The sequence below is a fragment of the Corylus avellana genome, chromosome 4, assembly GCF_965113065.1.
Source record: "Corylus avellana chromosome 4, dhCorAvel1.hap1.2, whole genome shotgun sequence".
Lineage (NCBI taxonomy): Eukaryota > Viridiplantae > Streptophyta > Magnoliopsida > Fagales > Betulaceae > Corylus > Corylus avellana.
In genome coordinates this window covers 20,906,738-20,977,268 of record NC_142493.1, presented here as the reverse complement: position 1 = coordinate 20,977,268, position 70,531 = coordinate 20,906,738, and the positions used below count along the sequence as shown (strand labels likewise).

Here is a 70,531-nt window from a genome sequence, read left to right as displayed (position 1 = left end):
ATTCCCTTTTCTGAATGAGTCACTTTTACAGGGGGAAAAAAATAATATAAATGATCTATTACTATAGTCAATGGCTTTACCCGAGAAAGCTTTCAGAGCTATACACAATGCCTAATAAAAAATAAAATGACTAACTTGGGTGCTAACAAAGCTTTTACAGAACAAGAACCATATTTAATCATTCAACAAAATCAACTTTCATAAAAGAACCATCCTTGAATGGCGAGAAGCATCACTTACCTCCATCACCAGCACCAAGTAGAGCACATAGAGCAAATAAACATGTAAATCTTATTTAAGTAATATACCGTAATTGACAGAGTGAGCAGTAATCTGATGATATTTAAACACTAACCACTAATTGAAGGGCCTTTGAGGTAGTAAAATATTAGCCAAACCTCAAACATATGGGATTATTTTGAAGTAGATAACAATATACACAGAAAGGGAGAAGAGGGCGAACACATGCTGCCAAAAAAGAAGTGCTGAAGCCTCGCTAACTGCATATCCCCTCAAGCTGGCAATTGCGCCCAATAAAATGGCACTTGGTGTTGTGTATTGCATCAAAAGCACAAATCTGTACATTGCATCACCGTGGACCAGAAAATTCAGTTTATCAGACAATGCTACTACACCAATTCCAAGCACAGGAAGCACCAAGAGCCTCGCTATGCTTATACCAACTGTAGTTCGAAGCCCAAGTTTAGAGTCATTTGGCCCCTCAGCAAGCATACCCCCAAGAATAAGCATCACAGAAGGGACCGTTGCACCACCTAAAATCTCTAAACTGTCTGTAACAAAAGATAGTGGAGCATCATATCCAAAGAGGAAAGCTTTTAATTGAGGCACCGTCCCAATGATGATAGCTAACAAAGAAGCAATAGTTGGAGGTTGAAGAATGTGCTGTATTGGAGTTTGTTCAGCCACAATTCTCATCCTCCTGACGACTTTAGGCTCAGCCAAACATCTAATGGACCTAGGACTGTTTGCACCGCCTTCTCCTGTAGTCTCAACGTCAGGAAAAGAAGTCTGAGAAACATTTGATATGTTTTGGAAAATTCTAGCAATAAAGGGTGTTTTGGAATGCTCAGTTTCTTTATCTTCAATACCAGGCCATTCAGCTTCTACAAGGAGAGGCCTACTGGCATCATTAACTGTTTGCTCTTCTTCAATCTCACCCCCTTCTTCAACAATCTCACCCTCATCTTCAACAATCTCATAATATTCCAATGGAGGCTCCATCATGTGATACACGAGGGTATAAACAAGAATCACAGAAACCCATGAAGAAAAAGAGACATAAGCCACCCCTCTTGAATGACAATGGGATCCAAATGGGTTATCCGCAGTATGACAGACTGATCCAACAATGGCAAGAGGGAGATTTCCAGTATTACCAAATGCAGTCATGATAATGGTGAATCTTCTAAACTGAGGAGGTGGGCGGCAAATAACCACGACTAAGAACCCAAGGACACAACCAATAGCTGTACTGACTAACACATTAACCGGTATAAACCACCAATCAGCAAAGTTCTCAAGTGTAATGCTTTCACCGAGTTCGGTAAAGATTAGGCAGGGTAAGAACAGAGCAAAAACAAGCTTGCTGAGGAGCCTAAATGTCGCTCTAGGAATTATTTGAGTTTTTGGGTGTGCAAGAACCAGACCTATAACCGTGAGGGAAAGGAGTTTCATCAAAGGGATTATTGCACTAAGCAAATCTTCACCACTAGACTTCATTTTGTCGTGATAGAGCTCATTTAAGTAACGCATCATTTTGCCTTTTTGTGCTAAAAAGCCAGCAATTCTTTCTGCAAAAATCAAACAAATTCACAAAAACTTGAATGAAATCAGTAGTTTCGGTTCGTATGGCACCAACAACAGCATAACGTAAACGCCACAAAATTTTGGAGTGCCCCAAAATGAAATTAACATATTAGTAAGAAATGTAAACAAAATCAGTGACAATACCACGTGGGTCACATAGATTATCACAAACCAAAACCCACAAATTCGAATTTGACAAATTATCAAAAATTGCAGATTAATCGATAAACACATTATTGACAAGATCATCACAAAGAACCCATATCAAAGAAATACACCATGGGTTTTCATAAACCCTAGTCAAATTTAGTGAAAGCCGAGATGGGATTCTCCAGATCAGAAAAAGAAAAGGGTATCTCAGATTTATCCTATACTCTAAGAAAATCAACGAGAATAATGGGTTCTTGAAGTTTTCCACAGTAACATCATACCCAATTTGCAGAAGTGAAAGGAGAGAAAGAAACAGAACTTACAGATCATAAAAGAGTGAATCTTCGAGAGGCCTAAAGATTCTGGCCGAGGCTTTGAGTTGCAGAGAAAAGATGAACGGGGTTTGGATAACCACCTCTATTCAGGGGGGCCAGGGACACGGTAAAGCTCAATGCCTAATTGCCACGTTAATACGACGGCATGACACTCGAGTCTACATGAGGTCATCTCAATTTCAAGCCACACGAAGACTCGTTACATATACCAAATTACCAATTTTGTAAATTACATAGTTTAGATAAACTAAACTAATTCAATTATTTTAAATTGGCTCAAAATTAGAGTGAATTTGTTCTATAACTTGTCAAAAACTTCTTGGATGTATAGTTTTTAAATAAAAACTTCTACGAGGGGATGATCATCGTCCATGGTATTTCTGAGCAAACGGCACAAAATTTGGCTTCTTCTTCATAAATGCTTCATTTGCAAATGCAATGGCCCAATCCCTTCGTAAGGATTTGAGTTGTCTTTTATATATATATAAATTGGCAGAATTGAGTTTTGTCTTATATAAATAAATTAGTATTAATCACTAGAAATTGTAAATTTGGTTTTTCAATTGCCAAAGTCAGGGTATTTTTAGAAGATTTTGGTCAAATTTTATTTTTTATCGGCTCTAATGGTACAGGCTAACGGATAAGCATTTTTGTTACAAAATGGTAATTTGATGTATCTAAGTGTTACACCTGTCTATTGGGCTTTTTTGAAAATGGTTGGCAGTTCAAGAGGCTTTTTTGTATTTATCCCTTAGAAATTAGTTTTTAGTTTTTTATATATAATTTGAAGAATTTTTTAAATTTTATGAAGGATATTTTTGCTATTGGGGAGGCATTTACATATCCGGATCCCCTCGAATTCTTAGAGAATTTGAATTTCTCAAATTTCTAAATTTAGCCGTCCATTATATCTAAGGGTTAAAAAAATGCCACTTTTTTTGATCTTATTAATAAACAAAATAACTCGTTTTCTTTCCAAAATAATAATAAATAAAAAAAGGCACAAAAACAACTCACAGCTCTTCTTCCCTTACCTTCTTCCTGATGTCAAAGTGAAAAACAAAAAAAAATAATAATAATAACATATGTTCGGAAATTATTCAACATAAGAAATTCGGGAAGAAAAAAAATATGGAAAAGAGTAGTACACAATCCTATTATTGGAAAGAGTATTACATACGTACGTTTGGAGAGCATTCTCACGAACGTCAAACCCTTTATGTAGAGGAAAATCTGGAAATGAGTATTACACAATCCATTTCTTGAAAAAGCTAAATATACGTACTTTTTTCTTTTTCCAGAATTTCTTTTGAAAAAAATGGTTGGGTGTTCTGCGTTGCGCGTGAGGAAGAAGAAGGTAGAGGAATAAGAACATTTGTGCGTTGTTTTGTATTATTATTTTTTTTTTTTGATAAACGTGTGACTTTCATTACTAATCAAATAGCAAAAGCAGGTTCCTCAAGAACCAGAAGGTTCTGAATACATAAGGGAGGGTCAACAACCCACATAGCATCCATTACATTTGTCGTTGCCATTTTCGCTAGCTCGTGAGCTGGTCAGTTTGCCTCCCTACTGCTATAAGCAATTTTCCATCGAGAGAACTCTTGTAGGTGAAGACTAAGGTCTTGGATAAGAGGATGTCACAGACTCCAGCTCCTCTCCCCATTCTGTATCGCATCAACAACCACCTTTGCATCACCCACAAACAACACCCTGTCAAAACCCCAAGTGCGGCAAATTTGAGTGGCTGTAATTGCTACCATAGCTTCCGCATCTGCAGCACTCAGATATCCTCTCCGTGTGAGACATTTCGCCATGATCATCTTCCATGTATGGTCCCACAGCAGCACACCCAAACCAACCCTTCCTCTTTCCTAGTCAAGAGAAGCATCCCAATTCACAAGAATCCAGCCATTTAGAGGTGTCAACATCGAATCCGGCATGGGCAAGACCCTAGTCGGAATCAGTTTCACATGGGCTTATTGGTAATCTAGGAGTGCCCCCTTTGTACATATAAGCAGCTCTTTTGGAGAGGAAAAAGACCCACCATGTACAACCTCATTCCTTTGTAGCCATATCCTTCTTGCCATACCAACAAACATTCTCATCTCTTCACTATGACACAGGCTGAACATTCCTTCCACAACCTATACAAAATGAGGGCCACTGAGAGAACTTTTTTGGAATTTACGATCCCCTTCACACCACACATCCATGGTTGATGGGCAATGCCATAGAATATGGAAAGCCATCTCAACCTCTAGTCCACAGATGGGACACGTCGGATCATCGATAACCTTCCTCCTGTGCAGATTTTCTCTTGTAGGTAGTATATCATGGCAAGCCTTCCAGAGAAAGTTTTTCTCTACATTTGGCACCTGCATTTTCCATATCTTCTTCCACACATCACCACTTGAATTCAAGGTTGAACATTCGGCTCGACCCTCTTCCTTCTTCTCCTTTTGCAAGTGATAAGCGGTGCGAACCAAAAATTCACCCTTTACCGTACCCCTCCACAACAGACCATCCGTCTGATTTGTGCTACTAAGAGGTATGGATAGAATTATTTTCACTTCAGCTAGTGAAAAAATCTGTTTTATGAGATTGACATTCCATCACCTTGTATTGCTATCCACAAGTTCATTCACCTTAGCCGATGGTGCAAGCACCGCCAGTTGTGATTGAATCTTGTAGGTGTTCGGGTCAGGCAACCACTTATCATGCCAAATATGTCTTTTCTCACCATTCCCCACCCTCCACACAAGGCCCTCCCGAACAATATCACAAGCACTTTGGATGCTTCTCCAAGCAAAAGATGGCATTTTTCCCTTTGAAGCTTCAAGAATGGAACAATCTGGGAAGTACTTTGCTTTCATAATTTTTGCAATGAGGCTGTCTGGCATTTTCCACATTCTCCACACCTGTTTCGCCAAGAGGGCCTTGTTGAAACAATTGAAATCTCTAAACCCCATGCCTCCACGCCCTTTCAAGACCCCCATTCTACTCCAACTCATCCAAGCAATTTTTTTCTCCTTCTCCTTATGGCCCCACCAAAACTTTTGCACGAGAGAATTTATTTCCAACCATAAGGCCTTTGGAAATAGGAACACGCTCATGCAATAAGTAGGTATCGCTTGAATGACCGCCTTCAATAGAACTTCTTTTCCAGCTTGAGATAGGAACTGTAGTTTCCAGTCTTGGAGTCGCTTCCATATCCATTCAATGATACTTCGAAAAGCCGTTGTTCTCGACTTCCCCACAAGTGCCGAGAGCCCCAGATATGTGTCATATTGTTGAGTGGTTGGTATTCTAGATATCTCCAAAATCTGTCGTTGATCCTCCATTGGAGTATTTTTACTGAAAAAAATGGAAGTCTTGCTTGTATTCATTTTTTGTCCGGATGCCCCTTCATACATCTTCAATATATCCGTCATGGCACTCCAGTGTGATTGATTATCCCTACAAAACAATAAACTATCATCTGCGAAAAACAGGTGGCTAATATGGGGGCCTCTTTTGGAAGTAGGAACGCTCGACAACCTCCCCTTACAATTGGCATTAGTCAGCATGGAACTTAAAGCCTCAGCATAGATCAGGAAAAGATACGGTAAGATAGGATCTCCCTATCTGAGACCCCTGGATGGAGTGATTTTGCCCCATGGAGTTCCATTTACTAAGACCGCATATTGAGTCAATGTTACGCACATCATAATCAGGCAAATCCACCGATCATCAAAACCCATGCCTTCATGATTGCTTTCAAAAATCTCTATTCTACCCGGTCATATGCCTTGCTCATATCAAGCTTTACCGCCATGAACCCCTTTTTCCCCCTCATACCGGAATGCATAGTGTGGAGAGTCTCATAAGCCGCTAAAATGTTATCTAAAATTAACCTCCCCGGGATAAAAACGCTTTGTGTTGGGGAAATAATAAATGGTAAAACCTTCTTCAATCTATTGGCAAGGACCTTGGAGAATACTTTATACAACACATTACATAAGCTTATCGGACGGAATTCAATGACACGTGAAAGGGTTTTAGTCTTAGGAATAAGGACTAAATGCGTCAAATTCAAAGTAGTAGGCATCACTCCCAAATTTAAAATCTCAATTACAGTTTTACATACCTCTTCCCCAATAGTTGCCCAATTTTTTTGAAAAAATTATGTCGTGAATCCATCCGAGCCCGGAGCTTTAAGAGGAGCCATTTGTAAAATTGCCGCACTTACTTCTTCGTTGGTAAACCCCTTCAATAATTCAGCATTCATCTCCCCCGAGACTCCCAAGGTGTCTAAGGCATGGTTCCATGTCCTTCTCTGGCCTGCTTTAAACAAGTCAGAGAAATAGTTAACAAAAGTCATGGCCACTGTTTCTGATGTCTACCATTTCTGCCCCTCCACATCCATAATCGTGTATATGAAATTTTTCTGTCGCTTAGTGTTTGCACATGCGTGATAGTATTTAGTATTCCGGTCCCCATTTTTTAGCCACACCTTCTTTGCCCGCTTCCTCCATCTAACGTCATCTTTGTCCAAAAGTAGTTGTAACTCCTTTTGAACATGTTTTTCCTCTTCACACAAAGCCAACCCTTCCCTCCCTTGCAACTCCAAGAGCTTGGATTTAAGCTTCGAGAATTTTGGGTCCTTTTTATTTTTTTGCCATTGAACTAATGGTCTCCTGCAACCCATTAATTTCACGCCCAACTTGTCCCAGTGGCTGCCACCCGAACTTGGTTGTTCCCATATTTGCTTAATCACAACTGGGTATTCCTCTTCAAGAGTCCAACTTGCCTCATGCCGGAATTTTTGTCCATACCTCCTATCTCTCGCCGTACTTGTAGGATGTAAAATAATAGAGGAATGGTCAAACCCTATAGCAATTTCCACTTGCACCTCGGCTGTTGGAAACATATCCCTCCATGCTTGGTTTGCCACACCCCTATCAAGCCTTTCCTTTATAAAATTCTCCCATTCCCTACAGTTTCTCCAAGTAAACTTTGGGCCATAAAATCCCAAATCAGTAAGCTTGCAATCCTCCAAGGCTTGTTGGAAGTTCTGCATTTGATGTTTATGTCTCACATTGCCTCCCCACTTCTCCGAAGATGTCTATATCTCATTGAAGTCACCTATGCAAGCCCATAGCAATGGCTTAAATTGCGCTAAGATTTTTAGTAGACTCCATGTTGTGTGACGTTTAGTCAGTACCAGATGTCCATAAAAGCCTATAAGCTTCCATGGTGGGGTATCCATGGGAACTTTGATTATAGTGTTTATATGATGTTGATTGATGTGTCAATTTATATTAACTCGTAAGTGCAGGAATCAATTGTAGTTAATGGATTACAAGTGCGAGGCCGATCTCACAGAGAATTGTATTATTGAAATAGCAATTTATATTTAAACTAATTAAATCCTAACATAGTTCCAAAAGAGTTTTAAATTTTGATTTTTGAAAATTAGAAGACTAAACATAAACTACATAAACTAAGTAAATCAATAGATAAAGTCACTAAGGATGCGGAATCTACACTCACAAAATCATAACAACATATTATATATTTATCAATATTAATCCAAAGTTTTCACAATTTAAATCTTATGTATGTTTTACTATGCTTCAAAGAATTAATCAAAAACATCGTATGTATCCATTTATTGACCAAATCACAAAATGAATCCAAATTTAATTGAAACACCAAATGTATCCGTAGAACAAATCACAAAGGATATCCAATTTTTATGAGTTAAAAACCAAGTAATCAATTATGTGAAATTATCCTAAATCATCAAGTGTATCCTTGAATCACAACAAGATATCCAAGAATCATGCTACATATTAAAAAGAAGTAAAACAATTGAAATAATAAACCAATAAAATCGGAATAATAAAAACTTACAATAAAGCGATGTTGTTCTTCATCGGTGAGGCTTCATCCCCAACCTTAGTTGAGCATTTAGCTCCACATGACTATGAAACTAAAATCTAAACCTAAAAAAAAAAAACTAAACTAACAGAAAAGCTGTGGATTATATTTTGTCTCCAAAATTGTATCCCAAAACTAGTCTCTAGAATTGTATATATTTTCTTGAATGCAAAGAAGTCTATTTATAGGCTTAGGAAAATCCTAGAAGCCCTATTAAACCTAGATAATTTGGAGGTCTGTCTCCCAGTCAAAATAGAAGTCTGAAATCGGAATAGGATTCGTCCAGATTTGCGTCCTTTTAGTGCGGGGTGATTTTGGCATAGTAACCGTCCGAATTAGGAAAATCCTATTTCAAATAGAATTGTATTATTTTGAGTTAGCTTTCCAATGCTTCTTGAATCACTTCAATCCAATATTTGAGAGGGAAATTTATGGTCAAAATACTGAGACATGTGCAGAATCTGAATTTGAATCCAATCCGAAATCTTATCCAATATGAAATTTAATCCAATCTGATCTTTAATCCGATTTAACCTTTTTCTTGGATTTGTTAAACTTAATCACATCATTTAGGTTTTCTCAAAGTATGCTTTCTTCCAAACTTTGCATTTTTTCCTTTAAAACTGTAGTTTTTCTTCAACGACCTACAAAATACTAAAAACATAAAACTAACACAAAATATTAAATAATGACACATCTAAAGGATTAACTAATGTAAATAAAGGGGTCCAAATATGCAATATTTGGCACTTATCAGACTAAAATTCTGGATCTCCACTTTCGTCTCCGAATCCCATAACAACTTCAACCCTCCGCTTCTTCCAATACAGTCAACCACAAATAAACCATGGTATCCCAATTTGCATCTAATTACTTCCATTTTATTCTGACAAAGCTTGGTTTCCATAAGGAAAACTAAGTTGGGTTTCTTTTCCCTCACAAAACGACTCAGGTCTCTAACTGTCAATGGGGTGCCAAGCCCTTGGCAGTTCCAATTGAGGGTCGTCATTGCGGTCAGCGGGGCTGTTTCCTAGCCTCCGCCACTCCCAATCCATTGGAATGTCTCAATTTGCCACTTAACTTTTTCTCCTTTATCCATACCTGATCCTCACTGCTGAAACCACGTTGTTTCTTGTTTTCCTACATAGGCGCTTGTGATTCAACATCCTCAACAAATTTTCTTTTCCACGATATCAGTGCTTTTTCTGGCCCTTTGTATCTTGGGCCACCTTCATCGTTCTGGCTATGTCAGCTAGGCTTGGGCCTGGGTATCCAGCTCCCCTCGGGCTTGAAGTATGACCCGTGTTTCCACTAACTTCTTGAAGGTTCCCTACCAAAGAGCCGTTACCCGCACCTTCTGTTTCTTTCCTTTTTCATAACATTTGACTCCCATCTGTTTCTCCAGCATTAATACCCAGATATCGCTCTTGTTGGGAACTCTTACAATCACGCCTAATAGCTGGAGTATCCTGGTGGGATTCATCCGTTGCACTCTTGCCCTTTACGCCTCATTGAATTTCTCCTTAATACTCGCCCTCTTTCCTTCTAGGTGATCGGGATTGATTGGCCGGAAATGATTCTCCTGGAAAATCCCCCTCTTTCCTTCTAGGTGATTGGGATTGACTGGTTAGAAAGGTTTCTCTGGTAGCATCATATGCTGTTTCGTCCCTTTTCCGGTCATATTCTCGAGTGTAACTCCTCCCATACCTCCTTTCCCGCTCACCTGTTGGAGATTGGTCTGAATTGGCCTATCCTCACCTCTGCATCGTTTTGTTACGTTTAGACATTTGTGTTGGAGAAGGCACCCACAGTCCAGGCCCATACTGAGGTTTGGTCTCTGGGTGTCGTAGATCACTTTTCTTAGTACAGCCAGTTCTACCATGGCTTATAATTCCACAGTGAAAACAAAATTTCGGTAAGCGTTCATACTGAAACGGGATCCACTTCACTTTTCCTTCAATATTGAGTTTCCATCCCCTCGGAAGAGGCTTTGTTATATCTAAATGAATCTTGACTCGGAGAAATTCTCCCCAGTCCATCCCGTCGCCATCTATATCAACAGCCTTCACCACTCCAACCGTCTCTCCAATCTTTCTGCCAATTTCACGCCCCATGCAAGCCAGAGGTAGGTTGATCATCCGAACCCAGAAGGCGGCTCTGTCAAACAAGAACTTGGTTGGCTGAGCAATTCCTATTTAATCCTCTGTCAGGAACAAGCACCCTTCAAACACCCACGGTCTCCCCTCCAACACCATCTGCTTATCCCTTGGATTTTCAATTGCAATTAGAAACATGTTTTCTCCAAAGACCTTGAGGGTCGTTTGCTAGTTTCTACCATTGAGTCGATGTGGACTTTTGGGTCTCCTTGCTCTTCATTCTTTTCGCAATCAATTTTCCACAATACATGCTCGTCCCCGTTTTTCCCCTTCTTCTAGTTCAAAACTTTTGATTCCCACTTCCACCTCCTCATCCTCATTGAGGTTGAGGTTTTCCCACATCTTTGGTATTTCCTCCTCCATAGAATTGAGATTTCAAATTACAAAAAACAGCACTGTTGCCTTTCACAGACTCACCGCTACCTGGAAAGCATTGGTCCTTCTCCACTAGGGTTTTGCTAGAGAGAAAACATCATTGTTTTGTATTTTTATTTTGGGGAGAAAATGAGTTATTACATTTCCTTAATAAGACAAAAAAATGGCATTTTTTTTAATCCTTAGATAGAATAGACGACCAGATTTAGAAATTTGAGAAACTCGAATTCTCTAAGAATTCAAGGAGATCGGGATTCCATAATGGGATGGATCAATTTTTGTGAACATATGAAGAAGCTATTTACTCTCACCTTATAGATAAATAAAGTTTGGCAATTAGGCTTCATTAGGTCATTATGTGAAAATAGTGTTGAATGTAATAGTTTCTTTCTACACACAAAACACAATTTTTTTTCTATATGTTTGGGCATCTACATGAGATTCGTCAGACATATATTAAAAGCTTGTACTGAGAATAATAGAGGTATGTCATTCTTATATTTTATTTATACATGTTAAGGAGAAATAACACATCTTTATTGAAATATTCCAACACTTGGGCTAATAAAAACTTGTTCGAGAGCTTGTTAATAAATGCAGATGGAAAAGATATTTGGTATGATCATCACAACATTTTGTTACCACGTACCAGCAAAAGAAGAAAGTTTGCTCCAAAAAGTCACCGTCGAAATTAGGCTGGATGTTAAAGAAGCTAGTAGCTTCATTCCAACACATGTGTTGGAGGTATTGTTTTGTTTAGCAAATGGTTTTGTAGTGAATTTTAGGAGTAAGTGACATGCAGAAACTACTTGATTCGGATGCCAATCCATGAAATCTTAGAGCCATTATAAAAGATTCTCTAACAAAGTCATAAACCCTAAGAGATGTGATGATCCATCATCTTTCCGGTGGCGGATCTAGAAGTTTGTCTTAGTTGGGGTGGTTCCCAAACTAATAAAATAAAATGATAATAATTTTTTTTTCTCTTTATATATTCTTTTTATTATAATATATAAAAATATGGTAAACACAATTCAAAATAAAAATTATAATACAATATATGTGTGACAAAAAGTATATATATCGGACTTCATAAATATATGTCATAATTTATACATTAATAATTTAACATTAAAGCACTAGTACAAAAGTATACAATACAAAGCATCTAAAATTGCAACACTTTTTAGTGTGCACTACTAAGAGCCTATTTGTGATTGTGTTTAAAAATATAATTTTTGTTTATAGAAAAAGCCTGAAAGAACTTTTTAGAAAATATACCATTTTCAAACTTTTCCTAAAATGCAATTTTGAAAGCTTTTAAACAAAAAAGTGTTTTTTAAATTTTGTTAGCAAACCAATACTTTGTTGTCCCCAAGAGGTAGCTCAATCGGTTGGGATCACGCCTAATAAAGCGAAGGTCACTAGTTCGAATCCCCCTCCCCCTTCTTGTGTGGACATGTCAAAAAAAAAAAAAAAAAAAAAAACTTTGTTGTCTAAATAACTATTTAAGTATTAAAAATACTTTTAAAACTCTTTTAACGCAATCTTAAACAAATCTGACTATAAAGTAAAAGCAAAAAATTAAAACTATAATGCAGCTAAACATGCGTGGGATTGTTACTATTGTATATGCCTGAGGAAGTATAATTTTAACAAGAGTAAATATATTATAAGTCTTTGAGTCAACTAGCCAAAACTAAAACCTCACTATGTCTTTTTTTTTTTTTTTTTTTTTTTTTTTTCTTTTCAAAAATTTACTCCCTAGGTCAATCGAAATGCCAATAAATTCCCTACCGTCAAAATTTTCTAACCGCCATTAGTCCTAATTAAAACACATCGTTTTGCCACGTCAACATATTAATTTTTTTTATTAATTTAATTTAAAAATTAAATCTAAAATACAAAAAAAATAAAAAAATCTAGAGAGAGAGAGAGAGAGAGAGCGTCGACGGGGGGTAAGGTGTGAAAAATTTCCAGAGAGAGGCCAAATCTGGATTTGGGGTCTCTATAGAACAAATTAATATTTTTTCCATCTTCTTAATTGGGTTTTCCATTTGGGGGTCTCTGGATTTGGTCTCATATGTTTGATTGATTTCTTCGGTCAAAGCGTACGTTTAGAACAATATTGACATTTCAAGAGAGAGAGGGTCGACGGTGGGTGGCAGTGGCCCGTGGGTGGGAATAGGATTCTCTCCATTTCAAAATCCCTCAATTTCCTCTATTTAGTGCATTTTGAAGGGTATTGCATTTAATGCACCACCATCATTAAAACTTTTGGACAACACAACCCTTCAAAATGCACTAAATGAAAAAAAATTGAAAAATTTTAAAATGGAGAAGATCCTTTTCCCCGTCGGTGGGGGAGATTTGGAGGGAGAGATTTGAGGATTTCTCTCTCCTTTTGTGGAGGAGAAACAAAAAGCAATCTCCTTATTTTGCTCATATATGATTTGGATTTCTTTGAAAGTTATCGAAAACCAAACCAAACCAAACCAAAACCGAAAAAAAAAAAAAAAAAAAAAGGGACAGCAAAAATTATGATCTTGAGTTCTCAGGGAGATCACTAAATAAAAAGTTTTTGTACTTTTCCAACTCACTTAGTAACATATAAAAATATAAAATAAAAAGATTCAATTAAATATTATTAAAATTAAGTATATTTTTCAATGATGATAAAAGTGGTGTGACTAGTCACGTCGGTGTGTCACCTACAAATATGAAAGTGAAAATGAGAGTGTGGGTCCATTTATAATTAAACTTCTTTATTTTTATTATTATTTATATAAAAAAATTATTATAAAATAATTTTTTTTTAAAAAAAAAAGGGTTTAAACCCTAAATATATGGAAGATGTTGAAGAGACTGACACTCGTGCTGAGAAGTGTACAAAAATTGGAAAAAGTAGAAAATGCAAAAGTGAGTGAAATGACAAGACGGAGTGGTACTTGGGGGTTAGATAGTAAGATTCCCTGGTTCTTAGGAGACAGTAAGTGAGTGTGGCAGCTCAGGTACACCATTTTTAACTCATCTTCAACACGAATCAATCAATACCTCCAAAACACACCTGAGCTTCTGCCAAAGAGTACACAATCATCTTTGTCAAGGGCTTCCAAATGAACTGATTTGGTTGGAATTGAAATTCAACAACCATTTACAGCAGGCGGAAATCCAACCAAAGCTGGAGAGAAATAAAAAATAGTTGGGAAGGAACTAGTCTGCCTGCTTTCTAGTCAGCTTGTGAACAAAGATTCATAAATCTACATGACCTGAATATCAGACATCAAATATGATTTCTTTTGGGATCAAGGCAAAGCAGCAAAATAGTAATATAGGAAAAAGATTTAAAAGGAAAAAGCCTCCTCTTGGGACCTGCAACTGCAAAGCTAGCTCCATATTATAATTGGAAGTTTTTGTAAACCCTTTTTCAGACTTCTATGAATGACTATAAAAGAAACCCACTTGGAATGGAAGAACACTTGCGTCTACTGCAAATTTAAACTTTGCTTTTTGGCTTTGTGACATATAATAAGGCATTCGGGAAAAATCATATTTATTACTTAAAAACATACTTAATCATATTCATAAAAAACTTCACTTTAAACCTCTTAACTACTGCGTGTTTTGAGAAGACTCTCTCAAAATTTAAAATCTCTCAATTTGAACCTTCAACTTTCAATTACAGTTAGGGACGGAGGAAGGGGGGGACTGGCAGGAGGCCCTGCCAGGGCCCCCCCAAATGACAATTTTTTTTTTTTTTAAGGTAAAAATAATTTTTTTATGGTTTTTTTTTTTTTTTTGCTAATGGGCTCTTGCCCATTAAATTTTTTCAGCCATGGCCCCTGCCCAGTCTCAAGGCTGATTCCGTCCCTGATTACAGTCAATTTAAACATTTTCGTTAGTTTTTAAACGTTAAAAGTTATACGATAACTATTATATCCTTGACTTATTTTTATAAAATTTTAACTTTACCTTTAATTTCACAACAATTTCCGCGTGATTCAATTCCTTGTTTGTTTGTTAGTGCAACAGCTTGCACATTTCTTCCCGGTAGCGTCGCCATCTAATGCGTCCTTTGTGGAGGATATTTTGCCCGAATTTCAAATAAAATGTTTGATTTTTTTTTTTTTTTTAAAAATATATAAAAATAAAAAATAAAAGATCATGTCCCTGGTCTGCTGAATCCTTGTTTGCTTCAGCTCCTTCCTTCTCACAAAAAAAAAAAAAAAAGTCCTCTCCATTTCACTTTTTCAATGTAATTAGAGCATTCACGTTCGGTTCAACAAAAGTTTAACTAAATTTAATCAAAATATCACCTTTTTTTATTTTTTATTTATTTTAACTATCAACTTTTTTAAAGTACTTACATCTGACTCAACATTTTAAGATTTTATTTAAAATTTATTATTTTTTATTTTTTATGTAGTTCTACGAGAGAATAGAGAGAAGTTTAAATAATTTTTAATTAGAGCTTGAGATGATGAAATGATTTTTTTTTTTTATTAATAAAATTATACATTGTACTGCTCAACAAAGTTGTTGAGCATTGTAGCTTCTCAGCAAACTCTTGACTAGTTTGTTAAGCTGAATGAAAGAGTTATTTTAACCCCATTACTTAACTAAAAAAAAAAAAAAAAAAACTATTATGTTGAATCGAATGTAAATGCTTTTAAGAGAAAATACTTGGCCGCAAAATCCTCGAACAAATAATCCCTCGTAATTGCACTAAATAATCCTCTCAATTTCCACATTCTTCATTGGACCATAACACATTAAATTAAGATGATTGTTAAATTGCTCTATCAAATTTGATGAGCCGTCCAGCTGTATGACAAGATATTAGCAGAGTACGAAGCATAGGGAGTTGTCTGCTTCGAGTTGAAAGAGCTTTATACATATATTAATTTTGAAACAACGTAGAAATGATTAATAAGACGCCTGCCCCAAATCTCTCTCTCAGGCTGCATTTAGATTTGCATGTCGTGTTTCGCTCCTCCTCTACATATAAAAGCCCCCCATTGCCTCCCACTCATTCCTCGTACCTTCCCCCATCTTCTCCTTTCTCATGCCATGCAATAATATTTGTGAGAGATCGAGTTGAGGGTTTATGGAAGAAGGAGCTCTCTTTAGTCCAGTCCGAGGCAGTTTTAAGGGGCTGAAACTCAGCTGCTGACTCGTTGGCTCGACAACTCACCGATACGTGGAAGGTGTGTTTTTGATCCAACGATGCAGGAGCTGTGATCACTTGAAGCTCTCACGTCTTGGACTGAAGGGAGCTCCCTGCACTCCAAAACCTTAAATCTTTTTTATTTTTATTTTTTTTGTTTATGTTAGAGATGTTATGACTGTTGATAATAGATTTATTTACTTTTAGGGATATTTTTCCTACTGTTTTTTTTTTTTTTTTTAAAATTTTATTTTATATTGTAGGTGATATATATATCGTGTTTATCTTTTGGAAGCCAGACAAAATTAAATTATCATTTTGAAACGCAGGAATAAATAGAGTGTATTTCTACTAACCTTTTGTTTTGTCTTCCAGGTATTAATCGGTCTGCAGCAATTAAAGGAGTTGCATTGGTTTGGGAAAGAAGCAATTATGTTTGGACGGAAGAAAATTTTCTTCGATCTACTTTAATAAGTGTCAAGTGTTATTTCTTATTATTTTTTTTAATATGTTAGTAAGTGTTATTTCACTAATTTAGGAACTGATACATTAACTTTTTAAAAATTTATAAATGTTGAATGACGCTCGTTACTTATTAGAGTAGGTCGAAAAAAATTTATTCTAAACTAATTTGAAGGGAAGTCGTATTCTTTATGATTGCGCATAAAATGTGATCAAGCTTCAACTGGATCATTGAGATTGATGCTGCTGCAATATTTATTTCTACTTAATTTCTTGTTGGGAAAGGAAGCAATAATTCAAGAATTGTTATCACTAATGAGGTGAATTGATAGGAAGGTCTCCTTATGTATATGGAAGATAATATGTTTATATGTTTGTATTATTAAAGTAATGATTAAGTGATTAAATTTATATTTTTTTATCAGTTTAATCGAAAATAATAATTAAATGGTTAAATTCATATTTTTCTTATTAGTTTAACCGCTGTATGGAATTGCATGGTGTGATGTAACCGCTATTATATCAACTTTCACACCATATTTTTGCATAATTACTCTTGCAAGTTCCTGTATATATAGATGAACTCAAATCATTCAAGATGTGCCAAGAAATTAGAAATTATCCAATTTTATTGGCAGTGCAAGCACTAATTTTGGCTAAATAACTTCAAAAAAAAAAAAAAAAAAACATGGTTTATCCAATTAGGTGAATCTAAGCCAAGACAACCTTAGTAATCTGCGTCAAATAAAACAAAACCAGAGCGGTCGATGTTGGCACACTCAAAATTAGCATAGCCAAAATTCCTAGAGCCAAGCTTGGCCTGGTGTTCATCAGCTGGATTTGCAACAAACCCATCGTCTCGCATATAAACGAATCGTAGCTTGTGTAAATCTGCTTCTCCCAATCCATCCAATCGGACGGTGGCTCATAGTTCCTCTCCATCATCTTCATCTCATGCATTCGTTTCCGGAGAACAATCATGCTTCCGTCCACTAACCGGCTGCCGCCGCCGCAATGATTTTGGTCGCGAGCTTCTTTTCTCGACGCAAAAACTCTGGCGGATGCTCTCTTTGGATGACAGAGGCGGCCATTTTTTGGTCTGCGAGAAAGAAGGGGGGAAGAGAGAATTGAAGTGGATTCCATTAACGCTATAGATGTGAGAAATATGAGTGATATTATTTATAGACTTATACAATATGGTTATAGATATTAGAAAAGTGATGTCTGGCATGTGATTAACCAATGTCTTAAGAACACGTGTCTCAACTGGTCAAATGATGATTAAGAACAAATAATGGAGGAGCATGATCGGATGGTTTGCATGGTACATCTCAGCTCGAGAAAAAGTAATTAATACATCTAATAATCATTAAGGATTTTCTTTTTCTCAAGTCCATCTCTTACTTAATAAGTTATGGGAAAAAAAAGCTATTACTGTTGACTTTTTTTGAATTATTGCCTGCTTAATGGGTTTCAAGCAGGCCGATAAATATATATATTTATTTGTTCTTCAAAATAATTAACTATTGTTGAATTTTGTGTACATTATAAAAATAAAAAAAGGCTTTAAAAAATATACATTTTGATGCGGTGGACAGATGGTTCATGGTTGTAGTCAACTATAATTCTTTTATTTTTTATTTTTTTCAGTTGTCAAACCATAACGAGGAAGCTAACTGTGAGATGTAAAGTTTTATCTAAAGCCTAAACTTGTTACCAAAAAGTTTTTGAGGCTGTTATTAAAATAACAACATGCATGCTATAGTTTAAGTAACGATCAAAGATTGAATCTCTAAAAATCTTTCTTTATTTTATTTCATATTAAAAGTTTTTTAAAGTAAGTCAATTTTGAGATTCAATCTTAACCGTTGCTTACACTACAGCATACATGATAACAATATGTAAGCCAAATTCTCGCCGACATGAGGGATTTGCCACTTTTTAAATATTTGAGGCAATATCGAAAAAATTGATCTAACTTTGCACCGCGGGCGGGGGAGTGTATTTTCACCCAGCAAGGAACAGTCCTAAGCCCAATCCAACTCTTGTTTTGGGTCTTCCGAGCCCATTGCACGTAATCCAATCAAAAGAAAAATGTTCCTATAAGTTCTACAACTCCTAGAAACGTTTAAGAATGTTTTTAGGTGTAAAGGTTATAATCTTGATACAAAATCATCAATGTTTAATATTCCTCTCATAAAATCATAAATACTTTCATTTGAAATCATCACATAATTTTACATGTGAGGACAATATTCTTTTGAACAACAAAATAACATGTATGGGAAGATTCATATAATTAAGAGAAAAAGGTCGAGAAGGGACAATCTTTGAGGCTCTCTTTTTTTTTTTTTTTTGGGATTCAATCTTGACCGTTGCTTAAATTATAGCATACATGTTAAAATAACAGCATGTAAGCCGGATCCTCCCGCGGAAGTTTCAACTTGGTGAAAAAGACCCTCCGTCAATTTTTTTTTTTTTTACCATTCTTTATTTTTATTTATTTATTTATTTTTTAAATATTGTTTATTTTGTATTAACCGTTTTAAAAAGTTTGGAGAAACTGCACTTTAAACCCCTAGACTACCGCACACTTTGATAAGACTCCCCAAAATTCAAAAACTCTTAATTTACACCCCTGAACTTTCAATTTGAATCAATTTACTCACTTCCGTCAGATTTTAAACGTTAAAAGTGATAAAATGACGTTTATACCCTTCAATTTTTTTTTTAAAAAAATAATAATAAACTTCAAATTAATTTTTTTAAAAAAAAGTTAAAAATCGAAGGGTAATTCGGTCTTTTTAGGGCATTTCCGTTAAAAGTTAATGGCTAAAACTAACGGAGGATGACAAATTGATTGAAATTGAAAGTTCATGGGTGTAAATTGAGAGTTTTTAAATTTTGGGAAGTCTTTCAAAATGCGCAGTAGTTCAGAGGTTTAAAGTGAAGTTTTTCCAACAAGTTTTTTTTTTTAACACTACTCCGGGGGCAATTTGGGGACATCATCCCCTAAAAATCCAAGTGTCGCATGCATGTGGATGATTTTCCGTAAAGAAAGACGAAAAACACTAAATGATAGGCAAATTTGCCAACCATTGAAATTTGAGCAATTGTTTGTTCTTTTTAAATATTTGAGACAATATGAAAAAAAATGATTAAACTTGGAGAGGTAAAATATATTTTCCCCTAAAATGAATTACCGTTAAAAGAGTGAAATATATGTGTACAAATGTTACAAAATTTGGCAAATTAGCTAAGGAGTAATCCCAGCTAACTCCACCAAATGAAACACAATGAGCACCATTGAAGTTGGGACGCTGAGCATAATAAGAGCCACCATTCCCAAAGCCAAGCTAGGCCTTGTATTCATCACCTGGGATTGCAACAACTGCATTGCTTCGCAAACATGCGAACCATAATTAACGTAATATTGCTTCTCCCATTCCATCCAATGAGAAGGCGGCTCGTGGCTCATCTTCTCCATCCTCATCTCGTGAATTCGTTGTCGGAGAACGACCATGTTTTCGTCGACGACCTTCCCGTCGTAATCGTGGCCGTATGCATCCTTGTTCGATGCATAAACCATGGCGGTTCTGGTAGGCCTATGGAGTTGCTTGAACCCAAACCCGATTATCTTCGGCCGGTGCAATGAGTTGCAAAGCACAAGGGAATGTAGAGAAGTAATTGCTTGCATTTTCTTGGGCGTTGGAGCTTTGAGGTGGCTGATTTGGTGGAAGGAAATTGGGTGTGGTTTGTATTTTATATAGGAAGGGAATTGCACGTGAGAGGGTGAGACTGGGCCGTACCGCGTGGGAAAATGGCAATGATATGTCTGCGCGTGATTCTAGAAAGTTAAGAGTTGGTCGATCTGGAAGGGTGGCGTGTGGCCCTTCTCCTCCTCTAGATAAGAAGTTTCTCTTGACAAATGAAAGGGCGGCGGCTTACAGCACAGAAAAGAAGAAAAAAAAAACCGAGAGAGAAAAAGAAATGCTTATTCGTATTTTAGAGGGAGAGATCGAATAGTGATTTTCAAATGAATAGAAATGGTTTGAATTGGTTTTTGTGGGGGAGTTCGTGGGATGCGACCGCATATGAAGGTCAACTAAATTACAATGTGTTTTTATTTTTTTTGTAAGAGAAATTACAATGTGGTTGATGGGTCTTTTGATACCTATTCAGAGTGGTATAGCATTCCATTGCACTGCAATGGTCTTCTCCTATTGCACTGCAACAGAGCAGGGTATGTAAGTGCATGCGCAGGCTCCACTTACTTGGACAAGTGTCCGGCCCTACCTGCTCGGGCTGCCATGGAACTTGCTCGAGCAAATAGGGCCCGCCATGCATGATGCATCCAAGCATTTGATGAATAGTTTCAATTCAATTAAGTTGTGAGATTCTCGTTTTTCAAATCAAGTGTACAGTTCACAGCCAAATCTACCGAAGATGAGGGAAAAAGCGACTTTGCATACCTTCATAGCTTTGCTAGTCATAGGTGATGATGCGGGATGCAAAAATAAAGAATTAGGTATTTTAGTTTTATTTTAATTATTTGTTATATTTGTAATTCAATAATGGGCTTGGGATGGTTGTGTTGTAGAAGAGAAGATTCTGCAATGATGGGATTTTTTTGCATTTATGTGTGGTATGGGTTTTGTGTTGCTGTGTAGCATATTGTCGATTGCTTGAGAAAACAATCGATCCTTGAGCAGACCCAACACAAAAGGAAAACCAACAGTAAAATAAATAACAAAATAAAATAAAGATAGATTTCATGTTGGGCAGAGTGTCACCAGCCAACAATGGAGTTTGACAGTCTTACCGCCAAAGACAAGAGGAGTCGCACCTCAAACAGAGAAATCTCATCTCTTACAAAAGTATCTCACTCAAAAATTATCCTTCTTTCTTGAATTAAAAACTGTTACAAAAGAACATTTAAATAGACTAACAAAAAGCTTAACCCTAATCCTACCGACTTTGGGCCAAGCCCATTATTGAATTACGAATAAAACTAATACTCTAAATAAAACTTGTATTTTTCATCCTGCATCAATAGCTCTCAGCAAAAGAGGCTCCAACCAACAGATCCAGTTACAATGTCCAAAAATGAAAATTCTCTCAACCGTATCGCTACAAGCAGTAAGAAATTTCTAAGCTAATGAGTTATGCATATACATAATCATGACATGAATGTTGACAAAAGTCCTATAAAACAACTCATTAGCTCAGAAAAATGCATGATGCTCTCCTTTATTGCAAAGACATCTTCCTTATTTAGCACCTGTATGAGATATATCAGTGAATAGTGGTAAATCTGATAACAACATTATTAATGCCCAAGTAGTTACAAACCTTCTAGGATAAATGGTCGGACTTGGTCAATTGGAGGTGATTCAAGCTGCAGGTTTGACTCAACTTGGTTGAGCAGAGGAGGTTCAAGTGGGCTGTCTTTTTCAAATAGGTCAGAATTAAAAGGCTCAAGCTGCTGCTCTGGTTGGATTTGCTTAGGAGGTGGTGGTTCAAGCCGCTGGTATTTGGGCTTGTTTTTCACAAGGAGAAGGTAAGTGGTATAATACCAAAACAACAGTATCCTACTCTGAGCAATTATTGTCTCCCTAATGTGACTACCTCCAAAGGAGAGCCGCTCAAGTGCCTGCAAAAAATGCAAAGAAAAAGATTCTGATACATGCTTTGTATGACAAATTTATCAAGAAAAAACCCTAGTATATTAAGACGTGTCTTTATTAGCCAATTCATTATCTTCTGCCAGCATAGCTATGTCATTTATTAAATGCAATCGAGTGATTAAATGGATATTTCCAAATTGGTCTTTGAATCAAAATTAAGTGCCGACTATATGAGGATGAAGTGGTGGCCATTAAATCAATTCCGCTCAGTAGTACTAATCAAGCGGATATGATGATTTGAAGGGGTACGTCAAATGGGCTCTTTTCAGTCAAGAGTGCCTATCACTTGGCCAAAGAAATGGAGGATAGACAAAAGCCAGAATGTTCTACGGGCATGCATAAGAGTGAGGTGTGGAAACTAATTTGGAAACTGCAAATTCCAAATGTGGAGAAGAATTTCATTTGGCGAGCTTGTCACGACATTCTACCCACTCGGAATAATCTGTTGCGACGTAAAGTTGTGCAGGATCCATTATGCCCGGTCTGTGGATTAGAGGCAGAGACACCCATCCATATATTGTGGACTTGCCCATCCGCAATGGATGTATGGGGAGCTAGCTGTAAAAAATTCCAAAAGAGTTCCTTGAAGGGGCCAGGTTTTATTAACGTGGTGGAGAAGGTGCTGCAAACTGGGAATGAGGAAGAAATTAAAGTTTTCGTTGGCATATGACTGCCAACTGTGGCTTAGAAGGAATGAGGTGCTCCACGGGGGGCAGTTTAGTCACCCAAATACGTTGATACAAGGGTGAATACAGCAGTCTTGGAGTATGGTCAGGCCTTACGCAGTGAGACTAATGAGCAGCAACAACAGGGAAGTCGGGATGAGGAAAAATGGAAAGCAACTCCAGTGGGTAGGTTGAAGGCCAATTGGGATGCAGCTTTGAATCTTTAAAGTGGAAGAATGGGCATGGAGTGGTTGTCCGTGACCATGAAGGGCGTGTAACGACTGCCCAGAGTTGTTTTCGCCAAGGAGTTGTCGATCCTACAGTTGCAGAGGCTATGGCTGTTGGCAATGCATTGTGTTTTTGTCTGGAGTTGGGCGTGCAGACCATAAGCATTGAAGGCGACGCAAAAAACTCGGTGGAGGTAGTGCCTTCACAGGAAGAAAACTGGAGCAGATTTGGTCATTTAGTGGCAGATGCTAAAACTATGTTCAACAGGTTGGCTAACTGGGAGATTAATTTTGTGGGATGACAAGCCAATTATGCAGCTCATCATCTCGCAAAATTGGCGGCACAAATGGGAATTGCAAGGCAGTGGTTGGGAGAAATCCTTGATTATATCTCGGAGATTATCCGGAGAGAGCAATCTGTAATACCTTTTTGATTGATTAATGGAGAAGTGAATGTTTCTTTCACAAAGAAAAGAAAAAAATGGTGCTGACTATATGGCCCCCCATAAAAGCATAGAATTTAAACGAGAAAATACTAATTATAAAATGAAACAAAAAAGACTTCAACAAAATTCAAGCCAATATAGATTTTACTGGAATAATTCTACCTGCATGTCGAAAACCTGTGTAGAGAGACCAAAAGGCGCAGTTTATTAAAAATCACAAAAAGCCCAATCCAAATAGACAGAAAGTATACAAGATGTACACCTAACTAGGAATTCAGCTTAGGCATTTGAAAAAAACTATAGGAGATCTCCTGTAGTTTTTTCAATGGTCCATATTTAATTTCACTCTCTTTTTCTCATGGAAAGCTTAGACTTAAAACTAAGCCATTGAAAAAAATACATGAGATCTCCTGTAATTTTTATTTTTATATTTTTTTATATTTTTTTTACAGCACCAAAGCTAAATCCGATAAAGAGTCATGAAGAAAAAAATCCTAAAATTCTTCTATCGCCTGTTAGTGGGCTTCAATACTCCGATCATTTCTCTCCCGCCAAAGACAACACATGAGGGAAGATGGAATTATCTTCCACATTTCAATATTTGGAAGCCTGCCAAATTGCCTTTTCAAGTAGGAAAAAAGTTCTACTACTTGACTAGGCATAGCCCAAGCCAACCCTATAAGGCTAAAGATGTTCCAAAGAGAACAACTAGCCATCTCACAATAGAGTAAAAAGTGGTCCATTGACTCCTGCTCTTCTTATCCATACAATACCAATCAACCACCATGATATGCTGCTTTCTCAGATTATCCATAGAATCTTCTCTAAGGCAGCCGACCACGCAAAGAACACTACTCTCAAAGGAGCTTTACTCCACCAAATATTCCATCAAGGGAAAGGTGAACTATCATGGGGAGCAAGGATACCGTAGTAGGATCTAACATCGAACAATCCTTTCTTGGAAGGTCTCCAAAACACTTGTCTTTAGCACCCCATCTCAATCTAAAGGAATACAGGAAATCGAAGAACGAGGTAAATACATCTACCTCCCAATCGTGAGCTGGTCTGAGAAAGTTTACATTCCATTGATGAGAGTCGCTAGAGAACTCCAAATGATCTACCATAGAAGCATCATTACTACAGGCCAAACTGAACAATTCTGAATAAGCTGCCTTGACAACTAAATCCTCGTACCGCACGGCATGCTAGAATCTAATTTTGGAATCATGAACAACTGCATTTCTAGTGTGACTAAAAAACTCCCCTCCCCATACTAATATTCTTCCATAGCCCCACCACATACGACCTATGAACCTCATTAGAACACCACCCTCCCTATGAGTTGCCATATTTAGGATCCACTACCACCCTCCCCAAACGAGCTTGGTTGAACAAAAGTAAATAATGAACTCATGGCCAATGCCACTCCACAAAAAGCCCTGCTGCAACTTTTCTATGTGATTGGCAACATCAACGGGAGGGAAAAAAAAAGACATGAAGTTAAGTAGGCAAATTGGATAACGTACTTTTAATCAAGGTAACCCTCCCAGATTTTGACAAATTAGTCCTCTTCCGACGACACTCTATCTTTTCAATTATGCCATCACAAATAGACTTGGCCTTGAACAAAGCTCCCAACGGAAGGCCTAAATATTTCATAGGTAAAGAAGAAACCTTGCAAGCCAGACCTTCAACATTATTGACATTGCCAATGGGAACCAACTTTGATTTAGCCAGATTAATCCTCAAATCTGAAACCGCTTCGAAGCATGAGAACAGCACAAGTTACGAAGATGATTTGAATTTGCTCTACTAAAAATGAAAGAATCGTCCAGGAACAAAAGGTAGGAAATGTTGAAGACACCAACATTCCTCGACCTTACCAAAAAGCTTAATAAAAGACCCCCGTTCGCTAAAGCAGAAATCATTCTATTTAGGACCTCCCTAACAATAACAATCAGGAAGGGAAAACATATCTATAAAATACTTGTATCAAAAAGAGTGACTAAATAAGCATCATTGTCTTATACAACTTCAGGTTAAGTTTAAATAGAAAAAAAAAAAAAAAAACATAATTAAACCTATTATTTCAACACCCATGCTTGAATGTCCTAAGATTCAGCACCAAGATCTTGATCTACAGCTATCCATGACATCTGTGTCCATTCCCAGGTGACACTTTCTTTTTTTTTTTTCTTAAAAAAAAAAAAATTATCTGATCTCGCGTATGTGCTATGGTTATTCAATAATAAATTTAGTTGTACACTAAAGAGCACCACTCTTTTTAATATATGGCATGCATTGTTAGATGGTGTTCTGTTCTCTTATGGACAGGACATCCCATTTCATTACGAGTTACAACTGAAAACAATTCATTTGCTCCCTTACCTGTTCCCCAGTTTGAATATCGAAAGAATTCTGATGATCGAATTGAAGACCACTAAATTCATTGATGCAAAGCCCTTGAAAGGCCCTGAAAGTTCACAATGAGTGTAATAGTCCTCAGTAAGAAAATATTAACAAAATCAACCTAATCACTTAGTATAAATGTAGAAACTTGGTAAACAGCATTTTCCTTTTTCCTTATTGGCAAATAATGATATCTTTACCATCTTATAAGAGAAACACGAGGGATCCAACGGAAGATGATTGGTGTGTTGTCAGCATTGACGTAATAGCCTCCAAATACAAGAAAAACTGTCATAAGAGAAGGCCCCACAGCCATTGCTGCTTCAGTGGTGGGAACCATTGCCCCAACGGTAAGCCCCATGGCAGATGCGGTAAAGGATTCCACAGTCACGATTCCACAGAATTTTCCAAACCTATATTGTCAGAGTTCCAAGCCAGTAACTTAGTAGTTGTGATGAATTATTCTCCGACCAACTCAAATTATTAAATATCCTTTCTCACAGAGTTCATAGCTCAAAGTGATGAAAAAATAATAATAAAAGTAAGCACAACCATAGAATGATCTATGTAAAGCAGTCTTAATAAGAAACACAGATACTTCCAGCAATTCAGCAAACACTTCAATGGATAATTTCAAGGATTTATAAACTATAATTCTAATAAGTTTCCACTGACACTGTTGATTTCATGAATGCATTGCAACATTGGATTTCAGGCAGATATGCAGGTTTCTGAAGAGCAAATGAATAATGATGATCCACCTGGAAGGGCCATTAATATGCACCTTTCTTGGTTTTTTTTGGTGGTGGGGCTGGGGGTGGATTTGTAAGCAACTTTAGTCTTTCCAGAGGTTTTTCAATCTTTTCCACCTAGTAGTTGCGTAAGGATTTTGCAAGGAAGAGCCACTAGCTTATTAACACAATCTAATTTTCAATCTATTCCATTATAATGTTGGAGGAACTATTCTTATACTATTTTCCACAATCTAATCAATCTAGCCTATTATAATGTTGGAGGGACTCTTCTTTATACTACTTTCAACATTCTCTCAGAGAAATCATTGGTTGTTCTTATGGAGCTGTTATAGCTTCCATAAAAGCAGGAAATGTTTGTGTCTCCAGTTATTCTGATAATTTGACAGAACCATTTCACAATTTATTTCATTAAAAAAAAAAAACAACGTTTACACATATTATTCTATAAAGTAATATGGACATTGTAGAATTGCACCATGTATCAGAAAAGTAAAAATGTAGACTTTTTTTTTTTGAGAAGTAAATGAATACCTTTTTGATAAGTAAAAAGGTAGACTTATAATTCTCCAATTGATATGCACCCTCTAAGTTCATAAATAATAGGGAGATTGCAGAGCTGCATCTTATTTCAGTTGGCAGACTTATTATCATACTCACCTGGACAGTGTTGGATGAAGATGAGCCATGGGATACAAAACAGCACCAAACATTAATGGAAATGCTGCCCCAACAGGAATCTCGGCCAACAATTTAGAAAGCAGATAGGGTCCTAACTTATAAGACCCCTTTGCACGCTCTCTGCCTACAATTGCACGTTCCTTTGGAAACACACCCACAGTCTTTGTAAGAGCAGCCATTGCAGTGTTTATTGCAGTAACCTGAGTATAGCATGTCACATAAACAGACCAGAAGTAGGTAAGATTCCTACAAAATATGAAGCAATAAGGAGCACTACAATTGAAAAAAAAAAAAAATCCAAGGCTATGCCAAATCCACTCATCAGTGCAGCTACTAAAAAACAAGGTGACCACCTATGGCATGAATCACTAAATCATTGAATAGTTTCCACAATGTAAGCTTGCAGCAAAATCACTTATAAAAGCGAGCCAGGGATTCCAAGGGAATCAAGAACATTCCACACCTGAAGCAATCCCATTCTGTCTTGTATCGATGTCTGAGATCTTCCCATTCTCCAGAAAACTGACCCAAATATTATAGCCGATGCAATCGACATCCTTGCCCGAACTTTATTTGTTGGTCCATCACGAGAAGCCTAGTCAGCCATGGAAAAGCATCAATCAATTAGAACAGGGAGATCAAGTTTCATTCACATAGCAACCTAATTCCTTATATGAACCAACTATAATATCCATATGCATCTCTTTAATTGTTGCTCCAATGCCAAAATCTTATTAATTGAGGATAGAAACAATGAATTCAACTTGTCAGGGACTTTTCACAGATTGGTAAAAGGTAGAGGTCTATACAATGCCATTATTGTAATTCATGCTCTCCTGAATCTTTTTAAATAGCTGCATGAACATGTCTCCTCAATTCACTACTCATGGGCAGAAGTAAAACGTTATCCAAGATCCTTATTGTATGCCACTTTTGTTAGAGCAATACATAGATAACCATACACAACACATTGTTGACGTTGAGTGCCTTAAAAGGCACCCCGTATGTGGGTCCCATTCCTATTACTTTTCTGGTTTTGGTTTTGGTTTTTGGAACTTCTTTGACCAGCTAGCATTAACGGACTTTCATGACTTTAAAAGAAGAGTTTCGGCTTCCCTTGTTTTAAGTGCCATATGAATGAAAAAAGTGAGAGCCCTTCTTCTTTTCACCTTGGTTTTGAGGCGCCACATAGAGGTTTTGTGGCGCCACATAGAGGGACACAAAGAGAGCCTCTTTTTTGTTTGACGCCTAGCTGCATAGTAAGGGAGAAAGTGAGAGAAAAAGAGAGAAACATGCCAGTTGTTCGTCCCGGCAAACAAGAAGTTTGTAGTTTTGTTTTCTCCTTCGTGGAATAATCTCTTTTGTGTAATAGTGATATTTGAATATATTGGTTGGTGCTTTGGGTTTTGAGTGTTTTTTCTCTTCACTATTTTTGTACTCTATCTTTGGTTAGTGAATTTCTTCATGACTGCCTCCTCTTGTAAATGTACCTCACATCGAGAGAACCCCGCAAATTTTGGTGTGATTGTTTTGTCTTATTTATCGTAATTGATCTTTTGCACAACAAGTGATATCAAAGCAAAGATTTGGTATTCAGATTGACAATTACAGTAAATATGGCGCACACTAAGTATGAAGTGGAGAAGTTTGATGGCAAGAAAAACTTCTCTCTTTGGCAGAGAAGGATGAAAGATCTTTTGATTCAACATTGAGTTTACAAGGCGTTATTGAGAAATGCAAAGAATTGAAAGAAGATGGACGATGATGAGTGAGAAGGGATGGATGCCAAGGCTATGCGCTTGATCTATCTTAATTTGTTAGATGAAGCTATTCATAATATGATTGATGAATAAAGAAGGTCGAGACAATTTGGCATAAATTAGAGAATTTGTATTATGGCAAAAAATTTGATGAATAAGTTGTATGTGAAGATGCAGTTATATGGTTTACAAATGGAGGCAAATACAAATTGCTTGAGCGCCTCAACAAGTTTAACATGTTGAATACACAGGTGTTGAACTTCAGAGTGAATTGAAGAAGATAAAGTGATACTTTTGTTAGCATTGTTTCCCCTTCGTATGATCACCTAATTACAATATTATTGTATGGGAAAAGAAACTTACAAATTGGAAGAGGTGACTAGAGCTCTTTTGTCACATGAAACGAGAAGAAATGTGTCAACGATAAGATTGATGGGCTTGTGGCGAGGTCTGAGCCAAAGCACGGAAGAAATGAATATAAGGGGAATAATGGCAAAAGTAGGCAGTCTCAGTCTATAAGTCATGGTCGGCAAAAGATGAAGAATCTCGGTCAAATGCAAAAGATGTAGAGTGTTATTATTGTCACAAAACGGCCACTACATAAAACTTTTTACAGGGTATTGAAATGGAATTTGGAGGATAAAAAGAATTAGAAAGACTTTGTAGATTTAGTTGGTGTTGCCAATGATGAGTTCGATGACCGTTTAGTTTAGCTTTCTTCAAGTACAATTTTCTTATTGATTCTTGGATTTTGGATTCCGCTTGCTCATATCATATATGTTCAAATAGATTCTCTTATAGTTTCAGGACCATAGCTACAAATGGAGTTGCAACATCCATTTTGACATAATCAAATTTTGATGATATGATTTAGTGGCAATATCTTCAAATTGTGCATACTATTTTGTCAGCTTCATTGATGATTTTAAAGAAAGGCCTGGGTTTATTTTATAAAGCATAAGTCAGAGGTTTTCACCATCTTCAAGCAATGGAAAGCATAGACGAAAAATCAAACTGAAAGAAAAGTGAAGTATTTTAGATCCAATAATTGATTGGAGTATAAGGATACTGAATTTTGGAATTCTGCAAAATAGGAGGCATTACTCATCAATTCACAATTAAAGGGTCTTCATAATAGAACAAAGTTGTTGAAAGGGTGAATTAAACATTGCTGAAAAATGCGAAATACATGAGGTTAAATGCATAATTGCCAAAACAAATTTTAGCTGATGCAGTTAATTATGCATGCTTTATCACAAGCTGGTCTCCTTTTGCAATGATTGATTTTAAGGTTCTACATGAAGTATGGACAAATAAACTGGTTGATTATTTACTTCTGAAAATATTTGATTGTCTTGCATATGTTCACGTGCAAAGTGGAGAATGGTTGAAACTAGATCCAAAATCAAGAAAGTGTATATTTCTTAGATTGGAGACTGGTGTTAAAAGCTATAGGCTATGAGATCCGGTTTGAAAAAAGAAAATTGTTAGCAGAGATGTGGTGTTTAATGAGGCCTATCTACTAAGAAAAGGCGAAGATGAGGCATCAACTGACACCGAGAAAGGAAAACAAGTCGTGGAAGTGAATTTTGATCATCAGAGTTGACCTATGGATAAAAGTGATGATGAATAGTTTTTTAGAGACAGATAGCACCAAGAAGAGCCTTAGTCTTTAGCAAAATACAGAGACAAATGTGATCGAAAAAAACTGAGAGGTATGGATTTGAGGATGTTGTTTCTTTTGCTCTAGTAGCTGGTAGTAGTGATCCATCATGTGTTGAGAATGCTATGCCGAACGAGGTACAATCACTCCAGAAAAGTAAAACTTGGGAGTTTGTAGAATTGCCCGAAGGTAAAAAGGTTATATGGTGCAAATAGGTCTACAAGAAGACAAAGTTAGCTTAGACAGCTTTGTGGCCAACAGAATTGCTAGAGAAGCGTGGTGTTATGAATAAACCATGTCCTATGCTCAAGTTCAAGAAATGCTTGAACTAGAGTGGTACTTGTAGATTGTGATTGACCTTGGGGCTTTGGCGAAAACATCTTGAGGAAATTTGTATTGTTAAACTTGATAGGTTCCAAGTCAATGTGGAAATTTGTTGACGTTGAGTGACTTAAAAGCCATCAAGTACATGGGTCCCATTCCTATTACTTTTAAGGTTTTGTTTTCGGAGCTTCTTTAACTGACTTGCAGTAACCCTTGTTTTAAGCACTGCGCGAAAGAAAAGCATGAGAGCCATTTATTCTTTCCACCTTGATTTTGAGGCGCCGCATAGAGGGAACCTCTTTTTTATTTGGCGCCTAGCCACACAATGTGAAAAGATAAAAAGGAGGCGCACAATGAGAGAAATAGAGTCATTGTTTGTCTTAGCAAAAAAGAAGTTTGTAGATTTGTTCTCTTGTGGGGAAAAAACTTTTTGTGTGATAGTGATATTTTAGCATATTAGGGCTTTGGTTTTGATTGTTCTTTTCTATTCACTATTTTTCTACTCCATCTTTGGCTAGTGAATTCCTTTGTGATTACCTCCACGAGTGGATATATCCCACTTTAAGAGAACCACATAAATTCTGGTGTTCTTGTGTGTGACATAGATATTAGTGACAAGACTAACCTGCATCCATGCACGTTTAAGAAGCAACCAGAATTGCCTCCACCAACCACCCTTCTTCTTGATTATAGTTTTCTTGCTGTTTTTGGAGATCTCCCTTTTGGTAATTGGAGTTGCATAAAGAATTGTTGATGATTGTTGTGAGAATGACTCAACAAGACCATCTATCCTTTTTTGAGAAGAAGAGACAATTTCAGCAGAACTGTAGTCAATGGATATGAGATCAGCAAGGAATTCAGCTGGATTAACGTGATCTGGGCAATGGTACCTGTTGAATCAACTATCAAATGGTCATACTTTCAGAAGTAAACAGTCATTAATTTACAGATACACAAACTTTAAGTTGACCAAATGCCATTGGGATGCACCATTTGAAACACAATCTCTTCTTTCCCTTTTTTCTTTTCCCCTCTTTTTCTTTTTTGACTGTAAAAACTGGAGTTGCAAAGGAAAACATGTATAGTGCATATAGTTTTTGAAAATATAATTGAACCTTATGGTCAATTAATATTGATCAAAAGACAAAAGTCTTTAGAATGTGAAACCAAAATCTCGAAAGGCTATGTGATGACCTCTATATTAAACCAACCAAAAAATGAATGGACTAACAGTGCATAACCAGAAAACAGAAGATTAGTCATCAGTCATGCACAGTTAAGTCACTCCAAAAGACATTTGAAACTACCATTCAATGACTAATTTTAACTTTAATAGTAGAGTACCAAAATGATAAACTGAACAGTGGAAAGGAAGGGACATTTAAAGACACAGATACACTATAACCTAAAGCTAAAGTAGACATGAAATGTGCCACAGGTTAGTAATTTTTCCAAGGTAAAAAGTGGAGAGTTTATGCGTGTCATGCCAGAGATGGGTCCATGACATCTAACAATGATATGAACTTATGGACTAGGAGATAGCTTACATGTCTATCATTTTTATTTATGGACAATCCTTATGCAACATCATTGCAAAATTGGGGTTAAAACTTCATGTGGACAAGGAATAACTAAGTGAATCTCAACTCAAAATCCAAATGGACCACATGAAAAAGTAAAAAACAACAAAAAAATAAGTGGTAAGCAGGTAGAGGTAGCATTGGAACAATGTATAAAGTAAACAAGGTTCAGCTAACAACCCAAATTTGGAGAAGTACGCCAGTGGTTCTTCGCGTGCAGGACCAGCATAGACAAGTGCACCCTCTGTTAGCAACACAATGTCGTCGAATTTAACATACACAGACCCCCTAGGCTGATGTATGGAACAGATTACAGTATGTCCATCCTGTGCGAGTTGTCGGAGCGTTTCCATTACTTTCTCGGCCTGGAAGGCATCCAGTCCTGAAGAGACCACAAGTTATTTTGAGAATAAGAACAGCAGATTTTTTTTCTTCTTAATTTTAACAGGAACTAATAAGCTAGCTTTTAATTTATGACAGACATAAAAGTAAAATTGCTTGAACATCGTGATAATTTGGACCTTTTTGATGTAATGTGTGTAAACCAAAGACCATTAACATTTATCTAAGAGATCATGAATAAGGCTGTTAATATTGGTCAGCATAATGAATAAAACTCAGATTGCATAACTCTCTAATTTGCATTATACTATTCATGAGTGACACGTCTATTATTCTTCTAGATAGAGAAGAAAAAACCATGTTTGTTATGCAGAGATATTTTTATTTATCTTCATGTCTTGGAGTCGGAAAATTTTGTGAATTACTAAACGAACCATTGTTCAAAGACAAATACAAATATGATTAGTTTGATATTTTGTAAATTATAAAATTACTATGTCATCTAACATGAATCATATGCAAGGTAATATCTTAGAACAAAAACAAAGAGCCATTGAGGCATATTGCATGAGCAGAATTAAACAGTTCTTCTTCTTCTTCCTAGTTGAGTGTCTCTCATGTATGCTCCATTTGTACTTAGGTTGCACTCCTTTGCGCTTTCTAATAAGATTGAATTACTTATCAAAAAAGAATTAAACATTATTCTTACCAGTTGTTGGCTCATCAGCAAATATGACTGATGGGCTTGCAATCAGTTCACAAGCCAGAGATAAGCGTTTCTTTTCACCCCCACTGATTCCACGGATTTTTGCATCACCAACGCGGGAATCAGCACAACTAACCTTTTGAAGAAAGGGAATAAAGCAGTCATTAAAAAGTAATTATAATTATGTAGTCTCACAAATTTCAGATTCATATTTAATAGAAGTAGATGCTTTCACTTCCAATTACTTTCAATGGAAAGCAGAAACTGCTTAGAAAAAAATGCACTAAACCCTTTATAGCATGATTTTCTAATCCAAAACATAACTATTTATCATTCAATTAGCACATCCACCCCAACACCCGATTTACTTCTGCAATGCAAAGCTTCCTAGTAGACTTGAGGTATGCACATAAAGTCATAAACCGTCCAATCAGTTCACTTCTCAGACCAAATATTACTTAAAAATAATTCATCAGTTAAGCCGGAGAATCTTACCAAGCCTAGTTTGAATAGAAGATTGTTCACATATTCATCTCTCTCTTCCACGGAAGGTATCTCAGGAAGCTGAAGCTCGGCAGCAAGGGACAGCGTTTCCCGCACGGTTAGCTGCGAGAAAAAAAGATCCTCCTGCCTTACATAAGCAAACCTGCAATCACAAATATCAATGAAAAGCATTTCCAAGCAACTTTACAAGTCCAAAAACCACAATTGCCCAAATATGCATTACTTATAAGCTTTGTTTGAACTAGACTTTCCATTGATCTCCAGAAGGCCTGACAAATGCACCCGAGGCGACGCCGTCAGCTGACCCCCCAGAACGTTGAGCAAAGTCGTTTTTCCTGACCCTGACGGCCCCATTATCGCTAGCAGTCTTCCCGGTTTCGCCTCTCCACTCACGTTATTAAGCAGAAATCGCACCTAAGCATCGAAATCTCCGTCACATGATTGGTTAATTGTTCAAGTAATTGATTATGCTGTAGCTCAAACTTTAGCTGGTGCAATTATAAATCCGCTATGACCAATAACGAAGCATAAATTGGAAACCATAACATTGAGTTATATTTAGGCTAAACGGAGCAACACTAGGCTAAGCTAAGCTTCAATGTGCTTTTTTCAGTCACATTTTCTCAGCAACCAAATAGTGTTCCAACAAAATTAAAAGAGAACTATAATAAAAAGAAAAAGGAGGTTACTGATTTGGAGGATTTGTCGGAGAGGGAGCAGGTGATGTTGCGCCAACGAATTGTCACCGGGAAAACTTTCCCGGCGAACGGGGATTCACCGGCGTCTTCATCTCCGGAGAAATCTTCCGTGTCGTCGTGGTCATCGGGCTCGACTTCCGGAAAGAGAGCTGGGCCGGGGCCGGAGAAGAGGCGGACCAGGAGGGCCGCGGCCACGGCCATCAGAACCTGGCCCACACCGTTCCCGCCAAGCCCAGCCACCGCCTGGCCCACCCTCTTCCCGCCAAAAGCCACCATTACCTCCTCCTTCTTCTTCTTCCTGAGCTAAAATCGGCTGGAGCTGAGGCCTTGAGCTAGCTCGCTCGCTCTTAGCTTCGTTGCTCAACAGTAACTAATCTAAAATTTTCAGGAAATTGTATGCCGACGGTGTCGTTTAATGGCGTAATCGCTTTCCAGCCTCCAAAATTCCAACTCCCAACGGCTGTGAAGTGAGGTAAAACGGATTAGCTACGCACGAGAGACGCGTGTCCCTCGCTTTGAGGATAAGATGGGCTTAGCCTGAACAACAAGCCCATTTTATTAGTATGCCACGTATACATGAAATAAAAATATCTAAAGAGAACAGACCACAGGGTCAATATTGGATTTTGCCCACAAATTAATTTGTACAGAAATTTCCTCCGATTCCGAGGAAATATTCTCCAAATGAAACGGAACGAAATATTTTTGAAGGTACGTAAAATAGTGTCTGCTGTTTATAAATATTTAAAGTATATATTAAATTTTTAATTTTATTAATAGCTGTTTATTAATTTATATTAAATTTAATATGCCTTTTAAATATTTACAGATACTTGACATTATTTTACATGAGTCAGAAGATATTTCCTTTCGACCAGCTTAGAGGAAATTTTTCTCCAGTTAATTTTTACCTTCAATTTTTTTTTTAGTTAATTTTAAAATTTGAACCTCTTCAAAACTATCTTTCTAGTTCCACCGGGTCAAAAAATTCTTTGTGATAGCATCATAGCAAGAAGGACAAAACGTAGAACCATTCTTACGAATCTTACCCACCCATACCAACTTAAAGAAGATATGATTGCAATTGCACTCCAAGCCAACAAAAATCACGATGTTTATCCAGTGAATTAGGAATTTCTTCGTTTTAAATAAACTAAAAAATATCCAATTCGCTATATATTAAAGGGATATTAGAACCCTCCCCATGTAGCCTTTTTCTTTATTCAATTTTATATATATATATAAAAAAAAAAAAGCAATATTAGAAAACTTTATTGTGATTTTCTCATTTTTGCTTTGGTTCTGGTTCATTTGGATAGAAGCTGAAGTGAATGATTAAAATTATAGATGGATGAGATAGACACATAACCAAAAACAATTGAAAGACGTCTATAGAAAATGAAATTTGTTGATGAATTTAAACGTTCATATCGAATAATATTTAGCGGATATTGATGCCATAAATAGATCTTAAATATTTGATTTTTATGTAAGCATCTTTGACTTGTATCCTCTAGCTTTAGCTATGATTTTTTCAGAGCTTTTTACTTTGTGATGTAAGAACGTTTTTGCTCGTGATCATTTTTTAATGAAACTGGAATGATTTTTCCTTTAAAAAAAAAAAAAAAAATTACGACATGAATCCCTTAATGTTAAAGCACAGTAAGACTCTTTTATTGCCCATCTTGTCAATTTTCTATAACCCAAATGCAATATTTTATTATTATTGGAGGACCGTTATTGTACACCAATGTAATAATGTTTGGCAAATAACATCATTCACTTTTTATATTACATAATTTAATTTTTACTACTATTTAAATAAATAAATATCACCATAAAACAAAATTTTTCATTTTTCAATATCCCTTTTTTACTTTTCTTATTATTATTTTTTAATTTTTTAAAAAAGCTAACAAACAAGGCCTAAGTCTTCCGCTCAGCTGGTAAGTTTCATTGACCGTGGTCCGTGGGCTTAGAGTTGTGTAGAAGATGGGCCGATTTAGCCGCTGAGGAGCCCTGCCGCCAAGATATTTATTGTGGGCGATGCTCCTTTTTTTTTAAAATAGCATTGTTGAAGAAAGCAAAAACAGAGGTGGAACAAACCACGTGCGGGTGAGTTTCTGGTTTCGTGGTCCCCACACTCAACAAATTTACAAAATAAAAAACAACGTGGCGCAAAAGACAGGGTCCAAGTATGGTAAACACATGGTCTTTCACACACACAATAATCCTCCACGTCTCTATGTTTTGGAATCCCCTTCGTCTTCGTTCCGCCCTCTGCTCCTCCTTTCTACTTAAACCCTACGCGGATCTTGCCATGTAATCGCAGGAGTGGGTCCCATCCGGGCTTTCTTCTTCTCTCTTCTTCTCTATTCCCTTGCCTCTCTCGGGCTCCCGAGCTTTCTCGACAATGGCGAACAACTCCAAAGACGAGCCCAAGACCGCTCCTCAGGCCGATCGCTGGTACAACCTAACCTTAGGCCCCTCCTTCAAAAGCGATTCCTCCAACAAATTCTGCACCCTCCGATGTAAGATTTTCAATCTCTAACTTTCTGTTCGGTTACCGAGAAAGTAAATAAGAAAAAAAAAGTGATTTATTTTTCTTTTAATCTTTTTTGTTTTGTTTTTTTTTTCTTTTTCTTTTTGCAGATGAATTTAAACCGGCTTCGATCGACAAGACGAAAGCGGGATCGCTACACAAGACCAAGGAAAATAGGGTTTCTGTGGAGTTCCACAACAATCAATTGGGCAAACCAAAAGTGACATTTGAGGGAAGCAGCGAGGAGTACAAGGAAAGCGACGCAGTTCTGTTCTTCGATGGAGAGACTTTCCGGCTGGAGCGGCTTCATCGGGCGGTTAAGCAGCTCCGGCACCTTCGCAAGCCCGGTGAGTCCACTGCTGCCACCTCTGTGGTCTCCGCCGCGCAATCGGTGCCTGCCCCCGAGCTGCGGTTGTCCCCGGTTGGGAAGGGTGCAAAGCCGGCAAATTTAGGTAGAAGCACGTTTCCAGCCATGCCGCCGGTGCCGGTGAGTGTGTGTACTTGAAAGATGATTGGAGCATACGCATTTTGCATTACATAAATCATCATCTGGTAATCTGCGTTTGAATTGACGTCCACAATGTGAGTGAATCCAAATCTATAATTGCAAAAAAAACATGCTATGTTTTTGAATTCCTTCCGAATTTATTATGTTCATTTGGAGTTTATTGTCGTTTTCGGTTGTGTATTACAAAATGTTACATGTGATTTGGAAGCTCATGTAGGAAGCAGATAGTCGTGTTTTTTATTTTGCAATTTGTACCTACTGGTATATATCCTGCACCGCATCTTTGTTGCGCTTAGTTGATGGGCACACCTATTCAAGAACTTTAATTTTGTGAGTTGTTAGTATGAAAATGAAAAAGAAGTCAAGAAATTTTGTGGATTGATCTGCTGCATGTTGTAATTGATGAATCGTGTTGAATTGGTGGTTGTGAAATTTCTCTATGGAGCAATTATGTTTATTGAGAGTTTGAATGATTTAGGATTAAGGCCTTGTTGGGTAGAATTGTATATCCAGAACACATGCATTTTGTATAATCTGAGGGAAACAGTACGTGTTATCTATTACAACTCTCTGAATGAAACATATGGCATATTAAACCCTGCACTTGTACACTGGGGCTTAATAGCACATATGTTATCAAAAATGCCTTTTCAGTGGCAATGAAGTTCTTATCCAACTTTCTCATTAAGGGAGAAGAGAAATATGGTACCTAGAACATCAAAGGGGAAAACAAGAAAATAATTGTTCTCCTCTCTTTCTTGTCGGTTGAAAATGATTTACTTTACTGTAATAAAATAGTACTACTGGAGAAAGTAGAGCCAGTAAATCTAAGACTAATCACTTAGAGTAGTTAAACAAATCAACGAAAGTGAACACAAGCTCAACTATGGGATCTAAGTCATTTAGACCAAGAACTCCTACCTACTAACTCATATTTCAGAATTTAAAGAAGGAAAAAAAAAAAAAAAAAAAAAAAAAACTTCAGTTCCTGAAATATTAATTAGTGGTAACTGCAAAAGCTCGAGACAAAAATGCATTGTCATCGTATTTATTCATACATCTTTGGATATTTGTAGATATTATTTGAAATATATGGATTGGAACTTTCATGAATCAACTAAGGTCCTTAGTTGCTCCTAAGCTTTCTAAAAGATTTGTAAGCATCCATTAGTTTTTTTTTTTTTCATTGATAGTGCAAGTATTCTTCAGTGTTAATCAAACCTTAGCGAAGCGATGAAGTTTTTGTTCATCTAGTTTGTCTCATCATTAGTTCTGAAAAGAAATTAAAAGCAATCATAATTTTTCATACACTTTCCCTCCCTGGCTGACGTTTTTAGCTTTATCTGCTCTTGATTTGTGCAGGTTGAGATGGAACGAATTGATATTGGCAAGCCTGAGAATCCAGGTCTCTGTTATATGCTTATATATATATATGCTTTGAGTATATATTTTCCTCTTTACTTATCAAAAAAAAATATATATATTTTCCTCTTTTTTTTTGAGATGGAGTATATGAAGGAAAAGGGCAAAACCCTTATACACAAAAAGTACAAACGAGAAACAATTACCCAATAGGTACCTACAATCCAAAAAATTAACTAGATCTACAAGATTCAATGAAAAGTTAGGAACATAGGCTACAACCCAATCCAAAAGAGATCTAAAAAAAAGGAGGGTTTTAAACATAGCACGTTTGAATTGCTATAGGGTGTTTTAAATTTTGAAAAATATAAGGTGTGTTTGGTAAAGTCTTTAAAAAATGTTTAATTTTTTGTTTTGAAAAGAGTTTTTAAAAATGTGTAAATTGAGAAGTGTTTCTGGTGAGGGCCACATTTGAAAAATGTTATATGCGGGGTTCATAGAAGAAAATTAGTCTGGTAAAGTTAAAAGTGTTTATATGTAAAAACAAAAATCTGAGGAGTGTTTTCTAAAAAAAAAAAAACTAAAAAAGCAAAAAATTTAGAGGTGGCCATGCGCCACCCTTTCTCCTCATTTGGGCGACCACCCCCTTTGTCCTATTAAGGAGTGGCAGCATAAGGGGGTGGTTGAGCTTTGTTAGGGGTGGCCGCGCAACCACCCCCATTCTCCAGTTAGGCGGCTACCCCTTGTTGAGGGTTACACAACCAACTTTTTCTTTTTTGTTTTTTTTTTAAATTACTTTTTTTTCTCGTTGGTAACAAGTCAATTTTCCAATTTTGACTTAACTAGATCCAAAATCACATGCAATGACCTATTTGGTCTAATTTTCACGAAATCACGTACACGCAATGACCTAATCTCAATTTAGTCATTGTGTTTCCAATTTTGAAAATTAGGTCTCTAGGTTTTCCTCTGTTTTAAATAGATTCCTCTGTCAACCTATTGTCCAATTGATTAATAATATGCCATGCCAGAGCAATTAATTAATGCTGCGTGACTTTTGTTTGATATGTCATGTACCATATGTACATGTCACATGGCACATTTTCAACTTTAATACAAATATACCTTGAATATAAAATTTAAAAAATCAAAAACAAAAATGTAAAGAAAAAAAGAGAGAGAGGGAGGTGGCCGGCCACCCTAAGTGGTGAGGGGGGTCACCTTTCACCAAATGAGGAGATGCTGCCCCTCTCCTATGAAGGGAAACCTTTCCTCATAAAGGGTTTGCTGCCCCGTCATTGAAGGATGGCCGTCCCTCACACCTCTCTATGAGTGGCAGCTCCTCACACAAAAAGGGTTGCGAGGGAAGGCTGCCCCTCATAGAAAGGGGGTGTCCACTCAGAAAAGGGACGCCCCTTGGTGAGGGGACGTTGCTCTTCATGGGAGAGGAGCTGCCAACCCTCATCTAGTATTTTTTTAGCCTTTTTTTTTTTAAAAAAAAAATTTTATTTTATTTTATTAAGTGTTTGTTTCATGAAAGCCTACTGACTAAATTTGATTCCCCCCCCCCTTTTTTATGTGAAGTAAGTTTATTCACTGGCCTGCCACTTAAACCTTAGGCTTATATGTTGTACCATCTCTTATTTGGAGTAGCATTTTGTTGTAATATTTTAGTGGTCTGTCTTGTCACAGAATGCTAGATGTAGTGCTCTCTACAGGCTTAAAGTTTTACAGGACCACCTTGTTGTCACTTGCATTTACCAAAATGCAGATGAAATAATGTACTTAAATCTTTGTGTTTTTGTGTTACCAAATTAAAAATTAGCTTCTTTAAGGCCAAAAAGTAAAGGATAAAAGCTTTGCGGGTACGTACCTATTATAACTTTTCTTTACTGATTCAGTGCCTTCAATTTGAGAGATCTTCGAATCGTTCTATCAGACCTCTTTCAAATTCGTTGATTAAATCCTGCTCTCTGTTTCTTTGTTCTTAGGTACTCTGATTTTTTTTTTCTTGTTTTGGGTTGAGATACAATTTTCTCTCCCTTGACTAAAATTTTTCAGATGAAAAAAGTTCATTCTTCTGGTGCTTGATTTTCGCTAGTCTCAGTAGTAAGTTGGTAATTAGGTGCATAAATCGTTAGGCTTTTTGTGTAATGAGGACACTGTTAAACAGCTACATATTAGGTACTATAAGGATCTGTAAGGAATTCTCAGGCTTATTGGTTCATATTTCTATCCTCCATGCTAGTTTAACCTACAAGCAATTCTCAGCCTTATCGGCTTGTAATTTATGTCCTCCATACTAGTTTAACCCCTCTCCTTCCCACTCTCTGAAATCTATTGAATTTTTTTTCTTTCTCCTGTGTGAAATCTTGTGAAATCAAACAAGGAGAATAGTGTATGTTGAGGATGCTTTTGTTGATCAATTTATGCAATACCTTACGGTCAAACTTTCTGGTGTTCAATGAGAAATGTAGGTGCTTGCTGTTAATTCTTTCCCCTTTTTCTGAGTACTCTCACAAACTAAATGTAAATAATATTCATGTTATGGCAGGTGTGAAACCTTCCGGAAAAGGGGCTTTTGATTATCCATATGATCCGCCAAACTTCTCTGTGGCCTCACCAGGCCCCAAGAACGATGAAAATGAAGAACATCAAGATATAGATATTGATGACCTTTTTGGTAGTCGAACACCTGAAGACGAAATTGCCACTGAAGAAAAAGACAATGCTGGAGTTGATATAAATGTACCACATCAAAATGACACTGATGAAGAGATTGCTGATGTAGATGATAGTGGCGATGAAGTGGAAAGGGGACCCAATGCTGCAGAAGCACTTAGAGCCCAGGTGAATGCTGAGGAGAGGGATGAGCAGACTTCTAGTTCTAGCAGCTCGAGCGGAAGCGGTAGCAGCAGTAGCAGTAGCAGCAGTAGTGACAGTGATGGCAGCGATGAAGACTCAGTCAACTCTATCTGAGATTGGCAAACTGCCCTAAACCTGCAGAAAAAAAGCAGTTGGAGACAGACAGAAAATACAGAGTGGATATGTGCCAACAGAAGTATGGCTTGCAAATTTAAAACAAGCCATCCTGGTTTTGGGGGAGAGATCTTGTGCTTCTTTTTGTTATAGGGTTACATGTTTGATCATTTATGGGAGATCTTATTAAGTTATCCCACTTGTGTCAACACCTCTTTTTGCAAATGTAATGAGTGAATTTCTTATGAAGAGCATGAAACTTTCCAAATTTGATAATACTTTGAGATACAATATTTACATTATCTTCCACCTAAATGGTGACATTAGTTAGCTGTTTTTTTCCCCTTTGTTTTATTGTATTTTTTTCAAACAGGTAATAGATTGAGTTCAGACATCCTAAGAATTTATTCCGTGCACTCCATTCTCTCTCCCCCATTTTCGTATTCTTTCTAGATGTTCTTCTATTTAATGATTTTCAAAGAACATATACCATGCTCTCTCCCCCCATTTTCGTAGGAATAGGATACTTTTCATTCCATAATGGACTGGAGAATATCCAGTTTATGACTAAAAATAATATTTCAGTTTAAAAAAAAATTAAAAAAAATAAAGGGTTAAATACTAAATACTCCATGGGGTTTCATAACTTTATTTTTTCTCCTTAGGGTTTCATTTTTATCACAGGAGATCTCTGTGGTTTTGATAATAGACCAAATTAGTCATTCTGTCATTTCACCGTTAGTTGACTTAATGGAATTCGAACCAATCAAATGTTGACACGTGGCACCCACTTAATTTTTTTTTAAAAAAATAAAAATAAAAATTTGGGGGCCACCCCCATCTGGCCGGATGGGGGTGGCCGAAACCACCCCAATGGTGGTTGGGGGTGGTTTCAGCTACCCTCTTGGCTCCAACGGGGTAGCCGAGCCACCCCCTTGGTGCCCAATGAAGTATTTAGTATTTAACCCAAAAATAAATTAATAAAATAATAAAGGGTAGCTGTCGACCCATTTTGGCCACAAGGGATGGCCGGACCACCCCATTTTAGATGGCCACCCCAATGGCGGGCTAGGGGTGGCCGGACCTCCCCATGGCCCTTGGGAGTGGTCCGGCCACCCCCCAAACCCAAATCTAAAAAAATAAAAAATAAAAAAATTCTTTTGGCCCTTGGGGGTGGCCTGGCCACCTCTAAGGGCCATGGGGTGGCTTTAGCCACTCCTAGCCCCAACTGGGGTGGTTCAGCCACCCCTAATGGCGTGGTTAGCAGCCACTCCTAACCCCAACTGGGGTGGTTCAGCCACCTTCAATGGCGTGGTCAGTCACCTTTTAATTTTTTTTATAATTATATATATATATATATATATATATATATATAATATTTTATTATTTTTTTTATTAATGAGACTGATATCTTATTTATGGCTTCATGATCTCTTTAAAGAGATTTTGACCATTAATTGGATCTTCTCCAACTCATTTTGAACTGAAAAATATTCTGTTCCATTTTTGTATTCTTTCTAGATGTTCTTCTATTTAATGATTTTCAAAGAACATCCCATGCTTCTTACAAAGAAAAAAAACATGTTCCACACGTGATGATTGTCAACAAGTCATCGTCGGCATAAAAGAACCCATGAGATCGTTATTTTTCCAGGTGAGAATTCCTGCGTTTCTGGATGATTTCAACCAATTAGTATTATAATCTTAAGAATTGTGGATTACTATAGATAACTAATGCATTATTCCTTTCGGTAGGTATGAATGCATGATAATGATGTGATTGACTATTTCGCATGTGATGGCTACCTTATATCTAAAAATCAAGAATATAAAGATTTCCATATTAGATTTAAGTCTTGCTGATATCATCTATTAGTTTACAACGCATAAATTTTATCCAATCATATAAATACATTTGAGCATAGTTTTGTTGAACGGTAAAAGATGACGTGCAAAGTTAGCATCAGATTTGATCTTCTTGCTTGATTGGTAAGTGTAACTGTCCACCTATATAATTGGTTTTAATGTTTAAGAATTCCATTTGATTAAATATTCAAAAAAAAACAGAACAAGAGACATAAATCCCTATGGTCATCGTATCGTTGCCCGAGGCCATCGCAGCTCGACACGTCACTTTCGCCCCTCTATTTTTAAAAACTGTCTCGCCTATTTCCACCACCAAACTTGCTATTTCCATCAACTTTCCGCCTCTGGAAATAGCAATTCCCATTGCTCCGACACACACAGCTCGGCCGTCTCCACCCACCTTCCCCAAAAGCGCGTGTACCCACTCCACAATCCTGTCGTCCAAGTAATGTCCTAGAACTACAATCACGGCGCGTTTTATTCACGCTCTTTGAGAAAGGTGGAGAGCAGTAGACTTGAACTGTTTACACAAGTAAAGTATAATCTACGTCTTCATAATTTTTTGGCTTTTTCAGAGATGAGGCAAAATATTAGTATGAAAAGAAGAGAGAAGGAACTCCATTTTCTTCGAGCACAACAAATCTGACATGACAATCGAAACCCTAGCGTCGCTACACAGTGCATGAATCTATACGAAAAAGGTTGACATAAAAAGAGAGTGACAGAGAAAGTAAAAATATTTTGGGAGAGAAAATTTGACAGTATGTGATCTAATATTTTCCTGAGCACCCATGTTCGGCATCCTCCCAAACCGGAGAGTGAAATCCACAGAAATCAAGATCCCCTGTGACCCAGTTCCCCAAACTCCCTGAAAACCCAAAATCAGGCAAACCCACATCTCAAAATCCTTGTTTTGATAACTCCCACAAAAGGACCACCCGAGTTGAAATAGAAAAAACACATAAACACAAACCTAAAACCGACAACAACAATAACGAGAGCATTATGGGAGCTGAGAAGAAATGGCTGTTCACCCTCTTCATAGCCGCATTGCTGTCGCTTCTGCTCCTCTTGTTGCTCACATCCCTATCCTCCTTTAGCTCACCCAAGCCCTTCCCCTCCATCATCCACCACGGCGCGCACTACCCACCAGCATTCGCCTACTACATCTACGGCGGTCGCGGAGATGCCGACCGGATCCTCCGCCTCCTGCTCGCTGTCTATCACCCGCGCAATCGCTACCTTCTGCACCTCGCGGCGGAGGCATCAGACGATGAGAGGAACCGCCTGGCCGCCTCGGTCAGGGCAGTGCCGGCGATTGAGGCCTTTGGGAATGTGGATGTGATGGGCAAGCCCGATCGCCTTACCTATATGGGCTCCTCTAATATCGCCACCACGCTGCGCGCCGCGGCGATACTGTTGAGAATGGATGGTGGGTGGAATTGGTTTGTTACTTTGAGCGCGCTGGACTACCCGTTGCTCACTCAGGATGGTATGCTGATTCTGTAACTGAGTTTGTGTGTTTATTTGCTTTCGTTCTCTTGGATTGGTTATAGTGTTTTTATGGTAAGTGACTAATAGGGGTGGTATAGGAGTCCGATTTAGTGGACGATTCTACTTTTAGGAACATTTGGTGTGGCAAATTTTTGTTTTTTGTTTGACAAAGTTTCAGCACAATAAGAGACAAATCTTGATTCTCAACTTTCATGAAAGATGAGTTTGGTCTAGGTAGGACTCTATTTACTGGTCTGGTACAATTTTTTTGAACTTAGTATGATCATGGTTAGTCTAATAATATTGGGGTTTCTTTGTGATTGTTGTTGAAGTCTCTGTCACTCTGTTCCGTGAGGTAAATGCATCAAAAAGGGACAAATTTTAGCAGACGGTGCTGCTATAGCAATAAAAAGGATGCAGCAAGAGAACGGATGCGCTAACGTGCAACGGCTTTCTAAAGCTCAATCCACCACAGTTAAGTTCTTTATTAATATCAATGGGGAGCTGTGTGGTTTCTTTTTTTGGGGAGAAAGGCCTGAGGTAGGGTGACCAGATGTCCTCCTAACAAAATCAACTCCCATCAATCAGTTTGTCCCATCAAATCAACAGCCCCTTGTTGGCTGTTGGCCTGACCAGATGAATAATCATTTGCTTTCGGAAGAAATTGAAGAATTTCTTCGGAATCCTACAAGATCCATTCATTCTTTTTTCTCTGACAGATGGTCAGAACTTCATCTGGATTGAAATTCTTTTTAGAGGTACACTAGAGATCAGAAATTGTTGAAGAAAGAACAAGATGTTTTTCTTGTTCCTTCCAGGCGATCGGAAACTAAAGAAATAGTTACAATTTATACTGGTATACTTATTTTCGAATGCAATCCATTCGTATTTCATTCTTTTTTGCAAGGACATGCTAAGAGTATCAAATTGAGACCATAGGAATCATGTAATGGAGATTGAAGCACCAGTTTTGATATTTTGCAAGTCATGTTCTTGAAACTCGGTTGTTTACAATTTAGAGTATATTTATGGTATTTCTGGAACTTGAAAATCAAGTGGTTAAAAGCTTGAGAATGTTTCTTGAACTTCAGAGTCAGTAGTGCTCAGGTTGGAAGACGCATGAGATTCTAAATTCAGGTTTCTCTGCGCATTCTTGGAGTTCAAAATGCTTCACCTAACCATTTGCTGCTGGGAACATTGTTTTCCAGAAAATTTCGTGTGTGATCATACTACCAGTAGTCCAGTAGATCCCATTATTACTCTGTAGTTAGTGTGTTTATGAGTATGCTAGGATGAGTCACGAGTGACCTCATGCGAAGCCATCTTGTTGCACCCCTCCTTTTCTGCAATGTGGTCAACTGTTTCAGGGCATGGTGTTTATTCTTACTTGCCCAAGAAAGCTTCTTCATTAGGGCAGAATCTCTGCGATTCAGTTCTTTGTAGCACTGGGTTTTATCAGGAAATTGGATATTTGGTTTATGGTCAATCCTGTGGCAGTCCAACCATTCGGCATTTTGAAGTCTAGCAACAATTATGTTGAGATAGTGAGATACCATATGTTCTTTACAGATGGTCTTATAGGTTTTCTTTGACTATCTATGGCGCTATTTATTTATTTATATAATCAACTAGTTTCTTATTGTGCTAAAACTGTTAAGGTTGATGCCTTGATTTTTCTTATTTATGTTGTACTTGAAATTGTTGAATGTGAGGTGGTCTTGGGGTTCTGATGCCAATTTGAGATGGATTACTGTATATGTGTTTTCATCCTAATGCTGTTTACAAGTTCCTTGGGTTTCTTGTGTAATTTCGCTTAGCCCCATAGATTTCTTTTGTAATGTAGCTTAGTTTGCTTAGGAACTTTTTGGGTTCTCTATGCTCTCAATTTTAATAAAAAAAAAACCATTACCTGGGTTAAGCTTAGTTTAGACTTGGTACTCTGGGATGTTGTTTCTGCAGATAATATAAAATGTGCATGTTTCTGAGCTGGATCTTAGAGGCCCAAGCTAACATAAGCTCCAGTGTCCCATAAACAGCCAAATCTTGTTTTTCCTTGTTGCACCCAAGATATTATTATGGTACATTCCTTTTCCCATGTAACATAATGTGAAAAAATAGTTATGAGAACTGCCTTGAGATTAAAGACAGTATCTTCTACTAGAAGGAATGTCTATATCTTTTCATATAATGAGTTTTAGAGTAAGAGTGAAATTTCTAATGTGCTTTTTAGGAATGTCTATACCTTCTCCTATAATGAGATTTAGAGTTGGAGTGAAATTTCTGATGTGTCTTTGCAGTGGCTGGGCTTTCTTGTATTTTCTGCATTACAAGGTAATCTAGGTCACAGGTGGTGAAGAGGCTTGCCTTTAGTTTTTAGCAGCTAACAAGTAGCATATCAGTCTATAAAATTGTTTTGTTTTACAGGGACTAGGGCAATATTGAACTTTGAAGTTTCTAAACCAATCTTTTGTCTCTCAAGAGTGCGGTTAAAGAACCTAGGCAAAGGAGGTCCCTCAGTGAAGCCACAACTAAAAAATAGCATGTCGATAGAAGTTTTAGATACTATTTTTTAGCTAGAATTGAAATATATCAACTAGGAGATAAGATATTTGTATATTTTATTTTTGTCAACATTGGTCCTATATGGTTTGGGTAAAATTGCTCACTTCTCCTGAAATTAAAATGATTTTTTGGGGATACTGTGAATCCTGAAAATGATGAAATAAAAATAACTTAAATGATGAAAGCCATATATTAGTGTTAGAAGAGTTATTAGGACTTATCAAAAAAAAAAGAGTTATTAGGTTTGTGAGAACCGTTCATGCAAACTACAACAATTAGTACCAGTTCTTTTTTGCAACAAGTTTCTTCTGCAGTGAAACTTGTAATAAAAAACGGTATATCGATCTGCTGTCTTAAGACTTTCTTGTCAATATATCTGTCTGGAAACTGTAAATCAATCTGTGGTCTTGACACATTATTGTCCAAATCTTTGTTGTGACTGCAATAGTAAATGATCCTGTTTGCAAATTTTTATTCCAAGTGAATCCCCTCCTTCCAACCAGAAGAAAAGGGTATTAAAAGAGCACATTATCTATAGTATGATATCGTAGGAAAATGATGGAGCTGAAAATTTGGACATGGAGAACAGAGCACAGAACAAACTGCTGCAATAGTGATAGTGATAAAAGATGAGAAAAGCCTAAATTGAGATCCCAAAGCCCTCAATATATATCTATATTAATAGCCTGGCAATGTCTTTCGTAAAACCATGGGGATGGTTGTTGTCCATTCTTAAAGAGAATATAATAATGTTAGAATTTTCAAGCCACCGACTTGACACCCAGTTCTTAGTGCATATCTCAAGCCTAGGCATTAATACAGTATAGCATGTAGCAGCGGCTTCCTAGATGCTGATTTAAGTGAAGAGGTCTCTTAGGCAATTCTTCAAAGCATATTAGTCCAATTGAGACAAACATTCATCTTTTTTTTTTGTTGGTGGATGGGATGATCTATTTGTCTTTGAGATTGGAAGTGGTTTCTTCTACCCTGATACTGGCCTAGCCAGCTCATGACATATTGACTTCAATTACAGCTTTAAACCTCAGATTTCGATCACTGGTATCATGTCTGGGTCTTTGTCCTCCTTTTTCTTATTTAAATATACCCATCAAGCCTAATGTGATAAATGTAATAAATTTCTCTGAACTGTCCCGGGACTCTCTCTCTCTCTCTCATTACATGTCCCGAGAATTTTCAAAATTTATTTTGTGAATTTAAGTTGTGTTGTTTTTGTTTGTCTTCATGGTTGATTCTTACTTTCTGATGTTTGTTTCTGTTATCTACTTTCAGACCTGTCCCATGTGTTCTCCTCTGTTAGTAGAGGCCTCAATTTCATTGATCATACCAGCGAACTTGGATGGAAAGAGTAGGCAAACCCTTTTCGCTAATTTTGGCATCTTCTTTGAAGGGACTTACTTTAATTCAATCTAAATATTGTTGGTCCAATATCTTTTTATGCAGATCTCAAAGGGTTCAACCTATTGTAGTTGATCCGGCTATATACTTAGCCAGGAGAAGTCAAATTTTTCATGCTACAGAGAAGCGGCAAACACCTGATGCTTTCAAAGTATTCACAGGTAAAGTCTATTCTCTACAATACCAAAGTTACATTTATAGGTATACTTGTGGGAGTGCTATATATTCAACAATATTACTTTGCAGGTTCCCCATGGGTCGTCTTGAGCCGGCCCTTTCTGGAATTTTGTGTACTTGGTTGGGATAACCTACCTCGAACCCTTCTGATGTATTTTACCAACGTAGTTTTGTCCCAAGAAGGATATTTTCACACTGTCATATGCAATTCACCAGAGTTTATGAACACGACTGTGAACAGTGATTTGAGATATATGATCTGGGATAATCCCCCCAAGATGGAACCCCACTTCCTCAATATCTCTGATTTTGATCAAATGGTCCAAAGTGGAGCTGCTTTTGCAAGACAATTCCACAGAGATGACCCTGTGCTGAACATGGTTGATGAAAAAATTCTCATGCGAGGGCAAAACCGGGCTGCCCCAGGAGCATGGTGCTCTGGGAGGCAAAGCTGGTTGATGGATCCTTGCTCCCAATGGGGTGATGTCAATGTCTTCAAGCCTGGGCCTCAAGCAAAGAAGTTTGAAGAGTCCATGACGAGTCTTGTTGATGACTGGAATTCACAGTCGGACCAGTGCAAATGAAGGTACTTGAGAGTTATAGAGAGAGGTTTTGAGGTAAGGTGCAATTTGTTTGCATCTGAATTCGTGATTGGTCTCAGGGACTGCCATCAGTTGAGATACATTCTTGAGACACTCAGCCTAATTTGTTGGAGGTTCTACATCCAGAGCCAGAGGCTTACTAGTGTTTATAACAGGGCATAGTTGAAGGGAAGCAAGTGAATTCACTTGAGGTTTTAGGCAGTGTTGTTGTAGCTTGGGGGTTATTATTTATTATAGAGCCACCAAGTCTTTCAATCAATAAGAGGATCTCCCTCTTTGTGCTGCCGTTTGCATTTTGTTGTATGTTCTACCCGTCATCACATTGTATTAGCCACTTTTTTGAATGCTGTGAGTAGAAGTTCATTCTTTAAATTCTAATTTATTGTATTGTTTTATGTTGTGAGCGTTGAGTTACACATTGAGAAAATATATATAAAAAAAGGAGTACTTAATATACTTAAGTGGACTTTAGTCCATTAGCTTAGGTTTTTGGGTTAAAGTTGTGTTCAACTATGCATTTTAATGTAATCTAGTCTCTTTCTCTCTCTCTCTCTCTCACCCTCACTGTAAGTACTATATATATATATATATATATATATATATATATATATTTTTAATTTAATTTAAAAAAAAATAAGAAAAGTTGAGGGATGGCCGTCCACCATCCCACCTTTTGAGGAAGTGGTTGGCTGCCCCAAAAGGGTGCTTGTGGGTAGGCCGACCACACTCTCACCCCAAGGAGTGGTTGGCCACCCCAATGGTAGTTGGGGCAATTACACTTTCAAACAATGAGGGATGGTTGACAACCAAAAAAATAAAAGAAGTTAGGGTGTCGGTGGCCATTTCCAAGCTAGCTATGTGGGAGGCCGATTGCCTCCTTAACTTTTGAGAGGATGGTCAGCCATTGTAAGCCACCCCTTAAGGTGGCCAACCATCCTTTTAAAGGGTGAGGGGGTAGTTGGCTATAACTTTAAGGGGTAGTCGACCACTCCTAAGCCAATTATGAGGGTGGCTAATCACCCTTTGAGGGTGCGGGGACCACCTCAACTACTCCCTTAGGATTGGCTAACCATGCCTCAAAGGTGGAGGATGTTTGACCCACACCAAGCATCTCCTTTGGGTGGCCGGCCACCTTAAGAAGCGGGTCGGTCACCTTTTAACTTATCTTGCTTGTTTTTGATATTATGAGGACTTATATTAAGAAATTGCATAGGACCTCAATCACTCTCGAGTTAAACACAAAGCGACCTTTAAGCTTTTAAATTTTTAATCAACTATGAAAAACAAGCTGCATAAATAACTATTGCAGTAAATGGCATCATACTATCTCCTAAATGGAATTCTTGCCATCAGCTGGATTATGGAAGGAGATGCCATTTGTTTGGTGAACCAAGGGATCTCACAATTTTGCTTTATACTTGAAATCTTCAGTCAGCCCAATGACTTAAATGGCTAAAGGGAGGGACATCAGTTGCTGGTTCAGACCTGATATAGAAATTAAGAGCAACCTTTGATGAGAACTTGTTAAATAATGATATGTTTAAAGCGACTATAAATTTGAAAGAGCTTTTTTAAACCTTCGGAATAACAAGAATATATTACAGAGAAATTGGGCGTTTATTTAGCACAGTAACCAAAAGGTACGAAAGCATTCATCTCAGACAGCCCTGCGCTTGCCATATAGTTTCCCCGCCTAAACAATTTCTCTGGCAATCTCATCTTTCTCCTCTTGGTTGGATTCAGTCAAATCTCGTTGTTTCTCAAATGGGTCTCACGCGATTTCTCAATTTCCTACAAAAAGCATCCAAAACACCCACCAATCACTTCCCTAATATTTCTTGTTCACCAACAACTCAAACTGTTCCTCTTAGATCGTATGCCTCTACTTCTCTCGTCGCAATAAAAAACCCATTTGAGGCCAATGACAAGATGCTAGATGTTGTTGTAAGCGACGGAGTTCTTGAAGACGCTGAAAGGATTTGTAAAATACTATCAAAAAGCTCTGGCTCTTCTGTAGAGGCCTCCCTCGCTCGGGCTTCGATTGAGGTGTCTCCAGTGCTGGTTGCGGAGGTCTTGAAGAAGCTGGGCAATGCGGGTGCTGTTGCACTATCTTTCTTCAAGTGGGCTGAGAAGCAAAAGGGGTTTAAGCATAGTACGGAGAGTTATAATGCTTTGATTGAGGCTCTGGGTAAGATAAAACAGTTCAAGCTGATATGGGATTTGGTGAGTGACATGAAGCGTAAAGGGCAGTTGAATAAAGAGACTTTTGCATTGATTGTGCGGAGATATGCGAGAGCGAGGAAGGTTAAAGAAGCCATAGAGGCCTTTGAGAAGATGGAGAAGTTTGGAGTGAAGTTGGAAGCGTCGGATTACAATCGATTGATTGATACTTTGAGCAAGTCAAGACATGCAGGTAAAGCCCAAGAGGTGTTTGATAAAATGAAGAAGAGAAGGTTCACCCCGGATATCAAGTCGTACACAATTTTGTTGGAGGGATGGGGTCAAGAACAGAATTTGTTGAGGTTGAATGAGGTTTATAGGGAGATGAGGGAAGAAGGGTTCGAGCCGGATGTGGTGACTTATGGTATAATTATCAACGCCCATTGCAAGGCTAGGAAGTATGATGAAGCAATTGAGTTGTTTCGTGAAATGGAAGCAAAAAACTGCAAGCCAAGTCCTCATGTATTTTGTACATTGATTAATGGATTGGGTTCCGAGAGGAGATTAAGTGAAGCAATCGAGTTTTTTGAACGATCTAAGGCTTGTGGTTTTGCACCGGAGGCACCCACTTACAATGCTCTCGTGGGGGCTTACTGTTGGTCGGTGCGGATGTATGATGCGTATAGGGTGGTTGATGAGATGAGAAAATCTGGAGTTGGTCCAAATTCTCGAACATATGATATAGTTTTACATCACTTGATAAAGGCTCGCAGAACCAAAGAAGCCTTCACAATTTTCCAGAGAATGAGTAGCGAACCTGGCTGTGAACCAACCGTGAGTACATATGAGATCATTGTTAGGATGTTCTGTAAGGAGGAGCGAGTGGATATGGCAATAAGGGTTTGGGATCAGATGAAGACCAAGGGAGTCCTACCTGGAATGCATATGTTCTCTACATTGATCAACAGCTTGTGCCGTGAGAACAAATTAGATGATGCTTGCAAATACTTTGATGAGATGTTAGATGCCGGCATTCGGCCTCCAGCACAGATGTTTAGTAATCTGAAACAAGCTCTTCTTGACGAGGGGAAGAAGGATACTGTTCTAATTTTGTCTCAGAAGATTGATAAACTACGCAAAACGGCGTTTGTTGGGTGAGGCGTGTTTTTAATCAATTTTTGTTCAAATTTAGTTTTTAATCTTGCCCATTTGAACCAAAACTCTGGCTCCGCGGGGGGTTGAGCTAGTAATTAAGTGGATTAATTTCAGTAGTCTCCTATTTATCGTGTACTGTACTACTTCAAGCTATCAAAATTTTGGATCAAATAGGTGTCTGTTCAGTTAAAATCTCTTCAACCAAAGAGAAACTGAAAGGAAAAGTAAAAGAAATTCACAAGAAATGAAACCGAGCTTGATTTCTAAGAGCACATTTTTATGCTCTTCTCAACAGCATTGCTTGATTTACATCAGATATACAGAGAAGAGGCCCAATCTGGGAAAACCAAACAGCTCATCGATACAAGAAGCAACACAGGAAGTAATAGACTACTACTCCATGTACCTTGGACTGAAATAGTGAGGACTTAGGGTACCCATACCAATCTGTACAAAAGCAGATCGAATCCAGAATGAAATAGAGAAGGCAAAGCTATCAATTAAGAAAACTATGAAGTAATGAAATTAAAAGTAGAAAAGTTGTAGTGTCCTGTGTCATTCTCCTCAAAACCATTACCAGATGAAGATGAAAATTTCCATTGTACTTCTGTTTGCACTGGCGCCTCGTGTGTATAATCGGCTATCGGCTCTATTTGCAGTGGCTCAGCATTTTGTAGGCTTTGGGGAACGAAGAAATTAACCACTGCAGCATTTGGTATGGAGGCTGCACATTCAAAAGAAACACGAAAAAGGGGGTCAAAGAACTCATCGATCCCAAAGATTATCAAAGACCCATTGGCGTATATGGGCAACTAGTTGACCGTGACGTTGTTTAAGGAGACGCATTGATCATCGGACGGCGATGTGGTGGCGAAGAGCATGATAGATTGCCACGAAGGACCCAACGCTCTCACCATCCTAATCCACGTTATCTGGCAGTAGAAGGGGAAGACGTGTCAATCATACAGGATTCGGTCATGGAGTAAAGCTAAAGGAGACGTGGGGCAACGTGGGGGCAGCATGATAGTAAAAGGGGAAGTGGTTATGGCACATTGCAGCATGGTAGTGGAATGGGAAGTGGTTATGTCATGTGAGTAATTGTTATGTTACGTGGGTAGATAAGTATTATGTTCAAGTGGTTATGATTTAGTGGGTATCTACTATGTTATGTGGGTAGTCATGTGTGAGTAGAAGTCGTGTGTGAATCTAGTATAAGACAATGATCATAGAATCTATGGGTTATTGAATTGTAATCAAACATTTGTCTTTGTGGCTTGTCTCCAACCCTTAATTGGAGTTCATTATCTATCATATATCTATCTATTTTTGTTCAAATTATCATGGAGTCCTATCAATTTGGTATCAGAGCATGGCTACCAACAAGGATTGCATCGAGAAAATGGAGATAGAAATACATGAGCTAAAAGAAGGAATTGCGAAGCTGGGTATGGAGTCACAATCTATTTTTCGTGAGCTTAGGGAATTATTCTCCAAGTCTCTCGAGAAGGGCAAGTCATCTAGAATAAAAGATCAAGGATCATTTCAAGGGCATGGGGATCATTCTACTGAGCATTCAAATGGTTATAAGGGATCAAATGGTTTCACTAAACTGGATTTTCCTGGTTATTCTGGTGACGATCCAACAGTTTGGATAAACCGGGTAGTCCAATACTTCGACTATAAGCAAATTCCGGAGGAGCAACGGGTGTCGTTGGCCACCTTTCATCTAGAAAGTGAGGCCAATCAATGGTGGCAATGGTTGAAGAAGCTGTATCAGGAGGAACGGTTGGCCATTACTTGAGAGGTATTTGAACGGGAGTTGATGATCCGTTTCGGTCCTATTGAAATTGAGGACTATGACGAAGCACTTACCAAAATCCAGCAAGTGGGGACATTGCGGGAATTCCAACAAGAGTTTGAATGTCTAGCAAATCGGGTGGATTGTCTCTGCAATTCGAATGTTTAAACCCAAGACCCTTCGTGATGCCATTGAGGTGGCAGCATGAGGGATGAAAATCTCTCAAAATCACGGAAGACAATGTGAAGTGAAGGGCCCAAGTCCCACTACACTAACTTCATGCAACAATCTTATGGGCAAGTAACAACCACGGCTGGGCCATCTGCGGCAATACCAGCAACACGAGCATATTCGTTTGGAAGTGCAAAGAAATTGTCATAGGAGGAGATGCAAAAACGTCGAGAGAAGGGCTTATGTTTTTCTTGCAATGAGAAATTCAAGCCGGGACACCGGTGTCAAAAACCTGAAGCTTTTTCCTTGAAGCTTACACCACGGAAGATGCAATGGATGATGATGGAGACTCGTTTGAAGGAGCAATAGACGGCAAACCGGTTGCGGAGGAGGAAGAACCGTTCATCTCTCTCCATGCCATTGTCGGTTGTAATGGACCCAAAACCATGCGTATCAAAGCTGTCATTGGTAGAAGGACATTGATCATTTTGATTGACAGTGGGTCTACCCAGAATTTCATCGATCATAAGGTTGCTCAAGCACTACAACTTCCTGTAACACCAGTGGAAGAATTTGCTATCAAGGTAGCAAATGGTGAAAGGCTACAGTGCCAAGAGAGGTATGAGAATGTGCTAATTTCCATACAAGGGTTTCAATTTTTCACTACATTATATTCCTTACCATTGCATGGGTTAGATGTTGTATTGGGTATTCAGTGGTTGGAAATTCTTGGGCCCGTGCTATGTAATTGGAAAACAATGATGATGAGTTTTCAATGGGATGGTCAGTCCATTGAAAACTTTCAAAAAAATGAGATAGAGTGGCAAGTGACGGAGATGCTAACCACGAGGCTCATCCGGCCTAGCACAAGTCCTTTTTCATCATCGCCAATTTTATTGGTTAAAAAAAAGGACGGGTCGTGGAGGTCTTGTACGGACTACCGGGCATTAAATGCAGTAACCATTAAAGATCGATTTCCAATTCCTACAGTGGATGACATATTAGATGAACTCCATGGTGCAGTTCATTTCACTAAGTTGGACTTACGAGCAGGCTACCACCAAATCCGAGTTCAACCGGAAGATATACATAGGACAACCTTTCGAACCCATAGTAGTCACTATGAGTATGTGGTGATGCCATTTGGCCTATGCAATGCACCATCCATATTCCAGGCAGCCATGAATGAGGTATTTCGACCTTATTTACGGAAATTTCTTTTGGTGTTCTTTGACGACATACTCATATATAGCAAATCTTGGAATGAGCATGTAGATCATCTGCGTAAAATTTTTGAGATATTAAGTACTCAAAAATTCTTTGTGAAGCCCTCCAAATGTATATTTAGGGCTTTTGAAGTGGATAATTTAGGGCATATTATTTCTCAGGAAGGGGTGAGGGTTGATAATCGCAAGATTGATGCTATGCAATCTTGGTTGCCACCGAAAACAGTCACGGAACTGCGTGGTTTTTTAGGCCTTACGGGCTATTGTCGCAAGTTTGTGTGAAATTATGGAGTTATTGCTGCCCCATTAACAGACTTGTTGAAGAAGGGAAATTTTGGGTGGAACCCGAAGGCCAATGTTGCATTTGAGACCTTAAAAAGGGCCATGGTGACAACGCCAGTCTTGGCGCTACCTGATTTTACTAACAAATTTTCTGTACAGACAAATGCATCGGACTACGGAATTGGAGCAATCTTGAGCCAAAATGGGCGACCCATTGCATATTTGAGCAAGGCTCTGGGACCCTCTAAATGAGCATGGTCAATCTACTCCAAAGAGATGCTAGCTATCATGGAGGCAATCCGAGCGTGGCGACCATATTTGCTGGGCAACAAATTCCAGATACAAACGGACCAAAAAAGTCTCAAGTTCCTCTTAGAACAGCACATCATCACCCCCGAGTAGTAGAAATGGGTGTCCAAGTTGGTGGGTTTCGATTATGAAATCATTAATTTGCCTTGCCGCTCCAACACAGCAGCTGACGCTATGTCGTAGATGCCACATAGCCCACTCCTAATTTCCATAACCACTCCAACTATTGACGGCATTTAAGGTACACATTTCAGCTTATAGGAGGAATTAAAACAGATCAATGTGGTTGATCCTTATCTGATTACACTTCACCAAAAGCTACAAGCGCAACCAGAGTTAATGATTAACTATAAGGTACGAGATGGGTTACTATTTTTTAAAGGCCGCATTGTCATTCCTCCTAAGTCACTCCTCAAGCATGAGATTCTTCATGAGTTTCATGCTTCCAAGTTGGCAGGCCATTCAGGCATCTTGCGAACTCTAAAAAGATTAGCCCAGAATTTTTTTTGGGAAGCCATGAAGACAAACGTCCAGGCTTTTGTCTCTGAATGTGATGTTTGCCAAAGAAATAAAATTGAAGCTTGTTCCCCAGCTAGGCTTCTTCAGCCTCTGCCAATTCCTAATCAAGTTTGGGAGGATGTCAATTTAGATTTTATAGATGGGCTGCCTCTGTCGGCAGGTAAAAATTCCATCTTGGTTCTTGTTGTCTGCTTAACAAAGTATAGGCATTTATTTGCATTAAGTCATCCATACTCAGCTAAGAAAGTTGCAGAAATTTTTGTTTCTGGGGTGATGAAACTCCATGGCGTACCTCGTTCTATCGTGAGTGACAGATACCCAATTTTTCTTAGCTCATTTTGGAAGGAGTTTTTCAAACTTCAAGATACATCATTGAAAATGAGCTAAGCTTATCACCCATAAACTGATGGACAAATTGAAGTGGTCAACCGCTGCATCGAACAATACTTAAGATGTTTCACCAGCCAGCGTCCCAAGATGTGGGAATCATTTATCGCATAGGCTGAATATTGGTATAATACCAACTTTCATACATCAACAGGGACAACCCCTTTCCAAGCATTGTATGGCCGAGCACCACCTCGTTTGGTCAATTATTTGGTGGGGACATCCCTAGTTAGCGAAGTGGATCACAATTTGCAGAATCGTGATGAGTTACTACGAGACTTGAAGTCTCATCCGCACAATTCCAACAACCGCATGAAGCAATATGCTGATGCCAAGCGTTGCGAAGTGAGATTTCATGTGGGTGATTGGGTATACTTGAAACTACAGCCCTATCGTCAACAAAGTGTATTCCGTAGAGCTCATCAAAAACTTGCCAACAAGTTTTTCGGTCCATTCCAAGTGATAGGGGAAGTTGGCTTGGTTGCATATAGGCTAGCCCTACTTGAGGAGTCCAAAGTCCATACTGTGTTTCATGTTTCTCTCCTCAAGAAGAAGATATGTGACTTTTCTAACATCTAAACCACACTATCTCCCTTCTCTGAAGACACACATCTAATTATCGAGTCTCTACACATACTTAATTATAGCTGGGTCAAAAAAGGAACTAAGTTTTTTACTGAAATTTTGGTCCAATGGAAGCATCTTGCTCCAAAAGATGCCACATGGGAAGACATGGAGCAACTCCAATAGCAGTTCTCATCTATTAACCTTGTGGACAAGGCTAATCTTCAAGGGGGGGCGAATGATAGATTGCCACAAAGGACCCAACCCTCTCACCATCCTAATCCACGTTATCTGGCATTAAAAGGGGAAGACGTGCCAATCATACAGGATTCGGTCATGGAGTAAAGTTAAAGGAGACTTGGGGTAGCATGACAGTAAAAGGGGGTTATGGCATGTTGCAGCATGGTAGTGGAATGGGAAGTGGTTATGTCATATGGGTAATTGTTATGTAACGTGGGTAGATAAGTATTATGTTTAGGTGGTTATGTTTTAGTGGGTATCTATTATGTTATGTGGGTAGTCGTGTGTGAGTCTAGTATAAGACAATGATTGTAGAATCTATGGGTTATTGAATTGTAATCAGACATTTGTCTTTGTGGTTTGTCTCCAACCCTTAATTGGAATTCATTATCTATCATATATCTATCTATTTCTATTCAAATTATTGTGGAGTCCTATCAGAGCGAGTGAGTAGGGTCGAGGTCTTGGCGCCGAAGGGGAGGAACTTGAAGCTGTGGAAGGAGAAATGGAGGGGGAGGAGGTGGTACTGGAGCAGAGACAGAGAAGGTGGAGATGAGAGAGTGAAGGCAACGTTGGAGGGAGCGAAGACGGTGAGAGAGGGCAATCCTTCTATAGACTGGGGGGTCAGGCCAGTTCGGGAGGCAAGCTCTAGAGTTAGAGCTATGGAGGAGTAGCCGGAAAGGGAGAGGATTCCAGCGGACTTGAGGATGGGATTGAAGGTGAGAGAGAATTGTGTGAGGAGGACGAGGAGGAGGAGGAGGAGAGAGACAATGAGGAGTCAGCCGTGAGGAAGCCATTGGCGGAGCTTTCTCTAAAGTTTTTATGTGAAAGTGCAAGCGTGGTCTTAAGAGGGAGAGTTTTTGGCGGGAATGGTTGACATGTGGCAGAATGGGTAATTGGGTGTTAGTTAAGGTGGGCTTGTTAGACAGAAATTAGGATATTCTCCAGTTCAAATGAACGGAAAACTATCCAGTTAGTTATAGTGGATGGATATTTTTGTCCTTTTAAAAAGTTTAGGTAGTTATGCCGAAAGGATGAGAATCAATGCCCTTCGCGATTATGATGTGTTTTTTAATTTTATTTTTTTCATTTGGGGTTTTGGTTTAACAATCAAAATGGGCTTTGACATGTCAAAATGAGAGAATAAGAGATGTATTTTGCTTTTTAGAAGGGTAATTTAGTCTCTTGAAATTTAAGCATTGACAAGGCTGTGGAAAGGGCTAATTTGACTGAATTTAGCCTCACCCCTTCGTCATACTGTTTTAGGCCACTTTGAGACCCTAATGCCTCGATATTATTGGAGTGTGAGGAAATTTTCTCCTAGCTAAAATTGGGGCCACAGAATGATCGATTCAATTATTCTTGGATCCCCACTCCTTAATCACAATAGCGTGAGAAATACTCTACAAAAAAAAGAAAGAAAAAAAAGAAAGGAGAAGACTCGATTGTGAGGTACACACTATTGAACTGTAACGGAATTCTTGACCCCCCCCTTCAACTAAACATTGACTTAAGTAATTTTCCTTTGGCACACCCAACAAAGTCCTATTTGCGTTGCACTTTTCATTTTTGCAAGTTTCCTTGACCTAGAGTTTGGTGTTTAACCAAATATTTGTTTAGTTGGCACCCTACGTGGGAATTGAATCCATATCCACATCGTAAAACCTTAGGGGATAACCTTTAACCTACGGAGGACTCCAGGACATATCCTTAGGGGATAACTTTTAACCTATGAAGGACTCCAAGGCAAAGCCTTAGAGCATATCCTCGAACCAAGAAAAGACCCATGATAAAACCATAGGGAATAACCTTTAACCTACGAAGGATCCTAATATGCAAGGCAAAACCTAAGGGTGTAAACTCAAATAGACAAATGATCTCAGGGTAAAACCTTAAGAGATAACCTTTGACGTACGGAAGACCCCAAGGCAAAACCTTAGGGGAAAAGCTCGAACCCATAAAGGACACAAGGGTAAACCCTTAGGGAATAACCTTTAACCTACGGAGAACCCAATGCAAAATCTTAGGGATGAGCTCTAACCAAACAAAGCACCCCATGGTAAAACCCTAGGGAATAACCTTTAACCTATAGAGGAGTTCAGGGTAATGGCTTATAAACTCTAACCAGCGAAGGATCCTGTGGTTTTATGTTAGGGAATAACCTTTAACCTATGGAGGACCCTAGGGTATAGCATTAGGGGATAACCTCGACCAAGGAAGTACCCTATGGTAAAACTTTAGAAGATAACCTTTAACCTACGGAAGACCATCAATAATTTTTATATGTGGCTCACACCACTAACACATTTTTCTAAACAAACTATATAATTTTTCTCAAAACTTAAAACACTTCTAAAAAAAAAAAAAAAAAAAAAAAAAATTAAAAATAACTTAATACGGTAAAAAAAAAAAAAAAAAAGAAGCCTGGGTGGTGCAGCTACCACTTGATGGCGGCAACCACTCTATTTGGTGGCCCCACGGTGGTAGCCAAACCGATTTAATTGATCCGTAGTGGTTGCCAGTCAGATTTGGAAACCGGTTGGCTACCACCATAGCCACTAGATCACTGTTGTGGTTGCCATTTTTTTAATTATCTATTTATTTTTTCTTTTCTTTTATAAATGTATTTCTCAAATTTTAAATTTTACAAAATACTCTTTACAAATTTCACCAAACTAATTTTCAACTTTTCTCAAATGTGGCCCCTCTCCTAACCAAATTAATTCTCAACTTAGGCTCTGTTTACTTCGATGTAAAATGGTTTCCTTCGTAAAATATTTTTAGGAAAGCCATTTTTCCTTGAAAATATTTTCCGTCGAAAACATTTTACGGCGTTTACCTTGCACACGGAAAATAATTTTTTTTAATATCTTTTTTTTATATATATTTTTTCCAATAAGGTTGGGACCTGCACGGGACTTGCTTGAGACCCTGCAGGGACCTGCCCGAGACCCCACCGGAACTTAACCAGGACTTGTCCAGACCTCGCCGGGACCTACTCGGGACTTGACTAGGACTTACCCGGGATCCCGCAGGGACTCGCCTAGGACTTGACCAAGACTTGCCTGGGACTTGCCTGGGACCCCGCCGGGACCCACCTAGGACTTGACCGGGACTTGACCGGGACCCTTCCGGGACTTGATCGGAACCCCCCCGGGACCCGCCGAAACTTGACCGGAACCTGCCCAGGACTTGCTCTGGACCTTGCTGGGACTTGCTTGGGACCTCGACAGGACTTGACTAGGACCCGCCCGGGCAAGTCCCGGGAGGGTCTTGGGCAGGTCCGGTCAAGTCTCGGGCGGGTCTCAGCAGAGTCCCAGGCAAGTCCTAGGCGGGTCTCGATCAAGTCCCAGTTAGGTCCTGGGCAGGTTCGGTCAAGTCCTGAGCGGGTCTCGGTCAAGTCCAGGGCAGGTCCTAGGCGGGTCCCGATCAAGTCCCGGGCGGGTCCCGCTAGGGTCCTAGTCAGGTCTCGGGCGGGCCTGGTCAAGTCTCGGGCAGGTACCTGGCGATTCCCTAGTAGGTTCTAGGCGGGTCCCGGTCAAGTCCCGAGAGGGTCCCAGTCAGGTCTCGGGCGGGTCCCGGTTAGGTCTCGGGCAAGTCCCGGTTAGGTCCTAGTCAAGTCCCGAGAGGGTCCCGCTGGGGTTCCGGGCGTGTCCCGGTCAGGTCCCGGTCAAGTCCCGGGTAGGTCCTGGGCGGGTCTTAGTCAAGTCCCGGTCAGGTCTCGGGCGGGTCCCGGGCAAGTCCAGGTTAGGTCCTAGTCAAGTCCCGGGCGGGTCCCGCTGGGGTCCCGGGCAAGTCCCGAGCAGGTCCCGGTCAAGTCTTGGACGGGTCCCGGTCAAGTCCCAGGCAGGTCCCGGTTAAGTCCTGGTTAAGTCTCGGGCGGGTCCTGGGCAAGTCCTGGGCAGGTTCCGGTCAGGTCCTGGGCGGGTCCCAGACGGGTCCCTGTCAAATTCTGAGAGGGTCTCGGTCAGGTCTTGGGCGGGTCCCGGGCAAGTCCCGGTCGGGTCCCGGTCAAATCCTGGCAAGGTTCTGGGCGGGTCTTGGCAAGGTCCATCGATTTAAGAATGAGATGCTCATAGTCGGAAAATGGTTTACGGTTTTCAAAACCGTAAACTATTTTCCGAAAATCAAAGAATTTTCAGTCAAAAGGAAAATATTTTCCGTTGACCATTATTTTACGTCGAAATAAACACCGTAAAATACGGAAATTATTTTCTGGAAACCATTTTACGTTGAAGTAAACGGATCCTTAGTCCTTTTCAAAACTCTTTGCAAAACCTAAAACCCAAAAAACTTTTCACAATTTTACCAAACGGGCCCTAAAGTATGATCCACTTTATTAATTTTTGTATTTCCTTTCCCTCTTATTTTCTTTCATCACTTATAATCTTGTAGTTGCTTATAATTGGTTTTATCATTCTTTATTTCATTGATATTTGATATTTTATACTTACTATCAGACGCCATTGATTTTGTTGCTCATTGTTGCAAGTTTCAATCACTTATAATGATCGCGCCATTAATTTTAGTACATTAGATCCAAGTTACATTTCACAATCTTACAATAAAGAAGAAATGAATAAACCATTATTGTTTATTGAGAAAAATATATTAACAAAACTTGAACACACAAATTTATTAGTAATTATTGTACATCTAAAAAAACTAGAAGAATAATTTTTAAATTAATTATTTAATATTTAGCATAAAAATGCACATAGAATGATTATGATTATGGTAAGTATCTCAATATATTGAATTTAAGTAGTATGAAAAAACATAACAACTAACATCTATAATATAGGCTAATTAAGCTAATGATAATAAAATCGAAAGCCAAAAAGCCAATCAGCAAGTTGGTGTGCCAAATCGTCAGTAGAGCTCTCACTTTGATGATTAGGATAGCAACGCCCATCATACGGATAGTAAGGCGGGTTTTCGCTCATGGAAGGATTGTAATATGCGGGCGGCGGATCGTTAGGCCTTGAGCTACAGCTTGCTGGATAGATTGAATACGAAACTTCATACGCCTCAGCCGACGTGTCTTGTTGAAGAACCCTAGCTTCATTACTGGGTTGAGGCACTTGATGCTGTGGCGGCGTTTCGTTGTCGTCACTGTCGACACAGTCTAGCTGCTCATCACGTTTCTCCTCGGTATCCACATGAATTTCCTTTTCTTCTACTTCAGTAGCAACATTGCTAGGCTCGATTACTTTGACTTCGGTGGCGTCTCTGGTTTTTGACTTTCTTTCTTTTTCTTGACTTCTAAAGCATACGAGGGTGTCTGGAAGAAGAAGCTTTGTCAAATGCAATATTATGATGCAATGTTAAAAAGCCTATAATCCATTAAAAAAAAAAAAAACGTACGATAGTACACAACAACAACAACATTAGAAGTTTAAAGATGATTTAGTTTTTAGCACGATTTGTGGAAAGTTCTTTGTGTTATTGATGAGCACAACTTTGTAATTTGTAAAAGACATATATAGTTTCCAAATATTCTTATAGATATGATGATGAAGAAAGTTTTTGTAAAAGGTGTTTATATGTTTTGTTTTGTGAAAAGTGTTTTAAAAAGAGGGCTAATGCTAGTTTCATCTCAAAACTCTAAAGCATTTTTCAATAATTTAAAAACCAAATGAGTTTTACAATACCAAAGAGCGCTAGTTTTGTTTGGTACGTAATACTTTTTCTTTCTCCATTTTGTTTTAAAAACATAAAGAATTCAAATTAAAACATCAAATTCTCACAAAACACTTAAAATTGGTCTAACTTTTATGTCACATATATATATGCATCAAAACATATTTTTAAACAAACATTAAAAAAAAAAAAAAAAAAACATTCTTAAAGCATTAACAAAAAAAACTTTCATGGAAGAAACCCTAATTACGAAGACAACTTCTCGAGCTACAAATGCATGGACAGAGAACGTACAGAAAAACAAAAACAAATCGCTCTTTAGTTCATCGAGCGACACACTTGAAAGCTTGGTTGGAACACAAATCCTGCAGAAAACCTAAAAACCCTATTCACAAAGATCCCTACTAAGACTTGGAAGTCAAGTAATTAAGTAGGAATTTTCTTCGCACACGAAAAAAAAGGGCAGAAATCCTATTCATAAAAACAACTTGGATCTGCACATACGTCCCATGTCGTACCTTTGGCAAAAATCCTTTTTATTTTATTTTACACATGATTGAAGAGTCATGATACGATTAAAAATACAAGAAGATTAAAAAAAAATAAAAATAAAAATTACGGTTTTTAGTTCATACCAAGTAAGCGGCGCACAAAATCCCCTTTCATAGCCTTGGTGAACAAGATCTTCAATTTTCTTATCATTTGTAGTACAATTTCCAGTATAGCTTATAGCAAGAGAAACCCTAACAATCTCTATTTATAAAGACTAGGACTGCAAAACCCCTCGAGGCTCGACACCTTTTATAGAGGCTATAGCCTGTATATGACCAACTAAAGAAAAAGTACTCACAAGGGAAAGCCCCAGGTTAAAAAAATAAGAAAAAAGTACACTTACACACTCTCCTTAAACTACAAGAATTTGGTCTTTCACAACCTAAAAACCCTATTCACAAAGATCCCCACCAAGACTTGGAAGTCAAGTAAGTAGGAATTTTCTTCGCACACGAAAAAAAAAGGGGCAGAAATCCTATTCATAAAAACAACTTGGATCTGCACGTACATACGTCCCATGTCGTACCTTTGGCAAAAATCCTTTTTATTTTATTGGGTAAAGTCCACATACCCCCCTCAAACTACCACCTAATTGACAATGTCTCCCCCAAACTTTCAATTGTGACAATGTCCCCTTCAAACTACCAAAACATTGTCAATGTCCCTCCCAAGGCTAGCAATAAGACAAAAATGCCCCTATAAATTTCTCAATAAGACAAAAATACCCCTATAAATTAAAAAAAAATTGATTTTAAAAAAAAACGAAAATTTTTAATTTAAAAATAATATTTAAAAAAAAAACAATTTTTTTAAACAAAAATTTTTATTTTTATTTTTAAAACGGAAATTTTTATTTTTTTTTAAAAAACTATTTTTTTATTTAGTTTTAAAAAACAAAAAATTTCATTTTATTAAGCGAAAATTTTATTTTTTTAAACGTAAATTTTTATTTAAATAAAATTATAAAACAAAAATAAAATTAAAAAAAAAAAGAAAATTTTCAATTTTTATATAAAAAAAAAATCGATTTTTTTTTAATTCTTTTTTATAAAATTGATTTTAAAAAAAGAAAAAATTGGCCAAGTTCGGATTTTTTTTTGTTTGTTAGTTTTAGGTTTTTTCTAGAAGTTTTAGTATTTTTTGTTTATATTTTACAAAGGGTAATTTCGTCATTGGGGGAACATTGACAATTTTTTGTAGTTTGGGGGGGACATTGTCACAATTAAAAGTTTGGGGGGGACATTGTCAATTGAGTGGTAGTTTGAGGGGGTTATGTGGACTTTCCCCTATTTTATTTTACACATGATTGTAGAGTCATGATATGATTAAAACAACAAAAGGAAAAATTACACTTTACTCTCTTAAAGTTTGTGGTTATTTTCAATACGACCTCTGATGTTTCAATTTTTGCAATTCACTTTCTCAAACTTGCCAAACTTTTGCAATTCGGCCATTCCATCAGTCAATGCCGCTTTGACTGATGGAACAGTTCACTTATGGCCTTTTTATCCCTAAAATTTCCCCATCCCTTCCAAACACACACGGTTGGACATTTCAAGTTAAATGTCCACAGCACGGCAGCCCCAGATGACTTTTGTTTTCTTTTTTCTTGCTTTTTTGCATTTCTCCTTTTTGGGCCAGATTGGGTTTGCACTTTAGATATAAACAATGACCTGTCATTCTACGATCTAGCTAGGAAGGAGGAAGGTTGTAACGTTACGCCACCATCAAAGATGACGCTGGTCGCTGGAGTTTCTTCGTCTTTCTTTATTCAAGTCTTTACAAGTGCTTTATCTCTGGCTCTAACCATTTTCAATCACTGTGAATCCTGTTACTCATTCAGATGCAGCCCACTTTGACGTCGAATCTCGGCTCTTGTTACTGGATTTTGATCCCTCGAAATTTCTTGAAAGTTTCCAATCCTACTTCCAAGAAATTTTGACAAAGAACGAGAAAGGATGGTCTGGGGCTGGGTTTCCAGGTAGCTTTCCGAGCTGCCCAAGCCCTGTACTCTTTCTCATCCCCTGCCAAATTCCAAGAAAATTCCCGGTCTATAACTATAACTATATATATAGGCCAGCAATCTCCTTTAATTTATGGTAGTAGTCCAACAATCTCTTACGCTTTGAAATAGACGATACTATGGCCAGTGATATGATTGAAGGCGAGCTGAACGTGTTAACAATGTCCAACGATCAGATCGTGAATCTAATTTCTCCAACCCATCTTCTTGCTGAAGAAAAATTTGATGCCGGCTCTCTTTTCGTGGTCGTCAAAAACATTCTTAATCGCGTAACCCATATTGTTGACGATGTTTTACAGCTGGTATGTATGTTTCTACCATCATTTTCTTTATAAGATTTTCTTTTTTCACTTTTTTCTTTCTAGCTAGTCCAAATTAAGGTGGAATATAAATTTAAGGTGGAATATAAAATTAAGATGGACATTTCAAATTAAATGTCCACACCTGGTTACGTAGAAGTGCTGGGCATGTCCCCTTGGCAATGTGTCGTTTCAAGTGGCTGGTACCAGCAACTTTAGAACCAGTACTATATGCAAAACTTTGCTTGCATTGCTTACAGCATGCCCGTCTACATCCAGCACTAACAGTTTCTATGGTGAAGTGCTCCCATACAATGGACTTCTTCTTCCTTCGCTTGTTAGGCTGTCTCTAAATTTGGCAGCTCATTGTTCACTTCTGGAATTGTTGTTATCATCTTGTTTTCATCTGGGGTTGCAATTGTATGCTCATATGAGGTTGCCATCGGGTGCTCATTTGAGATTACCAATGCATGGTCATTTGCGATTTCCATTGTGTGCTCATCTTTGGGCGCCATCATTTGCTCATCTTTGGGCGCCTTCATGTGCTCATCTGGGGCTGCCATCGTTTGGTCATCTGGGGCTGCCATGGTGTGGACATTTAACTTGAAATGTCCAACCGTGCGTGTTTGGAAGGGGTGGGGGCATTTTAGCGATAAAAAGGCCATAAGTGATCACGTGTTGCACGTGATCACTATTCCGTTAGTCAAAATGGCTTTGACTGATGGAATGACCAAATTGCAAAAGTTTGATAAGTTTGTGGGTGAATTGCAAAAATTAAAATATTGGAGGTCGAATTGAAAATGACTCCAAACTTTTGGAGGATAAAGTGTAATTTTTCCAAAACAAAAAGATTAAAAAAAAAAAGAAAAAAAAAAAGGTTTTTAGTTCATACCAAGCAAGCGGTGCACAAAATCCCCTATCATAGCCTTAGGTGAACAAGATCTTCAATTTTCTCATCATCTGCAGTACAATTTCCAGTATAGCTTATAGCAAGAGAAACCCTAACAATCTCTATTTATAAAGATTAGGACTGCAAATAACCCTAGGGTATAGTCTTAGGGGATAACCTTGACCAAGGAAGTACCCTATGGTAAAACTTTAGAAGATAACCTTTAACCTACGGAAGACCAAAAGAATTTTTATATGTAGCTCACACCACTAATACATTTTTCTAAACAAACTACATAATTTTTCTCAAAACTTAAAACACTTCTAAAAAAAAAAACAAAAAATAATTTTAAAAAATAACTTAATACTGTAAAAATAAAAAATAAAAAATAAAAAAAACTTGGTGGTGCAGCTACCACTTGATGGCGGCAACCACTCTATTTGGTGGCCCCACGGCGGTGGTGGTAGCCAAACTAATTTAGTTGACCCACAGTGGTCGCCAGTCAGATTTGGAAACATGTCGTCTACCACCATAGCCACTAGGTCACTGTGCTGGTAGCCATTTTTTTAATTATCTTTTTTTTTTTTTTTTCTTTTATAAATGTATTTCACAAATTTTAAATTTTATAGAATATTGTTTAAAAATTTTACCAAACTGATTTTCAACTTTTCTCAAATGTGACCCCTCCTTAACCAAAATAATTCTCAACTGTCTTTTTCAAAACTCTTTGCAAAACCTAAAACCCAAAATACTTTTCACAATTTTACCAAACGGGCCCTAAAGTATGATCCACTTTATTAAGTTTTGTATTTCATTTCCCTCTTATACTACAAAAAACAGGATGGTTACTGACGTGGTAAACAGTAACCAAATTTTGTCACGTCAGTAATTATTGACGTGCCAAAAGTGGCACGTCAACAATTTTTTTTTTTTTGATGTGTTGAATATGACACGTTAATATTTATTGACGTGTTACATTCAACATGTCAAGATTTCCTAACGTGTCAATATTTGACACGTCAGGAAATTTATATGTTATATAGATTTCTGATGTGCTAGTTTTAGCACGTCAAAAAAAAAAAAAAAAAAATATATATATATATATATATATATATATATATATATATATATATAGCATGTCAGTATTTCTTAATTTTTTTTTTAATATAAGGTTTATTTATATTATATGTAGACATTATTTATATATATAATATAAATATATATTTCTGAGGTGCTAAAATTAGCACGTCAGTATTTCTTAATTTTTTTTTTAATCAGGTTTATATATATACATATATATTATATTTTTGACGTGCTAATATTACATTTTTGATATGCTAATATAGCACGTCAGAAATTTCTGACGTGTTAAAACTAGCATGTAAGAAAAAAAGAAAAGAAAAAAAAAAGGGACATTCAACTTTAATTTTCCCTTTTCTTTCCCTCTTTTATTATTTATTCTTTCCGCCATATCTTCTTTTCTTATTTAATTCTAGATCTTCTTTCCCTCTCTCAATCTCCCTCTTCTCTCTGCACGCAACAAAAGCTCTTCTCTCTCAATCTCTCTCCACGGCAACAGAGCTAGAAGAAAAACAAAAGAAAAAGAAAAGGAGAAGAGAAGAAGAAGAAAAAAAGAAAAGAAAAAAAAGGAGAAGATAAGAAGATATTTTGGGTTTGACGTTTGAGTATTTGATTTTTCAGGTTGATTTTTTGAAGATTTTTTGGATTTGGGTTTTTGAAAATGGAGAAAAGAAGAGAGGGAGAGAGCTGGGTGGAGTAACGAAAATGAAGAAAATGGAGAAAAGAAGAGATTAGGGAGAGAGCTGAGGAAGAAAGGACGTACACGGTGGTGAAAATAATAATAATAAAAAAATTTATTTTAATTGAAAAATAATTTAAATTAATAAATTTTTTAATTGAAAAAAAAATCCAGAAAAAATTTTAAAAAAGAAAAATTATTATTTT

General features: G+C 37.9%; 7 protein-coding genes, 1 long non-coding RNA gene and 1 pseudogene across 9 annotated transcripts; 4 read left to right on the top strand and 5 right to left on the bottom strand.

The window, feature by feature from the left end:
* Positions 1-270: 270 nt before the first annotated feature.
* LOC132177553 (Auxin efflux carrier family protein) lies at positions 271-2,569 on the bottom strand. Its single transcript, XM_059589922.2, has 2 exons — positions 2,301-2,569; positions 271-1,811 (listed from the first exon to the last, which is right to left on the bottom strand). Exon 2 carries the CDS (start codon positions 1,774-1,776, stop codon positions 400-402), a length of 1,377 nt encoding a protein of 458 aa, XP_059445905.1. The 5' UTR covers positions 1,777-1,811; positions 2,301-2,569; the 3' UTR covers positions 271-399.
* Positions 2,570-6,477: 3,908 nt separating this feature from the next.
* On the bottom strand, positions 6,478-7,374 carry LOC132178204 (uncharacterized). Its single transcript, XM_059590651.2, has 2 exons — positions 6,762-7,374; positions 6,478-6,635 (listed from the first exon to the last, which is right to left on the bottom strand). The coding sequence occupies exons 1-2, from the start codon at positions 7,372-7,374 to the stop codon at positions 6,478-6,480; spliced, it is 771 nt and encodes a 256-aa protein (XP_059446634.2).
* A 9,705-nt stretch (positions 7,375-17,079) lies between these two features.
* Positions 17,080-17,540, bottom strand: LOC132178202 (mediator of RNA polymerase II transcription subunit). Its single transcript, XM_059590650.2, has one exon. It carries the CDS (start codon positions 17,538-17,540, stop codon positions 17,109-17,111), a length of 432 nt encoding a protein of 143 aa, XP_059446633.2. The 3' UTR covers positions 17,080-17,108.
* Positions 17,541-21,235: 3,695 nt separating this feature from the next.
* On the bottom strand, positions 21,236-35,264 carry ABCG7 (ABC-2 type transporter family protein). 2 transcript variants are annotated; one of them, XM_059589155.2, is made up of 12 exons: positions 34,833-35,263; positions 34,367-34,557; positions 34,135-34,285; positions 33,643-33,775; positions 32,772-32,973; positions 31,637-31,901; positions 27,728-27,859; positions 27,244-27,464; positions 26,032-26,244; positions 25,811-25,895; positions 21,750-22,050; positions 21,236-21,678 (listed from the first exon to the last, which is right to left on the bottom strand). In XM_059589155.2, exons 1-12 carry the CDS (start codon positions 35,115-35,117, stop codon positions 21,668-21,670), a joined length of 2,190 nt encoding a protein of 729 aa, XP_059445138.1. In that variant the 5' UTR covers positions 35,118-35,263; the 3' UTR covers positions 21,236-21,667. The 2 variants fall into 2 exon arrangements, with proteins under 2 accessions (XP_059445138.1, XP_088371420.1); XM_088515294.1 differs by having other exon boundaries at positions 21,236-22,050; positions 34,833-35,264.
* A 1,781-nt stretch (positions 35,265-37,045) lies between these two features.
* Positions 37,046-42,565, top strand: LOC132179047 (RNA polymerase II transcription elongation factor). Its single transcript, XM_059591668.2, has 4 exons — positions 37,046-37,372; positions 37,494-37,870; positions 39,254-39,296; positions 41,808-42,565. The coding sequence occupies exons 1-4, from the start codon at positions 37,255-37,257 to the stop codon at positions 42,230-42,232; spliced, it is 963 nt and encodes a 320-aa protein (XP_059447651.1). The 5' UTR covers positions 37,046-37,254; the 3' UTR covers positions 42,233-42,565.
* Positions 42,566-44,686: 2,121 nt separating this feature from the next.
* Positions 44,687-50,800, top strand: LOC132178949 (Core-2/I-branching beta-1,6-N-acetylglucosaminyltransferase family protein). Its single transcript, XM_059591535.2, has 4 exons — positions 44,687-45,590; positions 49,445-49,520; positions 49,616-49,731; positions 49,817-50,800. Exons 1-4 carry the CDS (start codon positions 45,104-45,106, stop codon positions 50,329-50,331), a joined length of 1,194 nt encoding a protein of 397 aa, XP_059447518.2. The 5' UTR covers positions 44,687-45,103; the 3' UTR covers positions 50,332-50,800.
* LOC132178950 (uncharacterized) lies at positions 45,599-46,389 on the top strand. The gene is made up of 2 exons (XR_009439877.2): positions 45,599-45,826; positions 45,925-46,389. It is a non-coding gene; the product is annotated as an uncharacterized LOC132178950 (long non-coding RNA).
* A 1,145-nt stretch (positions 50,801-51,945) lies between the features above and the next one.
* LOC132179116 (Tetratricopeptide repeat (TPR)-like superfamily protein) lies at positions 51,946-53,780 on the top strand. The gene has a single exon (XM_059591759.2). It carries the CDS (start codon positions 52,114-52,116, stop codon positions 53,665-53,667), a length of 1,554 nt encoding a protein of 517 aa, XP_059447742.2. The 5' UTR covers positions 51,946-52,113; the 3' UTR covers positions 53,668-53,780.
* An 84-nt stretch (positions 53,781-53,864) lies between these two features.
* On the bottom strand, positions 53,865-59,938 carry LOC132178200 (putative fasciclin-like arabinogalactan protein 20; annotated as a pseudogene).
* Positions 59,939-70,531: the final 10,593 nt, after the last annotated feature.

Coding starts and splice junctions, on each gene's coding strand:
- LOC132177553 (XM_059589922.2), bottom strand. CDS start 1,776: ATGATGCGTTACTTAAATGAGCTCTATCACGACAAAATGAAGTCTAGT.
- LOC132178204 (XM_059590651.2), bottom strand. CDS start 7,374: ATGCAGAACTTCCAACAAGCCTTGGAGGATTGCAAGCTTACTGATTTG. Junction 6,636..6,761: donor TACTAAATACTATCACGCAT/GTGCAAACACTA, acceptor TGTTTAAAGCAG/GCCAGAGAAGGACATGGAAC.
- LOC132178202 (XM_059590650.2), bottom strand. CDS start 17,540: ATGGAATCCACTTCAATTCTCTCTTCCCCCCTTCTTTCTCGCAGACCA.
- ABCG7 (XM_059589155.2), bottom strand. CDS start 35,117: ATGGTGGCTTTTGGCGGGAAGAGGGTGGGCCAGGCGGTGGCTGGGCTT. Junction 32,974..33,642: donor TGCTGATGAGCCAACAACTG/GTAAGAATAATG, acceptor TGGTCTCTTCAG/GACTGGATGCCTTCCAGGCC. Junction 31,902..32,771: donor GCGTACTTCTCCAAATTTGG/GTTGTTAGCTGA, acceptor TTGATTCAACAG/GTACCATTGCCCAGATCACG.
- LOC132179047 (XM_059591668.2), top strand. CDS start 37,255: ATGGCGAACAACTCCAAAGACGAGCCCAAGACCGCTCCTCAGGCCGAT. Junction 37,871..39,253: donor CAGCCATGCCGCCGGTGCCG/GTGAGTGTGTGT, acceptor TGATTTGTGCAG/GTTGAGATGGAACGAATTGA. Junction 39,297..41,807: donor TGGCAAGCCTGAGAATCCAG/GTCTCTGTTATA, acceptor ATGTTATGGCAG/GTGTGAAACCTTCCGGAAAA.
- LOC132178949 (XM_059591535.2), top strand. CDS start 45,104: ATGGGAGCTGAGAAGAAATGGCTGTTCACCCTCTTCATAGCCGCATTG. Junction 49,521..49,615: donor AGCGAACTTGGATGGAAAGA/GTAGGCAAACCC, acceptor CTTTTTATGCAG/ATCTCAAAGGGTTCAACCTA. Junction 49,732..49,816: donor TGCTTTCAAAGTATTCACAG/GTAAAGTCTATT, acceptor ATTACTTTGCAG/GTTCCCCATGGGTCGTCTTG.
- LOC132179116 (XM_059591759.2), top strand. CDS start 52,114: ATGGGTCTCACGCGATTTCTCAATTTCCTACAAAAAGCATCCAAAACA.